Consider the following 69,852-nt stretch of genomic DNA (forward strand, 5'->3'; position numbering starts at 1 on the left):
AGCTAAAAGCAGTTACTTACTATCCCGGGCAACACCGGGAGCTACAGCTAGTTGCTTATAATTTTCACTAAAATCTAGAAACCATAGCTCAGTTTTATGCTTCTGCGACGTGGTTACAAAGCCCAGAGCCCATGTTCTGCCGGCCCAATAGACACAAGGGCGAGTGCCCGGGACCAGTGTGAGGGTCATCACATACAGAGAATATGTATAGATAGACGCTGCGCCGCCCTAATAATAAAACACCCAGAGGAGGAGACATATTCACATCATTGTGTTACTAGAACATACAGATCCCATACTGTCCCAGCTACAGAGATCCCCGTATATAATACAATATAACTGACACATCAACTCCATACAAAGACATTAACATAGAAATCTCTATTAAAGAAAATATATACAATAATATATAATAAAGCTAACGATTCCACCTCAGAGCAGGATTCCTTCCATCCCATTGCACATGTGTCTCTTATCATTAATGACAGTGTCAGGAGTCCACAGAAGGACAAATCTGTCCCATCCCAGTGATCCCAGTCCAGTCCATACTCCGTATTACACTCCTCCCACAGCACAAAACATTTCTGCCACAATTTATCCAGAAAAGCAGAGGGACCGCAATGGGCACCGCATTCAGGCCAAACTTCTAATATCTTTAAGTGGACTTTTAATACTGTGTAGGTGGTAAATGTTTTTCAGTATTTCGAGATGCTACATCAGTAATGTCACTTTCATATAGGAGACAGAACAAGAGGTCGAAGAATCAAAATGTCCACATTATTCATCTAGATACCTGAGCCATAAACCTGCCCCATATCAGAGTGTATTCCTAACAAGTATGATGTCCTCTCTCACACTCCATGCGGTTACAGTACATTGATTTACTGTGTCCGAATCGCGTTTTTCCGCCGGGTTTTCAGAATTTTACCATTTTGCACCGGCTTGCATGCAACGAAAAATGGGGACGACGGATTTGGAAAAATCGCGCTATTTAAAATAAAAGGGTCGCTTGACACGTACTTACATGCACCAGGAATAGGATGGGGAACTCCGGCAGACCTCGGCGCAGCAGCGACACCTGGTAGACATCGGGTGCACGACCTTAGTGAATCCTGGCAGACCCGAATCCTCAGTGGAGAATGCGCCGCTGGAGCGCCACAGGACCGGGTAAGTAAATGAGCCCCATGATCTTCTATACAGAGAATCTTATTTATTTCATCCTCCGTGATTCGTCTCCTCTGTAGTTTTTCGTATTGGAGGTCACATGTCCTCTGTGTAGTGTTACGCTTGTATTGGGTTTACAGACAAATCTTTTTGTGTTTTAGTTTTCTTGATTAGATACATTGGGGCACATTTACTTACCCGGTCCAGTCGCGATCCAGCAGCACATTCTCCGACGCTGATTCGGGTTCTGCCGGAATTCACTAAGGAAGTGCGCCCGATGTCCACCAGGTGTCGCTGTTGTACCTTGACCTTGGCTGCCACCGCGGACAAGTTGCACCGGTGGAACAACCTGGTGGTACCACGGCGTAGCAAGTCCAACCCACTTTGCAGCGGGCTCTGGTGAAAATCGGGTGCCACTTAGATTCCGGTCCCAGGTGTCGGCTTGTGTCATCGTCTGCGGTGGTCCAGTGGGTCCACTACCCCTGGAGCCTAACAATGATCAGCTTTAAAAATCCCACCTTGCTGTCAGACTCTGCTCTCCCACAACAACCATCCATGACCCACATCTACGTGTACACACTGACACCATGATGACTCTTCCTCTCACATGAGGCTTGTGCGCCTACAGGTTCAGAGCTCGGAGGGTTCTCACTGTCTCACTTCATATTCCTCTTTACAGTCCGTGTTTTCTGTGCTTTATATCTTATTCTGAGGCTTGGATTTTTCTGAGATGATGCAGGGACCCCTCAATGATATCTGATCTGCTGTGGGGGATACTGACCTTCTCTGATATTAGTTGGTTTATACGAAGCTCAGAGGATGGTGATAGGAATCAGAAGAGCAGGAAGCTGCAGGAGGCCAAGGGTCCGTCACATTGTTACATTTTCTATTCAGTATTTCCTCAGGTCTTCTTCGATTGAAAACCAATATGGCCGCCGGGGTCCTAAATCTCCAGGACTTCTAATCATGAAGTTGTAGGGAGATTCATGTAACAAAACTAATAAAAGACAAGGGAGGTCCTTCCTGTAAATAGACTGTCCCCTATTGCAGTCAGATCTCTTTACACTCCACCTCTGACGGGAAGGTCCATGTTGTGTAATATTAGGTGCAGCCATGGGGACTGACACATGTCCTCAGACTACATAGAGCAGGGAGGGGAAACTCTTCCTCAGTCTGCAGAGATCTGCAATCATGAAGGTAAGAACAGAGCTCTATAGGGATGGGGAGGACTTAAAGGGAACCTGTCAGCAGAAATTGACCTAATAAACCACTACCAGTAGTCAGCAGCTGAACACCTTCCAGATCTTTTTTCTTTCATGGTTCAGTGTGGTGGCATCGTCCAGAAAATCAACTTTGAAATGAGATGCAAGTTGGTTGTATAAAGTCAAGGAGGCGGAGAGTTTAACACTGAAGTCAAGCTCTCTCTTCCTCAGAAAGACCATTCATTGTAATTGATGGTCTAACCAGGTCTCCCGATGTCAATCACGGAGGAGGCATTGAGAGCCCCCCCCCCTTGACTTCAGTGTTAGACTCTCCTCCTCTTTGACTTTATACAACAAAGTTATAGCTCACGTTAAAGTTGATTTTCCGGATGATGCCGCCGCACTATGGACATTATTCTGGTAGTGGTTTATTAGGCCAATTGCTGATGTAAGGTTCCCTTTATTATAATATTACTGCAGAACAAATTCCATTGGTTACAAATATTGTAAAATTTACATATTTCTCCTCCAATCAGAAGCTGCTGCTGAATTTTGCCCTCCTCCTCCATGTGTCTACAGGATCTGCTCCTCTGAACCAGGATAACAGTGAGTACAGTATCAGTCATCCGGGTCACATGTGATCATTCATGATGTCTTGTTGGGGACAATGACCTTAGACGTCATCCTTCTGGGGGCTTTATACTGGAGGTTTTGCATGTTGTGTATAATAGATTACGGATGCTGACATTTAGTGGTGTCCTGTTTGCCCTTTGGCCAAGGCCAAGAGTAGAACCAAAGACAACAATGGATCACACTGTAAAGTTACTTTGACTTGTACGCCCAACAATGCATTCAAAAAGTATATCTAAGGAGACCTCCTGAGATCCTTCACCATCTCCTGTACCTTCTCCTCCTAGTCATTACCTGCACAGACTCCTGCCACCCCCATGACTGCTCGGATGTGTCTGCCCAGGGTCTGACCTCGAATGGTGTGTACCTGATATATCCTGGTGGTGTGACCTCTTCTCCTGTACCTGTGTATTGTGATATGACCAGTGCTGGAGGACCCTGGACGGTGAGGACCTGCTGCTGTACTGTCCCCTGATGCTTTCTATGTGAGCTACATGCACAATGTAATACAGCTGTGTGAATATTTTCATGGACCGGTGAGGTCCCAGATGTGGCCGGTGTCTGGAGAACATGACATCTTCCACACCAGTAACATTCAGAATGAAATCAATCTCTGATCTCAGATATAAATAGTGCGATGGCTGCGCAGGCAGTGATTCCAGTCCCTCAGGGTGTGATCCAGCGTCTGGAGCTGAGGTCTTCTTCTCCTTGCAGGTCTTTCAGAAGAGGTTTGATGGCAGTGTGGATTTCTATCGAGGTTGGGAAGACTATAGGACTGGGTTTGGCCGAGCCTCTGGAGAATACTGGCTGGGTAACTGCTCCATCATCACTCCGGGACTCTACATCTTGGGATTTGGGATTACACAGTCCTGATGACTTTCCATTCATCTCTTCAGGTTTGCAGAACATTTTCCTTTTGGCCCAGAAGAGGACGTATCGCCTGCGCATCGACATGGAGGACTTTGACAACGACACACGTCATGTGACTTACGACTCCTTCTCCCTCTCGCCTCTGGCCATCAGCCCGACCGAGGACGGGTACAAACTGCACATTGACGGATTTAAGGAGGGAGATGCCAAGAAACCTGCAGGTAGGTGGCAGAGGGGCAATAAACTAGGGGGAACTGATGATGGATCATGAAATGTTAGAACCAGGAGGAGAGGAGGCTGTAAGTGGAGACAGAAGACCCCGCTCTGGTAGGATCTACTACACCGGGTCTCTACTGATCCGGTTATTATTGTCATTGATAGGAAATTCTCTGCCGAATCACAACCTGATGAACTTCTCAACCTACGACCACGACAGAGATCTGTACATCGGAAACTGTGCAGAGATCTATCACGGGGGATTTTGGTACAATCATTGCCATGGCGCCAATCTGAATGGGAAATACCAGCATGGCGTCACCAAAGAGTATGCCACCGGTGTCGTATGGGCCTCATGGAAAGGGGCCTACTACTCCTTAAAAAGGACTGAGATGAAGATCGGCTCAACCAGGTCTGACGGACAGTAATGGTGGCACAAAGTCTAACAATTCTCCTACACACATACATATACTGGATCATACATACTGGTGCACTTACAGCCAGAGCTGCACTCACTATTCTGTTGTACAATACCTTGTATATAAGCCATGGGCAGAGCTGTATCTGCAGTTCTCATAGTTACACACAAGGCTCTAAGACGCAATACTGCCCCCTGCTGCCCCAGTGTCCGTGCACCGCATGTTCTGTTACCGTAACGTCCAACATTTACTTCCTTAATAACAAGATTTCTTTGGAAACACTTTGGGCTTCAAACTCATCAAAACCCCCTGTGCCATATAGAGACTATAGATGTCTACAGCGAGTGCTCTGACTGCCGAGAGGCCATCACTATCTCATAATGTAGGGCAGAGAAGGAAGATCTACCCTCTATGATATTTAATATTCGCCCCTCCTAGTCACTTATATAAACACAATGGAAGGTAGGTTCGTTCATACATTTAAAGAACAGGGTGGCCACCGATCGATGAGTTGATCAGTAAAACCAGGGCAGGTCTGGAAGGTTTTCTCATGGTCCCAGCCTGTGGTGGTCGCCTCCCGTCCCTCCATGGAACGTTACTGGAAGCCCTGGATGTAGCTGCATCTTCTGGCTGCTACGGGCTCTGTGGCCGATCTATACAAATCCAAAGATTCTAGTTTATACTCAGAATTTATACTTTCAACAATTCATTTTCCATCACAACTTCTCCAACTAAAAAAAGGGGACCGCAATGGGCACGTAACTCACCCCAGCTACGCAAATACATAAGATCTTGCAACATCACAAACAATGACACTATGTAGGACATAGAACCTGTTCCTTCAGATCCCTCAATGATCCCGGAACAGGAAGTCGTCAACATTAACCATTGAAATACCTGAAATTTTTTTGACGGTAACCCTTCCCAATACGTAGAATGAGCTCTGGATTTGTTCATGTTCCTATTGGTGTGAACAATATTTTGTGATTTTTCTTATTCCCATTACAAGAATTGGTTCAAAGTCTACAAATCTTGAAAATTACTTTATTTGGAAAGGTTATCCTAAAAATAAATTGAAGAATGTATGGAATAAACAGTTAAACACAGGACGAGTATATACTGCCCAAACAAATTAGACAATAGGGTGGCAAAGAAAACACTAGAGGGATGTATCTCCAGCTCTGCTCCTGCACCTCGTGTCTCCATCCTCTCTTCACAAGTTAAAAATAACCTGTCACCAGGTTTTACCCCACTAAACTACCAGCGCCTCTGATTGGGTATGAAATGTCCTTTCAATAATTCCCTCTTTTCTGTGAAATCTCACTCATCTATGAAAATTTTCCAGCAAAGTCAGACAAATATGACTCTTCTCACCTCATTCTCACATGAGATGAGTCAAGTTTAGTGGTTGTAAGAGTGTTGTCAATTTAGTTGCCCCTATCTTGGTTCTATAGCACCTAGAAATCTGTTTTATGTCATATTAAAGATATGAATCTCATCTTTCAGAACACATCAAGCTTATGGTTCTGTGAGCTACAGAACCTGACCTAAAAATATGTGTGATCTGGATCTTTATCTGCAACTCCCATTTCCAATTATGTCTTTAGCTACCTGTATCTCCCCTTCTGTAGATCACAAAGCCAGAAGCATAAGACTTGATCTGAAAGATGAGATTCTTATCTTTAACATGACACCAGCATGTGTCTAGGTGCTATAGAACAGGAGATAGAAGCTTCAGAGGTGACTGGACCAGTAGTTTAGTGCGGTGAAACCTGGTGACAAGTCTGGATCTGGGCCTTTTGTACTCATTTGTTCTTATGTGTTATGTATGTGAAGCTCTTATGTATTGTACAGCACATGGAAGTGATGCTTCTCTATAGAAATAATATTACTGGGTTAAGACAAATAAAAAATGTACTTACCTCGCTCCAGTTTCCTGTTTTAGTATTGAGGTGGTTGTCAGCTTCCTGGCCCTGCTGGTTGGGCTTGGAATTTCGGAGAACGTGACATCCAACGTGGCCAAATGGTGGCCCATGTGCTCCATGGTGACGTAGAACAAGTGCTGGTGGGTGTTAGTCCGCGGTGGGTTCCGGTACATTTCTTCAAGGTTTGTTCGATCCTGCTGAAGGAGAACCTTACTGGGTCCAGTCATCCCTACTGATTGGCTCTGGGCAATGGAAGACCTTCCCGATGCTAGGAGCCGGGCCTGGGATTCAGATCTTACATGTTGGTCTCCAGGACAAATCTCATTAGTGCTTGTAACTACATCACTGGCCTTTAATTCATCCTTTCCCCTCTATACTCTCGGATTTGGACACGGCACCAGTACAGTCGTGTCCGGCACCAGTACAGTCATGTCCGGCACCAGTACAGTCGTGTCTAGCACCGGTACAGTCATGTCCGGCACCAGTACAGTCATGTCCGGCACCAGTACAGTCATGTCCGGCACCAGTACAGTCATGTCCGGAACTAGTACAGTCATGTCCGGCACCAGTACAGCCGTGTCCGGCACCAGTACAGCCGTGTCCGGCACCAGTACAGCCGTGTCCGGCACCAGTACAGCCGTGTCCGGCACCAGTACAGTCGTGTCCGGCACAATCACAGTCATGTCCGGAACCAGTACAGTCATGTCCGGCACCAGTACAGCCGTGTCCGGCACCAGTACAGCCGTGTCCGGCACCAGTACAGCCGTGTCCGGCACCAGTACAGTCGTGTCCGGCACCATCACAGTCGTGTCCAGCACCAGTACAGTCGTGTCTGGCACCAGTACAGTCGTGTCCGGCACCAGTACAGCCGTGTGCGGCACCAGTACAGTCGTGTCTGGCACCAGTACAGTCATGTCCATCACCAGTACAGCCATGTGCGGCACCAGTAAAGTCGTGTCCGGCACCAGTACAGTCGTGTCTGGCACCAGTACAGTCGTGTCTGGCACCAGTACAGTCGTGTCTGGCACCTGTACGGTCGTGTCCGGCACCAGTACGGTCGTGTCCGGCACCAGTACAGTCGTGTCCGGCACCAGTACGGTCGTGTCCGGCATCAGTAAGGTCGTGTCCGGCACCAGTACGGTCGTGTCCGGCACCAGTACGGTCGTGTCCGGCACCAGTACGGTTGTGTCCGGCACCAGTACAGTCGTGTCCTGCACCAGTACGGTCGTGTCCAGCACCAGTGGACATTATACAAGGAGAACTTATGTATCTAAGAAATGATTATACTGTAGAACGAGTCATCATCTCATCCATCTGAACATCCATGGACTGGGCCAAGAGCAGAAGAAGGTCCCCGAGGTCTCCGGGCTGGTGACGCCTTCACGTTATACTAGATGAGGAGTCATTATCACAAAGTGCGTAGAAAATACATGATATATAATATCCTCACGACATATCAATATATGGTCTGGAGTCACCTCCTACATCTGGGACTAGAATCAGCTTCTTGGGGATGGAGCATAAGTCCCTTCTGCTGATTTCTGTGGTTTCAGGACCTTTGGAGGAGGAACATTTAATGGGTGAAGGTCCTTCTCAGTATGAAATTTAGTTGTTGCTTTCAGTGGCCATGGGCCCTCTAGAGGCTTGGGCCCAGGACTACTGCCCCCAACCGCCTGTATTATAACCCACTACTGAGCAAAACCTTCATTATCAGACCCCGGTGAAAATCTTCATCCATAGATCAGCCAAAAACATCAGTAGTGACACATCTCACCAGGAAAACCACGGCTGATATGTGCCCTCAGGATCCCCTCATCAAGCCCCCATCTATTAGTCTCTGCATGGGCACTCTCTGTGGCCCCTACCTGGGGGGTAATGGAATTGTTAGGAATAATCACATACAGATTCAGCCCTGCACAAGACGTCGCTGGATCTAAAAGGGAATAAGTGGTTGCATAATAGGCGTCCAAAGAGCAAACCAAGTGAAAAGAAACGGTCAACGCATATCGATGACTGGCGTCTTAATCATCATTAATTGCTCTTTGGACGCCTATTATGGAATGAAGAATTCCCTTTTAGATCCACCAATGTCTCGTGCAGCACTGAAGCTGTATGTGACTCGTGGTAAGCATTGACCACCATAAGGGTGAAGGATCCAGGGGATCCAGGGGTGAGCTGTAGCCTTGTGGCCAGACTAGTTATAATGATATTGTTGGGTTGTTCTGTAATACAACATGGGGGGAGACCCTGAAAAACAAATAATTTAGGGGGATGAGAAAAGGTGGACAATCCAATGATCTTCATGTTCATACAAATCCTAAACCATTGCCCATTATCTCTTGTAACATCTCTGGTCATGTGTTATAACAGATGTCACTGGTCTCATAGTGTGAGCCCAGCTGTATTCAGTGGCTCTTATCCCCCTTCTTGCTGGTGGTTGTCTGTCAATCTCTTTCCCGTGGTGAATCAGGGTGAGTGATCTTCTTACAGATACAGCGAGATGAAACTATGAAACCGGCTGATCCCTACATTGTCACTACCATTGTGAACACCTTTATTGTTGTTTGACTATAGATCCAGTCCCGGCCCGGGAGCACACGTTCCTCCTTTGTTTGTTGCTCTGTGACTTTCTGAGAAGTCTCTAAGTGCTTTTTGTCTTCTCCCTGGCCTGAAGCTTCCTAACTAGAGATGAGCGAGCACTAAAATGCTCGGGTGCTCGTTATTCAAGACAAACTTTTCCCGATGTTCGAGTGCTCGTCTCGAATAACGAGCCCCATTGAAGTCAATGGGAGACTCGAGCATTTTTCAAGGGGACCAAGGCTCTGCACAGGGAAGCTTGGCCAAACACCTGGGAACCTCAGAAAAGGATGGAAACACCACGGAAATGGACAGGAAACAGCAGGGGCAGCATGCATGGATGCCTCTGAGGCTGCTTAATCGCACCATTATGCCAAAATTATGGGCAACAGCATGGCCATGACAGAGTGACAGAATGAAGCTAGATAGCATCTAAAAAATGCAATAATTGACCCTGACACTATAGGGGACGGCATGCAGAGGCAGCGGCAGCAGCGGCAGGCTAGAGAGTGTCATGGCGACATACCCTAAATGGACTCAGGTTTCACCAAAGGAGGTGAGCAAGAAGCGCTGAAATGATTTCCTATGTGAACAAAAGGTTGACGGTATATTTAGTCGATAACACAGCATGGTGGCGACATAGTGACCAAGTTCCATAACGTATCTGGTGAAACACCCGAAAAATGAGCCTGACACAGCTCTTTTGATAAGGGGATGACATGTGGAGGCAGCCATGGAGACGACTTCCATGATTAAGAGCGACAGTATGGGGCATTCATATTGCGCTGCTATGATTGCAACTTCAGGTCTCCAGCATGGCGGCGACAGACGCGCCGAGTTCCACTATGTATCTGGTGAAACACCTGAAAATTCTGCCTGACACAGCTCGTTTGATAAGGGGATGATGTGCTTCATATCCTCTCGTGCTCCAGCGTCTGGGGTATAGACAGTTGAAATGAGACATTGGTGGACGCTGTGGAGGATCGTGGAGGCAAAATGGACAGGAAACAGCAGGGGCAGCATGCATGGATGACTCTGAGGCTGCCTAATCTTGGGATGGGGCCGGCGGTCCGCTGCCAGGCGAGATTTCGCCTGTCCAAGCCCCTGTCTCTCGGCTCCTCCCCACCCAAAATGGGCCTGGGGGCCAGAAGCATTTACTTTGAAAAAATTATAATTTTCAAAGCAGGCCGGGTCGTTTGAATATTTCACCTAGGAATAATGGAATAGCATAGTGGTTCTATTTTTAATTGTTTTTACGGAAATGGTTCCATGATTAAGAGCGACAGTATGGGGCATCCATATTGCGCTGCTATGATTGCAACTTCAGGTCTCCAGCATGGCGGCGACAGATGGGCCGAGTTCCACTATGTATCTGGTGAAACACCTGAAAATTCTGCCTGACACAGCTCGTTTGATAAGGGGATGATGTGCTGCATATCCTCTCGTGCTCCAGCGTCTGGGGTATAGAGAGTTGAAAGTTGCGCGAGCTTTCGCCTGTCCAAGCCCCTGTCTCTAGGCTACTCCCCAAACAGCACTTCTAAGAACCTTTTGTATAAGATCAAGTGTAGTAGCGTTCTTATAAGTTTGGGTTATGGCGGGTGAGGGGAATGTAAACAGATGCGCAAGAAGCGCTGAAATAATATCGGTAAATGATAAAAGTTTGCCAGTATATTTTGTGGATAACACAGCAGGGTGGCGACAAAGTTAACAAGTTTGATGTGGAAGCCATGAAAAAAACCAAAATTCTGCCTGACACAGCTCGTTTGCTAAGGGGACGATGTACGGAGGCAGCTATATGGACGACTTTGGGAGGCAGCTATGGAGATGATGTGTGGAGGTAGCAATGGAGACAACGTGTGGAGGCTGCTATGGAGACAATTTAATTTGGATAGTGCCTGTATGTGGCAGTCCAAAAAAGTTTTCAAACCAGAGGAGCAGGTAGGTGGTCCTCCAGAAAAATTGAATAGATTGAGTGCCTGTATGTGGCACTCCCAAAAATTGTTTAAAACAGAGGACCGGGTAGGTGGCCCTCCAGAAAAATGAAATACATAGAGTACTATAGCTAGAGCCAGTTGGCCCTGGCAAAAAATAGCCAGTTTCCTCTGCTTTAGTGTACAAAGAGGAGGAGAAGGAGGACAATGAGGAGGAGGAGTGCATACATTATTTAGGTTGAGCTTCTTTCACCTGGTGGAGAATGGAAATCCTGAGAAATCCAGGCTTTATTCATCTTGATAAGCGTCAGCCTGTCAGCGCTGTCAGTCGACAGGTGTGTACGCTTATCGGTGATGATGCCACCAGCTGCACTGAAAACCCGCTCGGACAACACGCTAGCGGCAGGGCAGGCAAGAACCTCCAAGGCGTACAGCGCCAGTTCGTGCCACATGTCCAGCTTTGAAACCCAGTAGTTGTAGGGAGCTGTGTGATCATTTAGGACGATGGTATGGTCAGCTACGTATTCCCTCACCATCTTTCTGTAAAGATCAGCCCTACTCTGCCGAGACTGGGGACAGGTGACAGTGTCTTGCTGGGGTGACATAAAACTGGCAAAGGCCTTGTAATGCATTCTCACACTCCTTTCCTCTCCAAGGATGAGAGTGGAATGATTTTGCTTGTACCGTGGGTCCAGGAGAGTGAATACCCAGTAATCGGTGCTGGAATAAATTCTTTGAACGCGAGGGTCACGGGATAGGCAGCCTAGCATGAAATCTGCCATATGAGCCAGAGACCCAACGCGCAAGAATTCACTCCCCTCAGTGGCCTGACTCTCCATTTCCTCCTCCTCCAACTCCTCTTCTTCTGCCCATACACGCTGAACAGTGAAGGACTGAACAATGGTCCCCTCTTCTGTCTCGCCAACAATCTCCTCCTCATCCTCCTCCACCTCCTCCGATATGCGCTGAGAAACAGACCTAAGGGTGCTTTGGCTATCAACAAGGGAATCTTCTTCCCCCGTCTCTTGTGACGAGCGCAAAGCTTCCGACTTCATGCTGACCAGAGAGTTTTTCAACAGGCCAAGCAGCGGGATGGTGAGGCTGATGATGGCGGCATCGCAACTGACCATCAGTGTTGACTCCTCAAAGTTACTCAGCACCTGACAGATACCACGTCCACTCCTCATTGTAGACTTGAGGAAGCTGACTGACCTGACTACCAGTTCTGGTGGAAGTTGACATCTGGCAGTCTACAATCGCTCTGCGCTGCTGGTAAACTCTGGCATAGTAGGCCTGAGAGACCTGGACCGAGGTAGGCCCCGCAATCCTCGGCGTCGGCAGTATATGACCAGCCCCAGGGTCAGACTTGGTCCCAGCCTCCACCAAGTTAACCCAATGTGCTGTCAGCGATATATAGTGGCCCTGCCCGGCAGCACTCATCCACGTGTCCGTGGTCAGGTGGACCTTGTCAGAATCGGCGTTGGTCAGGGCACGGATGATGTTGTCTGACACGTGCTGGTGCAGGGCTGGGACGGCACATCGGGAAAAGTAGTGGCGGCTGGGAACCGAATACCGAGGGGCGGCCGCCGCCATGAGGTTGCGAAAGGCCTCGGTCTCTACCAGCCTATAGGGCAGCATCTCCAGGCTAAGTAGTTTGGAGATGTGGACGTTGAGGGCTTGGGCGTGTGGGTGGGTTGCACTATACTTCCTTTTGCGCTCCAGCGTCTGGGGTATGGAGAGCTGAACGCTGTGCAAGGAGACATTGGTGGATGCTGTGGAGGATCGTGGAGGCGAAGATGTGGTTTTCGCACGGGAGGTGTTTGGGCCGGGGTCCTGGGCAGGGGGCTGACTAGCAGATGACACAGGGGAAGGAGCAGTGGTGTGCCCGGCCGGAGGTGAACGGGCTTGGTGCCATTGAGTGGGGTGTTTAGCATTCATATGCCTGCGCATACTGGTGGTAGTTAAGCTAGTAGTGGTGAAACTCCTGCTGATCCTGGTTTGGCACAGGTTGCACACCACAGTCGGTCGGTCATCCGGTGTTTCTTTAAAGAACCTCCAGATTCCCGAAAATCTAGCCCTCGCCACGGGAGCCTCACTACGTGAAACATTTGGTGCTGATGCACCAGCTCTGGCCCTGCCTCTCCGTCTGGCCCCACCACTGCCTCTTCCAACCTTTTCTGGTATAGACACTCGCCTCCGTCTCAGAAGCACTGTGTTCACCCGGCCTCTCAACCCAGCTTGGGTCTGTCACCTCATCATCCTCCGATCCTTCAGTCTGCTCCCTCCTCGGACTTCCTGCCCTGACAACAACTTCACCACTGTCTGACAACCGTGTCTCCTCATCGTCCGACACCTCTTTACACACTTCTTCCACTACGTCAATAATGTCATCATCACCCACAGACTGCGACTGGTGTAAAACCTGGGCATCGGAAAAGAGCTCAGCAGCAACCGGACAAGTGGTTTGTGACTGTGGGAAGGGTCCAGAAAACAGTTCCTCAGAGTATGCCGGTTCAAATGCCAAATTTTGCTGGGAGGGGGCAGACTGGGGGGAAGGAGGCTAAGGTGGAGGAGCTGGAGGAGTGCTGATTTCGGTGACATGGGTGGACTGCGTGGAAGACTGACTGGTGGACAAATGGCTAGAAGCATTGTCTGCAATCCACGACATCACCTCTTCGCACTGATCTGGCCTCAACAGTGCCCTACCACGAGTCCCAGTAACTTGATACATGAACCTAGGGAGTGTAGCTCTGCGGCGTTCCCCTGCTCCCTCATCAGCAGGTGGTGTCTCACCCCGCCCAGGACCACGGCCTCTGACCCCTGCAGTAGTTGGACGCCCACGTCCACGCCCTCATCCTCTACCCCTAGCCCTCGGGTTCAACATTTTCAAAATTAAAGTGTAAACTGTAAATTTTCTTTGTGTTTTTTTGTGTTTTGTTGTGTTTTTGTTTTTTTAAGAAAACGATGCTATCCTATTGCTATGGCTAGTTTCTAACCTACACTGACAGCACACAACTGGATTTTGTGCTGTGCCTGATGACTTTTAGTTTAAAAAAAAAAAAAAGAAAATAAATGAGCAGACTGTGCCTAATTCAATCAAACCCCTAATAAATTGTCCCACTTCGGTGTTTGAGGTGGATATGTGTGTCACTAAGAGCTAAACACAAGTCTCCCTGCAAATTCCTCGCAATATGGTACTAGCTGCACTACTAGTGCCAGCAAGGCCAGCCACAAGCTAACCAACAAAATATATATATAACGCTATTGTAGCCCTAAGAAAGTTGGTTGGGTTCTTGTATGCCTAGTTTCTAACCTACGCTGACAGCACACAACAACTGGATTTTAAGTCACTTTAAGTTTTGAAAAAAAAAAAAATCGTCAGGCTGTGCCTAATTCAATCAAACCCCTAATAAATTGTCCCACTTCGGTGTTTGAGGTGGATATGTGTGTCACTAAGAGCTAAACACAAGTCTCCCTGCAACTTCCTCACAATATGGTACTAGCTGCACTACTAATGCCAGCAAGCCCAGCCACAAGCAAACCAAAAAAAAGTAAAATATAACGCTATTGTAGGCCTAAGAAGGGCTGTTGGGTTCTTGTTGAATCATTCCTGCCTAACACTATTCTAATAGAACACCCTAACGCTTTCCCTGACCAGCAGCAGCTCTCTCCCTAGCGGCATCCAGACACAGAATGATCCGAGCAGCGCGGGCAGCGGCTAGTCTATTCCAGGGTCACCTGATCTGGCCAGCCAACCACTGCTATCGACGTGTAAGGGTACCACGTCATGCTGGGTGGAGTGCAGAGTCTCCTGGCTTGTGATTGGCTCTGTTTCTGGCCGCCAAAAAGCAAAACGGCGGAAGATGCCATTTTCTCGAGCGGGCGAAGTATTCGTCCGAGCAATGAGCAGTTACGAGTACTCTAATGCTCCAACCAGCATCAAGCTTGGACGAGTATGTTCGCTCATCTCTATTCCTAACGAGTGAACACTGGGTCCCAAATGTGAGGACTAACACGTGACTAACAGAGACCTGAGCATCTCCCCTTAGTCTACAGAGATCTGTCATCATGAAAGTAAGAGCAGAGATCCCTGGGGTTATATAATGAGATCCGGGTGGAACGTTCTACAGAACATTCATGATCATTGCTACACATGAGCCTCCAACCTGTGATGGTCCAAATCTAATGTGGTCACTGTTACTCATATTACGTCCCCGTAACACATAAAGGCCACTAAATCAATCTGTTTACGACAATTAGGCCACAATGGGGATCATTTACTAAGGGCCCGATTCGTGTTTTCCCGACGTGTTACCCGAATATTTCCGATTTGCGCCGATTTTCCCTGAATTGCCCCAGGATTTTGGCGCACACGATCGGATTGTGGCGCATCAGCGCTGGCATGCACGTGACGGAAATCGGGGGGCGTGGCTGAACGAATACCCGACAAAAAACCCAGAATTTAAAAAAAAAGGGGTTGCGGGGCACGCGCTTACCTTCACCAGGAATGGGCCGGTGAACTTCAGTGCATTCAGGGGAACTTCAGCGCAGCAGCGCCACCTGGTGTAGGTCAGAGGAACTGCCTTAATGAACCCGGACGGACCCGAATCCACCGCAGAGAACGCGCCGCTGGATCGCAAATGGACCGGGTAAGTAAATCTGCCCCAATGTGTCAATGCTTCCAAATTTACAAATGGTTTATGACAGTTTTTAGAAACTTTTATAACTAGTTTGACAAAAGGGGTGTGACTTCGAGGGAAAAGAGGCGCGCCCAAAAAATTCTGCAAATGCACAAGAATATTGATGCTGTATTTTGGCATAAACTTAGCCAAAATGTAGGAAGTGAAAGTATTACGGGACAGTCTCATCCGGCACCAGACACTGGGATGCATCTTCTGTAGTAGACCATCCGGATAACGTATAACTGCAGAGGCCTGAGAGGCTTCTACTGTACATTAATCTTATCTTCCATCCAGAAGCTGCTGCTGAATTTCCTCCTCCTGCTGCTGCAGAGTGGCCGTACAGCTCCAGGTGAGTCCTCGTCACTCCTCTGGTTACACAGAGAGCAATTGCCATTATTACATTATATCCACATGAATCGATATCTCCGGATTTATAAAGATTTTACAGAAACAAGTCCAATGTCTAGAGAAACAGGTAATGAAAATCACCTACATGACTGTTATTGTAGTTGTCTCTGGGGTCGGGAAGTAAGAGCTCTCCTTATTGAGACTTTGCCAATTAAGGCCACCTTGCAGGTGTGTGGAGACTTATAGCCATTGATGCTCCACTGGGGGATCCTGGGAAATATGGAAATACGTTTTTCAGGATGGGATAAGGAAAACATTGCCTCTTTGCTCCTTGAAAGGCAGCTACCTATACATCAAGCCTGACTTTCAGGAAGCCTAATGATGTGTAGTTGTAGCTTTGACAACCGCATACTAATACATGGGTGTTTTAACCTTTAGCAATGACCTGGTTTATCCTGTCAATGATCATGTTGGGATTTCAAAAGTTCTCAACAAATAGAAGCCTTGTTAGTCCAAGATAAAGGAAGTCATGGTGAAGATAGATTTTTCTATAAAATTCGCTATTTTTAGGTTCAGAATTTTATGGTTATTTATGTTTTGATGAAGTGTAATAAATTTCCCAATGGGCCCTGTCAGTGGAGACCTCTGACCTCCTATGGTGTTCTCTTCATCTTGTCAATGGCTGTAGTGAAACCTCCTACCCTAAAGACTGCGGATGTGTATGACCAGGGTCAGACCTCGGATAGTGTGTATCTGATATACCCTGGGGGCCTGGCTCTTCTCCAGCGCTTGTGTATTGTGACATGACCACTTACGGAGGACCCTGGACGGTGAGGACCATTGATAATGATAATATTGCATTACTTTAGCAGAAGATACATTCTCCTTAATTAGGAAAACTGTCCAATCCTCAGCCCTTAAAGTACAACTGTAAAGTATAAAAACTTTTGCCTAACTCTGCACTAAGCAAAAATAAGCAATTCTATTATGTACTCTAATTAGCTATCTGCTTGCCCCACAGGTTAATCTCCATTTGCCATGCTTTCTGGTTGCCATAGGAAACCGTACATAGAACAGCTATAGATGACAGGATGCTTGTTGAGAGTGTCTGTAGGACCTGTAGTGATGTCACATACATGTGACTCATCACATGCTTCAGATGGGCCAATTACAAACAAGCTGTCCTGTTCTGGCTCCATTGCCCTGAGCTGATGTCACTACCTGGAAGTGCCGCCCACATCAGGAACAGCTGAATCTGAATCTAATGTCATATATACCAGATATATCTCAGGCTAGGAGGAAGCCAGCAGCAGGATACAGGTGTCATTGGAATCGTTGTCACAGGTTCTCTCCAGCTGTGATAACACTATTTTTTGTCAGTAATTTTACAGTTTCGCTTTAAGCTTTCTTCTCCTGTCAAGTCTTTAGAAGATTGTATCCTTTCCTAACTCCTGTATTGTCATCTCCTACTCCTCAGGTTTTCCAGAGGTTTGATGACAGTGAGAACTTCAACCGTGACTGGAAAGAATACAAAGAGGGGTTTGTGGATTCCACTAGAGATCATTGGTTGGGTAAAAAACATTGATAAATAATAAAAATAAAACCAAATAAAATTATGTTACTGTCACTGTGTTATAAGATGCTATAGGTATCCAGACACAAGTATTCTCTCTGCGGTAGGAGACGCTGTGGCTATCCAGATGCAGCGGTTGTTAAGGGCATCAAAGAGTTTTTCCAGATTACTCTGAACTTTTTGGTGAAGTTCGCGCTTGAATCCATGAAACCGAACCCGACAAGTTTGCACAGACCTGAACTTTGTGGGTCGGATTTCCTCAACACTAGAAATAAACCATTGGTGGTTTAAAGGTTAAAAAGATCCGCATTTGAAGAGGTGTCAATCTTAATCTTAATTTTCCTATATGGATATTCACCACGAAATTCACACAAGATGAATTTCACCACTGTCTCGGCGCCAATCTAAATGGCCTTTACCTAAAGGAGGACACCGACCAGTATGCCAAAGGCATGGCATGGTCTGGATGGAGAAGGCAGTGTCACGGGTGCTCCTGCAACCCATGTTTCGGGTCGCAGGCGCACCCATGTGCCTCCGTGTGCCCCCTCCCACCTGCGGTCTCACTCACCTAGCGAGGGTGGAGGTATCCTGCAGCAACAAGTCCAACCGGCTTTGCGGCGGCTCTGGTGAAAACCGGGTGCCACTTAGACTCCGGTCCCAGATGCTTACGTCATCGTCCGCAGTGGTACAGAGGATCCACTACCCCTGATCCTGACAGGCAGTACTATATACCCTGAAGTTATCTGAGTTGAACGTCGCTTGACTGTCCACATTCTAAGGTTCATGATGTCTCATGAGATGTCCATGATTGAAAACAACCATTTACACGCTAAGAAGTCCACAACCACAGCCGGTCATCATGAGAGTCAACAAAGACCCCAAAGACTTAATGAAATTCAATACCTTAATAATAATGGAACAGAACATGACTAGATTACTCATTGCTTGGGTGGAGGATGTTTCTCCAGTTATTTTTCCTTTTTCTGCAGATTCAACAATGATCTTCCTAAATGTGTACATTTATATTTGTTAGGGTTGTGTACTGTACCCACAGGTCCTTGGGGATGCCTGGAGGAAATCATGTAATGTTTATGTGGAATTCTCTTTAACTTCATTTTAATAGATTATTGTGGAATATTATGTGGGTGAGCAAACTCATAAGGGTGGGAGGTCATCTGGGGTGTCAGGTAGTGGACCCTCTGTACCACAGCGGACGATGACGTAAGCTGACACCCAGGAGCGGAGTCTAAGTGGTACCCGGTTTTCACCAGAGCCCACCACAAAGCAGGTTGGACTTGCTGCGGCGTGGTACCGCCAGGTCGTTCCACAGAGTCGTAGTCGTGGACAGGCAGGAGGTCAGGACAAGCAGCGCAGGATCAGAGTCGGGGACGTAGCGGAAGGTCAGGGCTGGCAGCAGAGGAGCGAGGTCAGGGACGGAACCGGGGTCACAAGCACAAGGCATAGGGACCAAGCTTTCTCAGAGACACAAGGCACAAAGATCCTGCAGGGGACACAGTAGGGGCAGGAAATTTAACAGAATGGGCAGCCGGTCAGAGAAGCTGGCATGCGCCCGGCCCTAGGAGGTGGTGACGCGCACCGGCCCGCCGGAGCCATCGCGAGGTAAGACAGTCAGCCTCGGGGGTCCTGGGGAGCGGAGAGGGGCACGGGTGCGTCTGCGACCCAAGACATTGGCTGCAGGAGCACCCGGGACATTGGCTGCAGGAGGACCCGGGACATTGGCTGCAGGAGCACCCGGGACATTGGCTGCAGGAGGACCCGGGACATTGGCTGCAGGAGCACCCGGGACATTGGCTGCAGGAGGACCCGGGACATTGGCTGCAGGAGGACCCGGGACATTGGCTGCAGGAGCACCCGGGACATTGGCTGCAGGAGGACCCGGGACATTGGCTGCAGGAGCACCCGGGACATTGGCTGCAGGAGGACCCAGGACATTGGCTGCAGGAGCACCCGGGACATGGGGTAATTACCCGGGACATGGGGTAATGGTCAAGACTTTCTTTAGATTCTTATAATCAGATAAAATAAAAAAAACTAACTATGAAATTCTGAACATTTCCAAAAAGAAATGTTAACAATGTGATTTTCTGAGTTCTCGTAATGATTGTGAGCCCCATGGGGACAGGGACCAATTTGGCATACTTTGTACAGCGCTGCAGAATCTATGTGCGCTATATACGGTAAATAAAGGAATTCTTATTATTACACAACCCTTGTGGTTTACACAAATATTGCTCAAGGCTTGGAATTTGTTGCTCAGTTTTATTGTTAGTTCTGAGATGAAATAAGCAAAAGATGAGCCAATATTTACCTGAAAATGTCACACAAAACAGAACAGAGCGACGCTTACTGACACAGACAAAGATTTCCCGAATCTCTTACAAAAGACGGACAGTGATGAGATCCACGTGTGTCCAAGGTCTCCACGAATACGAAATGGTCAGAGATTACAAGCTAGAAAATATATGAGCCCAAATCTCCCAGACAATAATAATATATATACATCAATCTACAAGCAATGGGCACATCACTTCCACAGGGGGACGTGGCCATGGAGACACGGGACACAGAGCCACAAGCAGTGACGTCACCGCGGCTTCCATTCACATTCAGTGACAGCAACTACAAGGGCGCAAATCCAACTGCTCCCCCCTCTGAGGGCTCAGTGTGCAGCCTGTATGTTGTCCCGATTCCACACGTTGTACCCGGTGAAGGGAATGGGAGTCCCTGCATCATAAAGAAATAACAGAGAGATGGAGGCGGGCACCGCACCCCTGGAGTGCTCATGCATCAAAATATATAACTCAACAAAAGAAGCAGAAAGATGCAACAAGTGACCAAAAGTAAATCCAGAAAATCTTTATGTAATCATCATACAACACACACACAATACATATTACATCAAAGCCGGGCACCTGAAAGTACAGAGCAGAGCCCCAGACAGAGCCCCTGTACCCGGCTATACAAATATGTAGACAAGTCCAAATCCAAATATAATGGGGCTCATTTACTTACCCGGTCCTGTCGCGATCCTGCGACGCATGAAAGCTGGTGCAATCCAATTGCGTGCACCAAAATCCCGGCGGAATACGGTGCAAAACGGAAAAATTCGAGAAACCTGACGAAAGTGCGGCCCCCCAGAAAATAATTCTTCTGCGCTTTCCCTGAAGATTCAGTCATTTTAGGGTTACTATATACGTGTCATCAATCTTTAGTTTTTTGTGAAAGCCAGTGTTAATGGCCAGTGTTAATACTTTATACACTGAGTTGATGGGTTGTGCGCACGCGCTTGTTCGCTCTTCTCTGTATTACCACAAGCGCCACTTCCTGTGACGTAACAATGTGTCTGAACCGGCGACGCCGCTCTACAGGTGGGTGTTATTACTAATTTTGGAGAGGAAGGGGAGGCTTTCCTTACACATCGGGGGGGGGGAGGGGAGGCTTTCCTTACACATCGGGGGGGGGGGGGGGAGGCTTTCCTTACACATCGGGGGGGGGGGCTTTCCTTACACATGGGGGGGGGGCAGCTTTACTATTTACTATCAACACACAATCAGTTGTTACATTGGTGGCGAAACACGTGGGGTCCGCCCCCCCCCTACCCTGCTTTCCACCACCACTCGTGAGCAGCAGCCGCTTGTCTCCCCCCTTTTTTTGGCTACATTCGCACTGGTGTAGCATGTGGATTATTTTCTGGGCGATTTCTGATCTTACACACTATAGTGAGAGGTTTTCAACCCACCAAAAAATCTGCTGACCGGCTCAGGTCTCCACCGCAAAGCCGCTCCTATACGCCACCAGCGCCTGCATGATAACGGCAAGGCCCTTAGGCCATATACACAAGAGAGTTTGATCATCAGGCTCCCAGCATCCAACCTGCAGCGTTCAGTTCCGGTTTTCAGCGCATGCACCAAACTCACTCGTGTGTCTCAGCCCCAGAGGACGACCTTGCCCTTAAATGTTGAGGCTTTCACAGACCTATTTGAGGACCTTAGAATTTGGAAGAGTTCGCACTCCATTGAGTTGCTAGAACTTTTATTTTCTGTTACTTTTACTGCACAAAGTTCCTGACGCAAGTGATTGTTCAGCTGCAGGTTTAGAGCTCAGGGGCTCAGGGGCGGTCCGCTGTCTCTCCTTCCTCCTCTCGTTGCTATTGACTGGGCAGCTGAGCCCCTGCACATGAAAGTTGTTTAAGGGGGCGTGCGTGCCGTACACTTCCCCATTTACTTCTAGGCGCTCATGCTTATGGCCTGTGCGTGAGCCACCTACCTGAGCCTTAGATAGAGTAGGTCCTACTCCTGCCCGGGTTTGCACCCTGGTCTTTTCCTATAGTCACCGCCACATGAGCAGAGCTCACCCACTGATGACACACGTGATGCAGACATTGGTTGTGTCCTGCGGAGCTGCAATCGTCTGGTGCAGGTAGCCTTAGATAATGGGGCACATTTACTAAGGGTCCGCAGCCGCGAATCCGTCGGGTTTTTCCCAAATATTTCCTACTTGCGCTGTAGTTCACGGGATTGTGGCGCACGCGATCGATTTTTGGCGCAATCGCGCCGACTTTCGCGTGACAGTAATCGGGGGGCGTGGCCACCGGACAACCCGAAGGATTCGGAAAAAACGCAGAATTTAAAAAGCCATTTGTGTCGCAAGATCAAGCACTCACATACACCAGAAAAAAGCAGGTGAACTCCAGCGGACCTCGGCGCAGCAGCGACACCTGGTGAATATCGGCGCACGGACCTTAGTGAATCCCGGCAGAACCCGAATCAGCGTCGGAGAACCCGCCGCTGGATCGCGACTGGACCGGATAAGTAAATGTGCCCCAATAAGTCCACGGTCCAGCCACGCTCCAAAAACTATGGGGCACATTTACTTATCCGGTCCAGTCGCGATCCAGCGGCGGGTTCTCCGACGCTGATTCGGGTCTGCCGGGATTCACTAAGGTCCGTGCGCCGATATTCACCAGGTGTCGCTGCTGCGCCGAGGTCCGCCGAAGTTCACCTGCTTTTTTCTGGTGTATGTGAGTGCTTGATCTTGCGACACAAATGGCTTTTTAAATTCTGCGTTTTTTCCGAATCCTTCGGGTTGTCCGGTGGCCACGCCCCCCGATTACTGTCGCGCGAAAGTCGGCGCGATTGCGCCAAAAATCGATCACGGGCGCCACAATCCCGTGAACTACAGCGCAAAGAGGAAATATTTGGGAAAAACCCGACGGATTCGCGGCTGCGGACCCTTAGTAAATGTGCCCCTATGTGTTTGGAGCCTGGCTGGACCGTGGACTTGATATCTCAGTATGTTCTGCCCTTGCAGAGGAAGGTCCGTGCCTCACTCCACACAACTGAATAATAGGTGAGCTGGTATTTATCTATATTTACCTTACTCCGATGCTGCAATGCATGCTGGGATCTACAGAAGTCTAACAAGTCATGGAAAACCCTTTCGTTAATCTACTATGTCCACAACTTTCTCTGCCAGTTTAAGAATGAAGTTGGCAAGAAGCAGAGAAGGTCAGAAGGACATCAAGTCATTAAACATTCTGTTCATTGTTCTTTTAGTTCCACTGGTTTCTGGTTGAACTAACGTGACCGGGTGGTCCCCATGGCTCCTGAAGGTTGCTCTGACATTGGTTGGGGCGTCGGATCGTTTTAGAATATTGAACCTCTCTCCCTGTAAATACACAGATCACTAGTCCCTCCTGTGCTGTTCGACGATCATTTACCAGAAAGTCTATTTACACTCGGCCCTGACGTTCCGGGAGGTTGTTGAGCAATGTTGGGTTCACCAGGTATGAGGAAACGTATGACCTTGTCCTTTATAAAGCAGAGACCTGAGCTCCTTCTCCAGCCTGAAGACCTCCACAATCATGAAGGTAAGAGCATCACGGAGGAGGGGGACAGCTCAGGTCATCTCAGAACGTTCCACAGACCATTCATGATCCATACTTGGTCATAAGCGCCGGTCCACATACATTCCGCTTCTTTCTACTTATGTGATGTGCCAGTACTTGGAGTTTGATGATGATCATAGCGATGTAACTCCCCATTTAATCCAAGGAGGTTGTATCCTCAATATTAAAATATACATATTTCTCCTCCTCCAATCAGAAGCTGTTGATGAATTTTGTCCTTGTCCTTCTGATGCAGAGTGCCCATCCCGCGCCCCTGAATCAACATTATCGTGAGTAGATTTTGAGCCTTATTGAGGATAAACCCTCTGACTACATTGGTGATAACACGTTGAGTACATGACATTATCTCTATCTCCATGTTGGTCCCAAAAATCCTACATTTTTCGATTGATTGTTTTAAGCTTTGAGCAAAAGGGGTGGAGCTATGAAAACCTCTTCAATCTGCATAGACAGAGGTCACAGCCATCACGTGATGCAAAACTGGACCATAAATGATCATGGTGACTCTCCTGAAGCCCTCATCTTATGAAAAGGCCACATGAGGAACACCAAAGTATAGGGGAGTTTCTTTTTGAGGCAACATTAAGGAGAATCAATGGTTAAATTCTGCCCTCACCTCCAGATGAAAGTGAAATAAAGAAACCTCTGACCTCTTCTTGTCTCCTGTCCTTTTAGTAAATAGCTGCAAAAGTTCCTGTCAACCCCATGACTGCTCGGATTTGTCTGCCCAGGGTCTGACCACGGATGGTGTGTACCTGATATATCCTGGTGGTGGGAACTCCCCTGCAGTACCTGTGTACTGTGACATGACCAGTTCTGGAGGACCCTGGACGGTGAGGACCAAGAGACACTGGTGATCATGAGTGGAAAGGTTTTCATCCTCTCCTAACCCCTGTATTGTCATCTCCTTCTCAGGTGTTTCAGAAGAGGTTTGATGGCAGCGTGAGCTTCTACCGTGGCTGGAAGGAATACAAGAATGGGTTTGGGAATGCGAATGGAGAATATTGGTTGGGTAAGGATGTTTCTCATCATATTCATCCCACATGTGATATGAAACTGATGGCAGCTTAAAGTCTCCTACACTTCATCTCCAGGTCTAAAGAACATTCACCTCCTTTCTCAGATGAGGTCCTATCGCCTTCGGATTGACCTAGTGGATTTTGAGAATGAAGCTCGGCATGGAATATATGACACCTTCTCTCTGTCACCATTTTCCATTGATCCAGAGGAGGATGGGTACAAGCTGCATATTGACGGATTTCAAGAGGGAAATTCCCAAAAACCTATTGGTAAGTGACCTACATTGTTATGACGAAGGCACTTTGGATTATTTTGTTCTGCTTTGGCTACTCACAAAATAAAGGTTTCAGAACCTTCTCTCCTCTAGGTGTAGAGAAAGCCCCCTGTCTATGGTGATGGTAGAACCACCTCTCCTCTAGGTGTAGACGATCCCCCCTGTCTATGGTGATGGTAGAACCTCCTCTCCTCTAGGTGTAGAGGATGCTCCCTGTCTATGGTGATGGTAGAACCTCCTCTAGGTGTAGACGATCCCCCCTGTCTATGGTGATGGTAGAACCTCCTCTCCTCTAGGTGTAGAGGATGCCCCCTGTCTATGGTGATGGTAGAACCTCCTCTCCTCTAGGTGTACACGATCCCCCCTGTCTATGGTGATGGTAGAACCTCTTCTCCTCTAGGTGTAGAGGATGCCCCCTGTCTATGGTGATGGTAGAACCTCCTCTCCTCTAGGTGTAGAGGACGCCCCCTGTCTATGGTGATGGTAGAACCTCCTCTCCTCTAGGTGTAGAGGATGTCCCCTGTCTATAGTGATGGTAGAACCTCCTCTCCTCTAGGTGTAGAGGATGCCCCCTGTCTATGGTGATGGTAGAACCTCCTCTCCTCTAGGTGTAGACGATCCCCCCTGTCTATGGTGATGGTAGAACCTCCTCTCCTCTAGGTGTAGAGGATGCCCCCTGTCTATGGTGATGGTAGAACCTCCTCTCCTCTAGGTGCAGAGGACGCCCCCTGTCTATGGTGATGATAGAACCTCCTCTCCTCTAGGTGTAGAGGATGTCCCCTGTCTATAGTGATGGTAGAACCTCCTCTCCTCTAGGTGTAGAGGATGTCCCCTGTCTATGGTGATGGTAGAACCTCCTCTCCTCTAGGTGTAGACGATCCCCCCTGTCTATGGTGATGGTAGAACCTCCTCTCCTCTAGGTGTAGAGGATGTCCCCTGTCTATGGTGATGGTAGAATCTCCTCTCCTCTAGGTGTAGAGGATGTCCCCTGTCTATGGTGATGGTAGAACCTCCTCTCCTCTAGGTGTAGAGGATGCCTCCTGTCTATGGTGATGGTAGAACCTCCTCTCCTCTAGGTGTAGAGGATGCCCCTGTCTATGGTGATGGTAGAACCTCCTCTCCTCTAGGTGTAGAGGATGCCTCCTGTCTATGGTGATGGTAGAACCTCCTCTCCTCTAGGTGTAGAGGATGCCCCTGTCTATGGTGATGGTAGAACCTCCTCTCCTCTAGGTGTAGAGGATGCCCCTGTCTATGGTGATGGTAGAACCTCCTCTCCTCTAGGTGTAGAGGATGCCCCTGTCTATGGTGATGGCAGAACCTCCTCTCCTCTAGGTGTAGAGGATGCCCCCTGTCTATGGTGATGGTAGAATCCCCTCTCCTCTAGGTGTAGAGGATGCACCTGTCTATGGTGATGGTAGAACCTCCTCTCCTCTAGGTGTAGAGGATGCCCCCTGTCTATGGTGATGGTAGATCCTCCTCTCCTCTGGGTGTAGAGGATTCCCCTGTCTATGGTGATGGTAGACCCTCTTCTCCTCTAGGTGTAGAGGATGCACCTGTCTATGGTGATGGTAGAACCTCCTCTCCTCTAGGTGTAGAGTATGCCTCCTGTCTATGGTGATGGTAGAACCTCCTCTCCTCTAGGTGTAGAGGATGCCCCCTGTCTATGGAGATGGTAGAACCTCCTCTACTCTAGGTGTAGAGGATGCCCCTGTCTATGGTGATGGTAGAACCTCCTCTCCTCTAGGTGTAGAGGATGTTCCCTGTATATGGTGATAATAGAACCTCCTCTCCTCTAGGTGTAGAGGATGCCTCCGGTCTATGGTGATGGTAGAACCTCCTCTCCTCTAGGTGTAGAGGATGCCCCCTGTCTATGGTGATGGTAGAACCTCCTCTCCGATAGGTGTAGAGCATGCCCCCTGTCTATGGTGATGGTAGAACCTCCTCTCCTCTAGGTGTAGAGGATGTCCCCTGTCTATGGTGATGGTGGAACTGCCTCTCCTCCAGGTGTAGAGGATGTCCCCTGTCTATGGTGATGGTAGAACCTCCTCTCCTCTAGGTGTAGAGGATGCCCCCTGTCTATGGTGATGGTAGCACTACCTCTCCTCTAGGTGTAGAGGATCCCCCCTGTCTATGGTGATGGTAGAACCTCCTCTCCTCTAGGTGTAGAGGATGCCCCCTGTCTATGGTGATGGTAGCACTACCTCTCCTCTAGGTGTAGAGGTTCCCCCCTGTCTATGGTGATGGTAGAACCCCCACTTCTCTAGGTGTAGAGGATGTCCCCTGCCTATGGTGATGGTAGAACCTCCTCTCCTCTAGGTGTAGAGGATGTCCCCTGTCTATGGTGTTGGTAGAACCACCACTCCTCTAGGTGTAGAGGATGCCCCCTGTCTATGGTGATGGTAGAACCTCCTCTCCTCTAGGTGTAGAAGATGCACCCTGTCTATGGTGATGATAGAATCTCCTCTCTAGGTGTGGAGGATGCCCCCTGTCTATGGTGATGGTAGAACCTCCTCTCCTCTATGTGTAGAGGATACCCCCTGTCTATGGTGATGGTAGAACCCCCTCTCCTCTAGGTGTAGAGGATGCCCCCTGTCTATGGTGATGGTAGAACCTCCTCTCCACTAGGTGTAGAGGATGTCCCCTGTCGATGGTGATGGTGGAACCTCCTCTCCTCTAGGTGTAGAGATGCCTCCCGTCTATGGTGATGGTAGAACCTCCTCTCCTCTAGGTGTAGAGTATGCCTCCTGTCTATGGTGATGGTAGAACCTCCTCTCCTCTAGGTGTAGAGGATGCCCCCTGTCTATGGAGATGGTAGAACCTCCTCTACTCTAGGTGTAGAGGATGCCCCTGTCTATGGTGATGGTAGAACCTCCTCTCCTCTAGGTGTAGAGGATGTTCCCTGTATATGGTGATAATAGAACCTCCTCTCCTCTAGGTGTAGAGGATGCCTCCGGTCTATGGTGATGGTAGAACCTCCTCTCCTCTAGGTGTAGAGGATGCCCCCTGTCTATGGTGATGGTAGAACCTCCTCTCCTCTAGGTGTAGAGCATGCCCCCTGTCTATGGTGATGGTAGAACCTCCTCTCCTCTAGGTGTAGAGGATGTCCCCTGTCTATGGTGATGGTGGAACTGCCTCTCCTCCAGGTGTAGAGGATGTCCCCTGTCTATGGTGATGGTAGAACCTCCTCTCCTCTAGGTGTAGAGGATGCCCCCTGTCTATGGTGATGGTAGCACTACCTCTCCTCTAGGTGTAGAGGATCCCCCCTGTCTATGGTGATGGTAGAACCTCCTCTCCTCTAGGTGTAGAGGATGCCCCCTGTCTATGGTGATGGTGGAACCTCCTTTCCTCTAGGTGTAGAGGATGCCACCTGTCTATGGTGATGGTAGCACTACCTCTCCTCTAGGTGTAGAGGTTCCCCCCCTGTCTATGGTGATGGTAGAACCCCCACTTCTCTAGGTGTAGAGGATGTCCCCTGCCTATGGTGATGGTAGAACCTCCTCTCCTCTAGGTGTAGAGGATGTCCCCTGTCTATGGTGTTGGTAGAACCACCACTCCTCTAGGTGTAGAGGATGCCCCCTGTCTATGGTGATGGTAGAACCTCCTCTCCTCTAGGTGTAGAAGATGCCCCCTGTCTATGGTGATGATAGAATCTCCTCTCTAGGTGTGGAGGAGGCCCCCTGTCTATGGTGATGGTAGAACCTCCTCTCCTCTATGTGTAGAGGATACCCCCTGTCTATGGTGATGGTAGAACCCCCTCTCCTCTAGGTGTAGAGGATGCCCCCTGTCTATGGTGATGGTAGAACCTCCTCTCCACTAGGTGTAGAGGATGTCCCCTGTCGATGGTGATGGTGGAACCTCCTCTCCTCTAGGTGTAGAGATGCCTCCCGTCTATGGTGATGGTAGAACCTCCTCTCCTCTAGGTGTAGAGGATGCCCCCTGTCTATGGTGATGGTAGAACCTCCTATCCTCTAGTTATAGAGGATGCCTCCTGTCTATGGTGGTGGTAGAACTCCTCTCCTCTAGATGTAGAGGATGTCCCCTGTCTATGGTGATGGTAGAACCTCCTCTCCTCTAGGTGTAGAGGATGCCCCCTGTCTATGGTGATGGTAGATCCTCCTCTCCTCTAGGTGTAGAGGATGTCCCCTGTCTATAGTGATGGTAGAACCTCCTCTCCTCTAGGTGTAGAGGATGCCCCCTGTCTATGGTGATGGTAGATCCTCCTCTCCTCTAGGTGTAGAGGATGTCCCCTGTCTATGGTGATGGTAGAACCTCCTCTCCTCTAGGTGTAGAGGATGCCCCCTGTCTATGGTGATGGTAGATCCTCCTCTCCTCTAGGTGTAGAGGATGTCCCCTGTCTATGGTGATGGTAGAACCTCCTCTCCTCTAGGTGTAGAGGATGCCCCCTGTCTATGGTGATGGTAGATCCTCCTCTCCTCTAGGTGTAGAGGATGTCCCCTGTCTATAGTGATGGTAGAACCTCCTCTCCTCTAGGTGTAGAGGATGCCCCCTGTCTATGGTGATGGTAGAACTGCCTCTCCTCTAGGTGTAGAGGATGCCCCTGTCTGTGGTGATGGTAGAACCTCCTCTCCTCTAGGTGTAGAGGATGCCTCCTGTCTATGGTGATGGTAGAACCTCCTCTCCTCTAGGTGTAGAGGATGTCCCCTGTCTATGGTGATGGTAGAACCTCCTCTCCTCTAGGTGTAGAGGACGCCCCCTGTCTATGGTGATGGTAGAACCTTCTCTTCTCTAGGTGTAGAGGATGTCCACTGTCTATGGTGATGGTAGATCCACCTCTCCTCTAGGTCTAGAGGATCCCACCTGTCTATGGTGATGGTAGAACCTTCTCTTCTCTAGGTGTAGAGGACGCCCCCTGTCTATGGTGATGGTAGAACCTTCTCTTCTCTAGGTGTAGAGGATGTCCACTGTCTATGGTGATGGTAGATCCACCTCTCCTCTAGGTCTAGAGGATCCCACCTGTCTATGGTGATGGTAGAACCTTCTCTTCTCTAGGTGTAGAGGACGCCCCCTGTCTATGGTGATGGTAGAACCTTCTCTTCTCTAGGTGTAGAGGATGTCCACTGTCTATGGTGATGGTAGATCCACCTCTCCTCTAGGTCTAGAGGATCCCCCCTGTCTATGGTGATGGTAGAACCTTCTCTTCTCTAGGTGTAGAGGATGTCCCCTGTCTATGGTGATGGTAGATCCACCTCTCCTCTAGGTCTAGAGGATGCCCTCTGTCTATGGTGATGGTAGAACCTCCTCTCCTCTAGGTGTAGAAGATGCCCCCTATCTATGGTGATGGTAGAACCTCCTCTCCTCTAGGTGTAGAGGATGCCCCCTGTCTATGGTGTTGGTAGAACCTCCTCTCCTCTGGGTCTAGAGGATGCCCCCTGTCTATGGTGATGGTAGAACCTCCTCTTCTCTAGGTGTAGAGGATGCCTGCTGTCTATGGTGATGGTAGAACCGCCTCTCCTCTAGGTGTAGAGGATGCCCCCTGGCTATGGTGATGGTAGAACCTCCTCTCCTCTAGGTGTAGAGGATGCCCCCTGTCTATGGTGATGGTAGAATCCCCTCTCCTCTAGGTGTAGAGGATGCCCCCTGTCCATGGTGATGGTAGAACCGCCTCTCCTCTAGGTGTAGAGGTTGCCCCTGTCTATGGTGATGGTAGATCCTCCTCTCCTCTAGGTGTAGAGGAAGCCCCCTGTCTATGGTGATGGTAGAACCTCCTCTCCTCTAGGTGTAGAGGATGCCCCCTGTCTATGGTGATGGTAGAACCTCCTCTCCTCTAGGTGTAGAGGATGTCCCCTGTCTATGGTGATGGTAGAACCGCCTCTCCTCTAGGTGTAGAGGATGTCCCCTGTCTAGGGTGATGGTAGAACCTCCTCTCCTCTAGGTGTAGAGGATGCCCCCTGTCTATGGTGATGGTAGAATCTCCTCTCCTCTAGGTGTAGAGGATGCATCCTGTCTATGGTGATGGTAGAACCTCCTCTCCTCTAGGTGTAGAGGATGCCCCCTGTCTATGGTGATGGTAGAACCTCCTCTCCTCTAGTTGTAGAGGATGCCCCCTGTCTATGGTGATGGTAGAATCTCCTCTCCTCTAGGTGTAGAGGATGCCCCCTGTCTGTGGTGATGGTAGAACCTCCTCTTCTCTAGGTGTAGAGGATGTCCTCTGTCTATGGTGATCGTAGAACATCCTCTCCTCTAGGTGTAGAGGATGCCCCCTGTCTATGGTGATGGTAGAACCTTCTCTTCTCTAGGTGTAGAGGATGTCCACTGTCTATGGTGATGGTAGATCCACCTCTCCTCTAGGTCTAGAGGATCCCACCTGTCTATGGTGATGGTAGAACCTTCTCTTCTCTAGGTGTAGAGGACGCCCCCTGTCTATGGTGATGGTAGAACCTTCTCTTCTCTAGGTGTAGAGGATGTCCACTGTCTATGGTGATGGTAGATCCACCTCTCCTCTAGGTCTAGAGGATCCCCCCTGTCTATGGTGATGGTAGAACCTTCTCTTCTCTAGGTGTAGAGGATGTCCCCTGTCTATGGTGATGGTAGATCCACCTCTCCTCTAGGTCTAGAGGATGCCCTCTGTCTATGGTGATGGTAGAACCTCCTCTCCTCTAGGTGTAGAAGATGCCCCCTATCTATGGTGATGGTAGAACCTCCTCTCCTCTAGGTGTAGAGGATGCCCCCTGTCTATGGTGTTGGTAGAACCTCCTCTCCTCTGGGTCTAGAGGATGCCCCCTGTCTATGGTGATGGTAGAACCTCCTCTTCTCTAGGTGTAGAGGATGCCTCCTGTCTATGGTGATGGTAGAACCGCCTCTCCTCTAGGTGTAGAGGATGCCCCCATTCCATGGTGATGGTAGAACCGCCTCTCCTCTAGGTGTAGAGGTTGCCCCTGTCTATGGTGATGGTAGATCCTCCTCTCCTCTAGGTGTAGAGGATGCCCCCTGTCTATGGTGATGGTAGAACCTCCTCTCCTCTAGGTGTAGAGGATGCCCCCTGTCTATGGTGATGGTAGAACCTCCTCTCCTCTAGGTGTAGAGGATGTCCCCTGTCTATGGTGATGGTAGAACCGCCTCTCCTCTAGGTGTAGAGGATGTCCCCTGTCTAGGGTGATGGTAGAACCTCCTCTCCTCTAGGTGTAGAGGATGCCCCCTGTCTATGGTGATGGTAGAATCTCCTCTCCTCTAGGTGTAGAGGATGCATCCTGTCTATGGTGATGGTAGAACCTCCTCTCCTCTAGGTGTAGAGGATGCCCCCTGTCTATGGTGATGGTAGAACCTCCTCTCCTCTAGTTGTAGAGGATGCCCCCTGTCTATGGTGATGGTAGAATCTCCTCTCCTCTAGGTGTAGAGGATGCCCCCTGTCTGTGGTGATGGTAGAACCTCCTCTTCTCTAGGTGTAGAGGATGTCCTCTGTCTATGGTGATCGTAGAACATCCTCTCCTCTAGGTGTAGAGGATGCCCCCTGTCTATGGTGATGGTAGAACCTTCTCTTCTCTAGGTGTAGAGGATGTCCCCTGTCTATGGTGATGGTAGATCCACCTCTCCTCTAGGTATGGAGGATGCCCCCTGTCTATGGTGATGGTAGAACCTCCTCTCCTCTAGGTGTAGAGGATGCCCCCTGTCTATGGTGATGGTAGAACCTCCTCTCCTTTAGGTGTAGAGGATGCCCCCTGTCTATGGTGATGGTAGAACCTCCTCTCCTCTAGGTGTAGAGGATGCCCCCTGGCTATGGTGATGGTAGAACCTCCTCTCCCCTAGGTGTAGAGGATGTCCCTTGTCTATGGTTTTGGTAGAAACTCCTCTCCTCTAGGTGTAGAGGATGCCCCCTGTCTATGGTGATGGTAGAACCTCCTCTCCTCTAGGTGTAGAGGATGTCCCCTGTCTATGGTGATGGTAGAACCGCCTCTCCTCTAGGTGTAGAGGATGTCCCCTGTCTAGGGTGATGGTAGAACCTCCTCTCCTCTAGGTGTAGAGGATGCCACCTGTCTATGGTGATGGTAGAATCTCCTCTCCTCTAGGTGTAGAGGATGCATCCTGTCTATGGTGATGGTAGAACCTCCTCTCCTCTAGGTGTAGAGGATGCCCCCTGTCTATGGTGATGGTAGAACCTCCTCTCCTCTAGTTGTAGAGGATGCCCCCTGTCTATGGTGATGGTAGAATCTCCTCTCCTCTAGGTGTAGAGGATGCCCCCTGTCTGTGGTGATGGTAGAACCTCCTCTTCTCTAGGTGTAGAGGATGTCCTCTGTCTATGGTGATCGTAGAACATCCTCTCCTCTAGGTGTAGAGGATGCCCCCTGTCTATGGTGATGGTAGAACCTTCTCTTCTCTAGGTGTAGAGGATGTCCCCTGTCTATGGTGATGGTAGATCCACCTCTCCTCTAGGTATGGAGGATGCCCCCTGTCTATGGTGATGGTAGAACCTCCTCTCCTCTAGGTGTAGAGGATGCCCCCTGTCTATGGTGATGGTAGAACCTCCTCTCCTTTAGGTGTAGAGGATGCCCCCTGTCTATGGTGATGGTAGAACCTCCTCTCCTCTAGGTGTAGAGGATGCCCCCTGGCTATGGTGATGGTAGAACCTCCTCTCCCCTAGGTGTAGAGGATGTCCCTTGTCTATGGTTTTGGTAGAAACTCCTCTCCTCTAGGTGTAGAGGATGCCCCCTGTCTATGGTGATGGTAGAACCTCCTCTCCTCTAGGTGTAGAGGATGTCCCCTGTCTATGGTGATGGTAGAACCTCCTCTCCTCTAGGTGTAGATGATGTCCCCTGTCTATGGTGATGGTAGAACCTCCTCTCCTCTAGGTGTAGAGGATGCCTCTTGTCTATGGTTTGGGTAGAAACTCCTCTCCTCTAGGTTTAGAGGAGGCCCCCTGTCTATGGTGATGGTAGAACCTCCTCTCCTCTAGGTGTAGAGGATGCCCCCTGTCTATGGTGATGGTAGAACCTCCTCTCCTTTAGGTGTAGAGGATGCCCCCTGTCTATGGTGATGGTAGAACCTCCTCTCCTCTAGGTGTAGAGGATGCCCCCTGGCTATGGTGATGGTAGAACCTCCTCTCCCCTAGGTGTAGAGGATGTCCCTTGTCTATGGTTTTGGTAGAAACTCCTCTCCTCTAGGTGTAGAGGATGCCCCCTGTCTATGGTGATGGTAGAACCTCCTGCCCTCTAGGTGTAGAAGATGTCCCCTGTCTATGGTGATGGTGGAACCTCCTCTCCTTTAGGTGTAGAGATGCCTCCTGTCTATGGTGATGGTAGAACCTCCTCTCCTCTAGGTGTAGAGGATGCCCCCTGTCTATGGTGATGGTAGAACCTCCACCTCCTCTAGGTGTAGAGGATGCTCCCAGTCTATGGTGATGGTTGAACCTCCTCTCCTCTAGGTGTAGAGGATGCTCCCAGTCTATGGTGATAGTAGAACCTTCTCTCCTCTAGGTGTAGAGGTTCCCCCCTGTCTATGGTGATGGTAGAACCTCCTCTCCTCTAGATGTAGAGGATGCCCCTTGTCTATAGAATGGTAGGACCTCCTCTCCTCTATATGTAGAGGATGCCCCCTGCCTATAGAATGGTAGGACCTCCTCTCCTCTAGATGTAGAGGATGCCCCCTGTCTATAGAATGGTAGGACCTCCTCTCCTCTAGATGTAGAGGATGCCCCCTGTCTATGGTGATGGTAGAACCTCCTCTCCTCTAGGTGTAGAGGACGCCCCCTGTCTATGGTGATGGTAGAACCTTCTCTTCTCTAGGTGTAGAAGATGTCCACTGTCTATGGTGATGGTAGATCCACCTCTCCTCTAGGTCTAGAGGATCCCACCTGTCTATGGAGATGGTAGAACCTTCTCTTCTCTAGGTGTAGAGGATGTCCCCTGTCTATGGTGATGGTAGAACCTCCTCTCCTCTAGGTGTAGAGGACGCCCCCTGTCTATGGTGATGGTAGAACCTTCTCTTCTCTAGGTGTAGAGGACGCCCCCTGTCTATGGTGATGGTAGAACCTTCTCTTCTCTAGGTGTAGAGGATGTCGACTGTCTATGGTGATGGTAGATCCACCTCTCCTCTAGGTCTAGAGGATCCCCCCTGTCTATGGTGATGGTAGAACCTTCTCTTCTCTAGGTGTAGAGGATGTCCCCTGTCTATGGTGATGGTAGATCCACCTCTCCTCTAGGTCTAGAGGATGCCCCCTGTCTATGGTGATGGTAGAACCTCCTCTCCTCTAGGTGTAGAAGATGCCCCCTATCTATGGTGATGGTAGAACCTCCTCTCCTCTAGGTGTAGAGGATGCCCCCTGTCTATGGTGTTGGTAGAACCTCCTCTCCTCTGGGTCTAGAGGATCCCCCCTGTCTATGGTGATGGTAGAACCTCCTCTTCTCTAGGTGTAGAGGATGCCTCCTGTCTATGGTGATGGTAGAACCGCCTCTCCTCTAGGTGTAGAGGATGCCCCCTGTCCATGGTGATGGTAGAACCGCCTCTCCTCTAGGTGTAGAGGTTGCCCCTGTCTATGGTGATGGTAGATCCTCCTCTCCTCTAGGTGTAGAGGATGCCCCCTGTCTATGGTGATGGTAGAACCTCCTCTCCTCTAGGTGTAGAGGATGCCCCCTGTCTATGGTGATGGTAGAACCTCCTCTCCTCTAGGTGTAGAGGATGTCCCCTGTCTATGGTGATGGTAGAACCGCCTCTCCTCTAGGTGTAGAGGATGTCCCCTGTCTATGGTGATGGTAGAACCTCCTCTCCTCTAGGTGTAGAGGATGCCCCCTGTCTATGGTGATGGTAGAATCTCCTCTCCTCTAGGTGTAGAGGATGCATCCTGTCTATGGTGATGGTAGAACCTCCTCTCCTCTAGGTGTAGAGGATGCCCCCTGTCTATGGTGATGGTAGAACCTCCTCTCCTCTAGTTGTAGAGGATGTCCCCTGTCTATGGTGATGGTAGAATCTCCTCTCCTCTAGGTGTAGAGGATGCCCCCTGTCTGTGGTGATGGTAGAACCTCCTCTTCTCTAGGTGTAGAGGATGTCCTCTGTCTATGGTGATCGTAGAACATCCTCTACTCTAGGTGTAGAGGATGCCCCCTGTCTATGGTGATGGTAGAACCTTCTCTTCTCTAGGTGTAGAGGATGTCCCCTGTCTATGGTGATGGTAGATCCACCTCTCCTCTAGGTATAGAGGATGCCCCCTGTCTATGGTGATGGTAGAACCTCCTCTCCTCTAGGTGTAGAGGATGCCCCCTGTCTATGGTGATGGTAGAACCTCCTCTCCTTTAGGTGTAGAGGATGCCCCCTGTCTATGGTGATGGTAGAACCTCCTCTCCTCTAGGTGTAGAGCATGCCCCCTGGCTATGGTGATGGTAGAACCTCCTCTCCCCTAGGTGTAGAGGATGTCCCTTGTCTATGGTTTTGGTAGAAACTCCTCTCCTCTAGGTGTAGAGGATGCCCCCTGTCTATGGTGATGGTAGAACCTCCTCTCCTCTAGGTGTAGATGATGTCCCCTGTCTATGGTGATGGTAGAACCTCCTCTCCTCTAGGTGTAGAGGATGCCTCTTGTCTATGGTTTTGGTAGAAACTCCTCTCCTCTAGGTGTAGAGGATGTCACCTATCTATGGTGATGGTAGAACCTCCTCTCCTCTATGTTAGAGAATGCCCCCTGTCTATGGTGATGGTAGAAACTCCTCTCCTCTAGGTGTAGAGGATTTTCCCTGTCTATGGTGATGGTAGAAACTCCTCTCCTCTAGGTTTAGAGCAGGCCCCCTGTCTATGGTGATGGTAGAACCTCCTGTCCTCTAGGTGTAGAGGATGTCCCCTGTCTATGGTGATGGTGGAACCTCCTCTCCTTTAGGTGTAGAGATGCCTCCTGTCTATGGTGATGGTAGAACCTCCTCTCCTCTAGGTGTAGAGGATGCCCCCTGTCTATGGTGATGGTAGAACCTCCTCCTCCTCTAGGTGTAGAGGATGCCCCCTGTCTATGGTGATGGTAGAACCTCCTCTCCTCTAGGTGTAGAGGATGCTCCCAGTCTATGGTGATGGTTGAACCTCCTCTCCTCTAGGTGTAGAGGATGCTCCCAGTCTATGGTGATAGTTGAACCTCCTCTCCTCTAGGTGTAGAGGTTCCCCCCTGTCTATGGTGATGGCAGAACCTCCTCTCCTCTAGGTGTAGAGGATGCCCCCTGTCTATGATGATGGTAGAACCTCCTCTCCTCTAGATGTAGAGGATGCCCCCTGTCTATAGAATGGTAGGACCTCCTCTCCTCTAGATGTAGAGGATGCCCCCTGTCTATAGAATGGTAGGACCTCCTCTCCTCTAGATGTAGAGGATGCCCCCTGCCTATAGAATGGTAGGACCTCCTCTCCTCTAGATGTAGAGGATGCCCCCTGTCTATAGAATGGTAGGACCTCCTCTCCTCTAGATGTAGAGGATGCCCCCTGTCTATGGTGATGGTAGAACCTTCTCTAGTTGAAGCAGATACCCTTTGTCTATAGAATGGTAGAACTTCTTCTCCTCTATGTGTAGAGGATGTCCCCTATCTGGTGTCAGGAAACCTTAAAATTAGCAAAGGGATAAAGTCTACTCCAAAACTGTGAAATATAATGTGTACAGATACAAACCGAAGGTGAACACAAGGTTAAGGCTTCAGGAGTTAAAAGTTGACTATAGACCCTCTGCAAAGTAAACTCTTCTTCCTTTACTTGTCTATTACAGGAGATTCACTGAGTACTCAGAAGCAGATGCCCTTTTCCACTCACGACAAAGACAGAGACACAATTGCAGGTAACTGTGCGGAAATATTTCAAGGCGCTTCTTGGTACCATAACTGTCACAGCGCCAACCTAAATGGACTATACCTCAAGGGCACCACTAAAGAATATGCGAAAGGCCTGACATGGGCAGGATGGAAAGGACAATACTACTCCATGAAGGCATCTGAGATGAAGATCGCCGTAAAATCCAATAGTCAGTATTCATGAGGTTTTGGTGGAGAAAGACCACACTACAACCATGCGTGGTCATCAGGAGAGTCAACAACGACCTGTCAATGCAATTGAATATCTTTCTATGGCACCAGAACACTCTACATCATATACCAAGATTATACACGGCTTCCATGAAGGAACTTTGTCTCTACAATCCTCTTGTATCTGGGGCATCTTCATGAAATCTACTAGACTAGGCTTGTGGTGGACACATGTCATGTAGGAGTGTAAAACCGTGTAAAATAATGTAACATTTCAGTGGAATTTCCATTATCTTTGTGTAGGATCAGCAAATTCTTGGGGTGGGGGGTGGGGGGATCCTAAGTGGTAAAGGCCGGGACTTTCTTTGTAAAATAAAGACTTTTATTCTTGGAACCGTGAAAATATCAAAAGAGGAACCTTAAAAAACACAATAAGTGAAGCTCAATGCCTCCCATGATAAACCTAACCATTGTGCACTACTTATAAGGTGACAAGTTCTTGCAAATGTCTTCCTGGGTTCTTGTAAATAACATTTTATAGATGTCAATAATAAAGAGAAATAAGTCCTTGATATGTTTATCTCTTCAAATTTCCATCATTTTCTCACCATTGTAGGAGTGAGAGATATTTTCAGGTAGTCTCGGCAGACATTGGATAGAGGGGGCTACTCCACAGCTTCATCCCAAAGGTCTAACCCATGACTATCCTGAGAATAACCCTGAAGGACAGTAGCATTATGGAGATTTTTGCAGCACAATGAGCAGAGTCTTTCTGTAAGACCACAAGGGAACTGGTTTTCCCCAAACATACCATCCCTCATTGATGTTCCGGTAATTGTCGTCAAAGTCTATATATATTGTCACTGTCTGATAATGTTTCATCCAACTGGTTCCACGAGTCCTGAAGACAGACTTTCTATCATGAAGGTAAGAGATGTCTCTTGCTTAGATGCCATCACCATACTCAGTCCATGCCATGGTCACCTCTTGCCTCTAGTTGTCTCATGTTCTTTTAGTAGGTCCTAGATTTGTTATGGATCTTGAGAACATCCCAATCACATATCCCTTCCCTTCCTTAGTTGAACTTGATGGACCAGTGTCTTTTTTCAACCATATAAACTATGATACTTAACATATGATGTCCAGAAAGACAAAGTTTGAGTCAGCATCCACATTTGCCCAATCTGGGCCTGCCTACATTGTGGTGGGTGCCCGGAGCAGAAAGATCCCAGTTGCATGTGCCCAGGAAGATAAGCACTCCGTAGTAATCCAGCGAATCAAGTGTTCTCTTTATGCATCAGAAATAAATGACACGTTTCGACACTCAGTCTTTGTTGTTGCATGTATTTCTGATGAATGAGGAGAACACTTGATTTTCTGGATTACAACAAAGTGCTGCTGCTGCTTTCTCAATTGTATCCAACTAGATATGAAGCAATCGTTCCAGAGCTGCTGCTTCTTCCATTTTCTGGCTTTATGAAGAATGGTACATCGTCTTGGAGAAGAACTGACCTTGAGGTCACAGTGATTGTCCTAAATTATTTGCGTAATGATCCAATTTCTGTCAACTTCTCTATTTATCTTGTAGCTTCTTCCACCTCCTTCCACCGTAATTGTCTTCTCCAGTAAGATGACCTCTCATGATGCTGTATGTCCAAAATAAAGCTATGTTAGATATGCATCAACCAAACCTGCTGATCTCAATTGGTTCGGTCAATCATCTAAGTCCTCCTGACTTGTACCTGACAGTGGAAGTTAGAGGGAGACCTCCCTTGTCGAGGTGTTGGACAGTGCCATTTTTCGTCCCTCCTTCCATGCACCATTGAATCATTGAATGTGAATGTCTATGAATGACTGGGCCAAGATCTAGAATATATAAATATATGAAATGTGTGCTTAATATTGTAATTGCTTAGTGTATCTAGAAGGTCCCACCAGAAACAGCCAAGAGTTCTCGTTTTTTCCCTCCCCTCATACAGTTGTATGGAGATACTAGGAACCATCTCCACTGAGGGAGACACCTTCATCGTAATATCAGGGGGTGTTCCCGATGATGACTAATATTTCTTACCTATTCGATACATGTTACATTTTAACAGGTAGCCCCTCCCTTTAATTTCAGGTTATAGGGTCTGAAGGTTAGTCTTCTGAAAATAGTGTTCACCAACATTAAAAGTGCCCCTATCTACTGTATATGGGCACAAACTCCAACAGTTTGGACCTAGGACCAGGGTTTTTTGCTACAGTCTCGACTATGGAGACCATAGTAAATCTGGTGGGTTGGGCGTTCGCTTTGAGGCTCTCCCCCAAGTGATGTGCCAGTCGAAGGAGCCAACAACTGTCGGTAGGGGGCATTCATGTGCCCTCCCACCAGAAAACTGATGGAAAATGTGTAATGAATGTCCCCAATGAATTTTTTTTGGTGTTCTTCTCTTTTACTGTGCCATCAATGAGTTACCACAAATACCACAACACGAATAACTCTGACTTGTTGTGACTTGTTGACCCCAGATGATCAGATGATGATGATGATGGTTATAGTCTTCTTCCTCATCCAGCTTTCCTGTCTCTTAGATACTCATCTTTTTCGTGTTGTGTTGTATTCAGCAAGTAACTGGAAGCTGGAAGCAAAGCCCTCCGGGTAAGAGGCGTAAGATGTGGGGGGTCCCTAGTGCACCTCACAAGAACATGCTCACTGTATACATGGACACATATGTGCACACAGTATAGTCCCACCACTTATATTCATGGATTGATGTGGACAGGAACGATGTGAATCTACAGTAATCAGCTGTAAATAAATTTGTGCCCCCTCACTCATCCTCATATAAGCACATGTGGTGCCCTCTACCGCTCCCTCAGCTTTCCCTCCTTCCTTGTTCATCCGCAGCTCCACAGCACAAGTCGGAGGTGGACTGGTTCCCAGTAGACTGCCAGGATATATGGGACATAAGACGACCCCCGAGTGGTGTGTATATCATATATCCACAAGGAGCACAGCGCCCCCTACCAGTGTACTGTGACATGACGAGTGGCGGGATGGTCTGGACGGTGAGTTCGGTGGTGGGATAATGGGCGGTTGATCTCCATGATGTACTAACTGTAACCTGTGACAGGTGTTTCAGAGGCGTCTGGATGGCTCTGTGCGTTTCGACCAGCCCTGGCAGGATTACGTGAATGGCTTCGGGAACGCGGATGGAGAGTACTGGCTCGGTAAATAAAGATTTTTACCAACTTCCAGATATGGACGGGTGTGAAAGGGTCGTGTCAGTGGGGATGAGGAGGAGATCAACAATGACTTCTTCACTGCAAATTTTTATTTTTTACATTTTTTGGGTCCAAAATATAGCTTTACCAAGCAAGAACCATACAAACACAACTTGGAGTCGTTTCAGACTATCCTCCAGGATGGTTTCACATTTCTGCCCCCACATTATGAATGGTCTAAGCTGACCACAGATCGTAAATCAGTGTAGACTCCGGCATAGATGTTACGTTAGGTCTCCTCACCTGATGGGGCACATTTGTCACAACATTGGGGCAGATTTACTTACCCGGTCCATTTGCGTTCTCTGCGGTGGATTCGGGTCCGGGCCGGGATTCACTAAGGTAGTTCCTCCGCCGTCCACCAGGTGTCGCTGCTGCTCTGAAGTTCCTCGGATCGCACTGGAGTTCACCAAGCCGGGCCGGGTGAAGGTAAGCGCGTGTCCAGCGACACTTTTTTTTAAAAAATGCGGCGGTTTCTCCGAATCCGTCGGGTTTTTGTTTGGCCACGCCTCCCGATTTCCCTCGCATGCACGCAGACGCTGATGCACCACAATCCGATCACGTGCACCAAAAAAACGGGGCAATTCATGAAAAATCCGCGCAAAACGGAAAAATTTGGGTAACCCGCCGTAAAAATCCGATTAGGGCCCTTAGTAAATTATCCCCATTGTGAAGCCATAGAATGAATATTGGGGACAGAATTGTTGTCAGGATTTAATTGAGTATTTTTCCTCTGGACACCAGGTCTGCAGAACATTTACCGCCTGACGGTGTGCGGGGAGTACGAGCTCAGGGTGGAACTAGAAGATTTGGAGGGAACCAGGGTTTCAGCCCAATACATGAACTTCAGCCTCTCCCGCCACGCCCTGAATCCTGACAGCGACGGCTACTGGCTGCACGTCGGGGCATTTATTGGTGGTGGGGCAGGTAAAGTTGTACTACATTAATCAAGAATCATTTTTGGATGGTGTTGAAGTGTTTCAAGATGGTTCCTCTAAATACTTGATGCATCTCTTAAGCTCTGGTTCTCCCCACTGGTCTTTGATGATTTACTTGCAGCAGTGACAGGTCTGCAGCATAACCGCTGAGTAGGCAGTCACATGTGTATCGGGCCTATCACCGCTGCAGGAAAGACAAGCAGAGACCACCCAACTGTTGTATTTCTCATAATAAGCTCTTAAAGGAAACCTATCACCAGGGATCTACCTATTAAGGTACATCTGGTGGTAGGTGCATCTGATGTATGTAAGGATAGCCCTTTTTAGGGTTAATCCTTTAGTCCCCTGTATAATTTTTCATCTTTAATTGTGTTAATATGTAAATTTACCAAAGAGCCTACTGGAGCGTGAAGTAGCCAGAGGTGAGGCCCCTGTAGCCTCCTTGATCCTCCTCGTAGCTGCGCGCACTCGTCCGCAAAGCCAGAGTTCTGCGCATGCACAGAACGCAGGCCAGCGGCTGCTCGGTCATGGCTCCCAAGCCAGAGCTACTGTACATGCGCAGAACTCTGGCTTCGTGGATGAGTGTGTGCGCAGGTCCTCGTAGCTGCTCACTGAAGATGCCTGCGTAGGAGGATCAAACAGGCCACTGGGGCCTCAGCCCTGGCTACTCCACGCCCCAGTAGCCTCTTTGATAAATTTACATATTAACACAATTAATGATTAAAAAAATATACAGGGGACTAAAGATTAGCCCTAAAAAGAGTTATCTCCTTACATACATTAAATGCATCTACCATCGGTGGTGGTAAGTTTCCTATAAGTATGTTATTCAGGACATCTTTCGATCTCTTCTGCCCATGCAGGTGACGCCCTGAGCCCCCACTCAGGAAACATGTTCTCCACCTATGACAAGGATCAGGATGGACACCCCCAGAACTGTGCCGAGTACTGGGGAGGAGGGTTCTGGTACCACCCCTGGGGCTGTGGTGAGGCCGGCCTTAATGCTCGCTATAACACAACCAACCCCCTGCAGCCTGCATTTTCCTGGACCACTTGGGTGGATTTCCCTCAGACGCTCAGTAGGAGTGAGATGAAGATGAGGAAGATCCTGCCATGAATGGACTATATGGTCTTGTCATACGCTGGATATATATTATATATATATATATATATATATATATATATATATATACAGTCCTCCTGCTACAGGAATAGATGCTCAATAAATCACATTTGCTTGGAAACTGATGTCAAATTTATAAAATCGGTCCCATATACAGTAGAAACCCTCTATAGAAACTTTGACCCCACCCTGTAAAACTTTCCCCATGAAAAAAACTTCATCGATATCAGTCGTTTCTTACCGAATCCGGTTACGTTTATTGAGATCAGGCGGGTAATGACACGGAATAACATCCTTTCATCTTTGACTAAGTAGTAACTGGAGAACAGGGGGAACAGCCTGGCACCAACGTCTTATCATTACAACCTAAGACATGGGACAATAGTGGTCTACCGTAGTGGCTCCTGGCTCTGCCTCTTCATGGTACATGGTGAAGGACCTTGAGGGGTCCTCCATTCTTCCCGGAGTCGTTGAGGCAGGGGCAGAAGTAGGGGTATATGGTTTCAGAGAAAGAAGTGACGAAGGTGTAGATGTGGGACATGTCGTCGGCATTGTAGAAGGAGAGTTGACCACCCTCATAGTCGAGGTAAATTCCCACCCTTTGCGGTTTGCTCCTTAAGGTGAGGGTCCGATACGGGACGTCCAGGGCCTTGAATTCATGGCCATTCCTCAGCCATAGTATCCAAAAGCCATTCTCCGGGGACAGGGTTATTCCACCTCTCCGGTTCACGGATTCTTTGGCCACGCCTAGATTCCACTTGGTCTTGTTTCCAACATCTACCGCCCAGTAATGGCGACCGGTGGTGAAGCCCTCAGTGCCCAGGACGCAGCAGCAGTAGTCAAAGCGTCGTGGGTTTTCGGGCAAGGACTGTTTGGTATCGCTGTATCGGACGCCGGTCAAGTCTTCAGACAGCACCAGGTTAAGGTGGGCCGTACTGGGGTCCATAATTATGTTGGGCAATGCTGGAAAATATGCAAGAGATAAATGCTGGGAGGAAAGATGGAGGCTACGAGGGGAGATAGTTACTCATCACAGACAAAATAATCAGCCCTAACGAGTCTAGGGTGCGGCTTCAGGACATGAGGGAGACAGAATTCACAGAGGAAGATGGAGACTGGGATGTGAGGGGGGACTCCTATGTCTGGGGGAGCTCGTTATGGGGAAGCAGTTTATATATACACATGACACTGCGCTGGTGGGGTGAGGGGTGTACACCTATATATCTGGGGGGCGGGGGGATGGTCCTGTATATAGCATTGGGCATACATCCAGTATCTACACATGACACTGCGCTGGAGGGGTGTACGCCTATACATTGTTTTGGTTTTTTTTTTTGGGGGGGGGGGGGTCCTGTATATAGTATTGGGGATACACCCTGTATATACACACTACACTGCTCTGGAGGGGTATACGCCTATACATTTTTTTTTTTTGGGGGGGGGGGGAGGTCCTGTATATAGTATTGGGATTACATCCTGTATATATACATCACACTGCGCTGGTGGGGTGAGGGGTGTATGCCTATACGTTTGAGGGGGGGGGGGTCCTGTATATAGTATTGGAGATACATCCTGTATATACACAATACACTGCGCTGGAGGGGTGAGATGTGTACACCTATAATTTTGGGGGGGTCCTGTATATACACATCATACTCTGGAGGGGTGAGGGGTGTACACCTATATGTTTGGTGGAAGGGGGAGGGCCTGTATATACACTGCGCTGGTCGAGTGAGGGGTGTACGCCTATACATTTTTTTTTGGGGGGGGGGGCGGGGGGGTCCTGTATATAGTATTGGGATTACATCCTGTATATACACATCACACTGCTCTGGAGGGGTGAGGGCTGTACGCCTATACATTTTTTTGGGGGGGGGGCGGGGGGGTCCTGTATATAGTATTGGGATTACATCCTGTATATACACATCACACTGCGCTGGTCGGGTGAGGGCTGTACGCCTATACATTTTTTTTTTTGGGGGGGGGGCGGGGGGGTCCTGTATATAGTATTGGGATTACATCCTGTATTGGGACACATCACACTGCGCTGGTCGGGTGAGGGCTGTACGCCTATACATTTTTCTGGGGGGGTGGCGGGGGGGTCCTGTATATACACAATACACTGCGCTGGAGGGGTGAGATGTGTACACCTATAATTTTGGGGGGGTCCTGTATATACACATCATACTGCTCTGGAGGGGTGAGGGGTGTACACCTATATGTTTGGTGGAAGGGGGAGGGCCTGTATATACACTGCGCTGGTCGGGTGAGGGGTGTACGCCTATACATTTTTTTTTGGGGGGGGGGGCGGGGGGGGGTCCTGTATATAGTATTGGGATTACATCCTGTATATACACATCACACTGCTCTGGAGGGGTGAGGGCTGTACGCCTATACATTTTTTTGGGGGGGAGGGCGGGGGGGTCCTGTATATAGTATTGGGATTACATCCTGTATTGGGACACATCACACTGCGCTGGTCGGGTGAGGGCTGTACGCCTATACATTTTTTGGGGGGGTGGCGGGGGGGTCCTGTATATACACATCATACTGCTCTGGAGGGGTGAGGGGTGCACGCCTATACATTTTTTGGGGGGTTGGTGGCGGGGGGGTCCTGTATATAGTATTGGGATTACATCCTGTATATACACAATACACTGCGCTGGAGGGGTGAGGGGTGTACACCTATAATTTTGGGGGGAGGGGGTTCCTGTATATACACTGCGCTGGAGGTGTGAGATGTGTACACCTATAATTTTGGGGGGTCCTGTATATACACATCATACTGCTCTGGAGGGGTGAGGGCTGTATGCCTATACATTTTTTTTTTGGGGGGGGCGGGGGGGTCCTGTATATAGTATTGGGATTATATCCTGTATATACACATCACACTGCGCTGGTCGGGTGAGGGCTGTACGCCTATACATTTTTTTGGGGGGTTGGCGGGGGGGTCCTGTATATACACTGCGCTGGAGTGGTTGCTGCATATACCCCTCTGGTAGAGTATTGGGGGCACTATGCACATGATGCCCGTGCAGTATTTGGTGGTGCCGCGGTTCTGGGCATCTACTCACCAGGGCTGATATAAGACTTCATGTCCTTCCAGGCCGTGTACTGGATCAGATCCTTCACTCCTCCGTAGCCAAAGTCTCTGGGGGTCACCACATTCTGCGCAGGGAAGCCGTCTCTGTAACCTCCATAACAGCTGATAACAGAGAGAGAAGTCAGAGGCGGCAGAGTGCGGGCAAAGCAGCCAGCGACAGCAGAAGATACTCACATGTCCATGCACGACTTTATATCCTGCAAGAGAAGAGAAGACGTGAGCGCCCGGCCCTGGACACATCCATAACTACATGCCCCAGCGGGTAAAAGGGGGGCATGCATTGTACCCCCCATCTACACAACACAGCGACAACCACAGATACAAGTCGCCTGCACTGATACATTGAAGCAAACACTCAGGGCAGTAAAGAGATTTCGGATACTACTCATCATGACATCACAAGGGTATATGAAGCCCCGGACCATCTGCCGGCCAACAATGGCGGACACTATGCCCACGTATTCAGACGTCATGTGTAGATAAGACAAGGGCCCCGGCTCAGGTGGAGGGGTACTCACTGTGAGGAAGGTGACGGCGTCCTGCTCATACAGCCGCGGCTGGGTGCTGCTGATGGTCTGGAGGATGCCCTGGCAGTTCTGCTTGATCTTGTTGAGGCTTTCCTCCATCTCGGCCAGGATGACGTCTCCTTCCTGCTGCAGCTCCCGCAGCAGCCTCTCCTCCCGCTCCCGCAGGTACTGGTGCAGCTTCTCAAACTCCAGACTCACATGGTGCTTGGTGCTCAGGAGGTTCCCCTGCAGGAGGAGAAGACATGGCCCCACGGAGATTAGCATCTGTGTCTGGGGAAGTTGAGTATGATCCAATATGGCGGCTTAGATCAACCTGTGCATCTGACAACCAACATGTGAAGATGATGGCACCTTCAAACATGGAACAAAGAAAAATACAGTCACTAAATTCTATGTGTTTCTGGATTATCAGTGCCAGAACATAGACAGCAGGAGCCTCCATTGGGAAGGTGACCACCGTGCGGGTGTGACCCATGGTAAGCTCCTCCGGTCAACGTGCCCCATGCTCCTCCTCTCCATGAATATATAAGGTACAGAGCGGGCACCATGGTCATACCCTGTGCTGTGAGATCATCTGCTCCTGGGCGCACTGCATCTGCTGCAGCTCCTTCAGCCGAGCCTCCAGCGGTGCCATGGCCGACATCAGCTCATCCTGGTGGAAAAGAGAAAGATAATTAACAGCCTGTGTGTACCATCCCGTGCGACTGGCACCACACTGATTGATGTTCCGTACCATACTTACTGTGTGCCTAGGGCTATACTATCATGATGGCACCTGGCACCTTACTACGTGTGTACCATCCTAACTGTGGCTGTGTACCATTCTAACTGTGTGCCCGGCATCATGCGGATTGTGCCTGGTGCCATCCTGACTGTGGCTCTGTGTCTGGTGCCATCCTGACTGTGACCCTGTGTCTGGTGCCATCCTGACCGTGACCCTGTGTCTGGTGCCATCCTGACCGTGGCCCTGTGTCTGGTGCCATCCTGACTGTGGCTCTGTGTCTGGTGCCATCCTGACTGTGGCTCTGTGTCTGGTGCCATCCTGACTGTGGCTCTGTGTCTGGTGCCATCCTGACTGTGGCTCTGTGCCTGGTGCCATCCTGACTGTGGCTCTGTGTCTGGTGCCATCCTGACTGTGACTGTGTCTGGTGCCATCCTGACTGTTATTTTGTGCCTGGGGTCATCCTGACTGTGACTCTGTGCCTGGTGCCATCCTGACTGTGCAAGGCCCAAGCTGTTGTATATACCACCACCCAATATGCCAGTCTACAGTGCCCACTGGCTATGGTAAAGGCCCAAGAGAATATTCTCACCTTGTATCCACCAACAGCCTCCTGTATGGGTATGAGAGCGTGAGGTGGTTGCGGCTCAGTCGCCCCCCGGCAGCGCTGGCACAGTAGTCTTCCATCTTGTGTAGAATACAGATGCACTTTCTCGCCATGTTCTGGACACAAACCCCGCTGTACCCCGTCTGGGGTTTGCACAGGGGTAGGGCGACATTTGGGACAGGTTGGATAGGCCTCTTGGCCCCTCCATGCCCGCTCCAGGCATCCCCTGCAGAGGCAGTGCCCGCAGGACATTGTGACGGGTTCCCTGGGTACATCGCGGCACACGGCGCAGCTCAGTGATGGTAGAAGGGGCAATGGGGTAGGAGTGGTGGCCATGGCTGCAGTACAGTCTCTATATACTCCCCCAGGTGTGGCTCTTTACTCTGCACCCCCTTTAAGCCTGACCCCCACTAGCTCTCAAATACTCCCCCTGGCCCTGACCGTATCTCTCTCCCTCTGACCCCTATTCTCTTCCTGGGTGTCCCTCTCGCCCCTATTTCCTCCCTACCTCATGCGTCTGAACTGCAGGAGGGAGGAGGATGAGAGGGGGAGGGGGCAAAGAGGAGGTAGCAAGAGGGGGCCTATAGAAAAACAGGGGGAATGAGGGAGGGGGAGACAAGGGAGGGTGTGATGGAAGGAGGGGGAGATGGAAACAAAGCAAAGGTGGGCACTGGGCTCGCCGCAGCACAACCAGTGCCATTAGAGTGCAAGCTCAACAGGCTCCACCAGCTTCTCATCCTGGTCACACTGATTTTCATTTGCTTTACTGTGGATGTAATGCGGTTCCATTGTGTCACTCGGCTTCCAGGAGTACGAGGGTTAATGCTGTGTTTAAGGAGGAAGGCGGAGGAGGAGTGGGGAGGGGAGCTGCAGCGTAAAGCAGGGGGGAGGGTAATGGGGGATTTCATGAAAGGATGATTGGAGCAGAGGAAGGATCATAGAGCTGGGGAGAATGGGAGGAGGGGAGATCATGGGCAGGAGGAGGGGAGATCATGGGCAGGAGGAGGAGGAGGAGGAGGGAGGGCTGCAATGTGCACTGGGTCTAATGGGGAAATCTGGGGGCTGAATACTAACATCTGAGGATGAAGGCAACAGGAGGGAGGCAGACGAGGGGCAGACGAGCAAGGCTGGTGCCAGTCATAGAGCTGGCGCCGCCACCATAGAAGAGCCACAGCGCAACATGGACACGATAATCTAACGATGGCTTATGCCCTAAATCTAATCTGCAGGGAGGTGAACAACCCAAATATAACCGGGGTCTCCCCGAGACCTGCTCATAGCTGCAGTAACACCTGCTTTAAGGTGCGGGTATCTGTGTGATCAACGTCTCCCACATCCCAAATCAAATCTGAATATTATTGTGTATGTTGTAGTCATTACTACGACTGCGACCACACACTGAGGGCGCGTTCACACGTTCAGGTTTCTTAGATGCAGTTCTGGATCATAATAGGTGAGGGCATGATACATGTGATACACCTACCTTTTGTTTTTTTTTCACTCCTGTATTGTACATCAAAAACTGCATCTGAAAACCTGAACATGTGGACGCAGCCTAATGCTGGCTGCATGCGTGGCGTTTTGAACCCGTTTTTAAGCAGTCCATCAAAAACCGCATGCATTTTTGACCAGTTTTAATTAATAAGAGAATTGGTTAAACCTGTCAAAAACGGATGTGTTTTCAGAAAACACATGCATTTTTTACGGACTGCTTAAAAACGGGCCAAAACCGCATTAAAAATGCCACGTGTGCCTTCACCCTGAGAGCGCGTTCACACGTTGCGCTTTGACCTGCGTTTTCATTGCGTTTGAAACGCATATACAACAGCTGAGGAGAGGTGATTTGCCTAATTACATCACTGTTAACGTTTCCGTTTACAAAGCGCATCGTAAACGCGATGTTAACGCATGCGTTAAAGCATTAACGCATGCGTTTTGTTAACGCATGCGTTAACATTGCGTTTACAAACGTAAACGGTAATGTAATTAGGCAAATTACCTCACTTCAGCTGTTGTATATGCGTTTCAAACGCAATGAAAACACAACCAAAACGCAACGTGTGAACGCGCCCTAAGGCCGGCGCCACACGTAGCGCTTTGTCTGTGCTTGCAAACGCAGACAAAGCCGCGCCCACCGGGGCAGGCCTCGGCCCGATCGCATCGGCGTTTCTATGGAAGCGCAGACAAAGCGCTACGCGTGGCGCCGGCCTTAGGGCGCGTTCACACGTTGCGTTTTGGTTGTGCTTGTCACTAACTGAGAGAATACGTTCTTCCTCGTTAGTATAGTAGTAAGTATCCAGCTAGTTATAAACTGAGAGAATACGTTCTTCCTCATTAGTATAGTAGTAAGTATCCGGCTAGTTATAAACTGAGAGAATACGTTCTTCCTCGTTAGTATAGTAGTAAGTATCCAGCTAGTTATAAACTGAGAGAATACGTTCTTCCTCGTTAGTATAGTAGTAAGTATCCAGCTTGTCACTAACTGAGAGAATACGTTCTTCCTCGTTAGTATAGTAGTAAGTATCCAGCTTGTCACTAACTGAGAGAATACGTTCCTCCTCGTTAGTATAGTAGTAAGTATCCAGCTAGTTATAAACTGAGAGAATACGTTCTTCCTCGTTAGTATAGTAGTAAGTATCCAGCTAGTTATAAACTGAGAGAATACGTTCTTCCTCGTTAGTATAGTAGTAAGTATCCAGCTTGTCACTAACTGAGAGAATACGTTCTTCCTCGTTAGTATAGTAGTAAGTATCCAGCTAGTTATAAACTGAGAGAATACATTCCTCCTCGTTAGTATAGTAGTAAGTATCCAGCTAGTTATAAACTGAGAGAATACGTTCTTCCTCGTTAGTATAGTAGTAAGTATCCAGCTAGTTATAAACTGAGAGAATACGTTCTTCCTCGTTAGTATAGTAGTAAGTATCCAGCTTGTCACTAACTGAGAGAATACGTTCTTCCTCGTTAGTATAGTAGTAAGTATCCAGCTTGTCACTAACTGAGAGAATACGTTCTTCCTCGTTAGTATAGTAGTAAGTATCCAGCTTGTCACTAACTGAGAGAATACGTTCTTCCTCGTTAGTATAGTAGTAAGTATCATGCTTGTCACTAACTGAGAGAATACGTTCTTCCTCGTTAGTATAGTAGTAAGTATCCTGCTTGTCACTAACTGAGAGAATACGTTCTTCCTCGTTAGTATAGTAGTAAGTATCCTGCTTGTCACAAACTGAGAGAATAAACCCTTTTTCCGCCAGCACTTTTATGTGCCCTCCTATGCCTGGCACTCAATGTACTACCCCATTCATCACTACTATGTGCCCTCTTATGTCTGGCACCCGGTCTCCTGCCCATTTCATTACTTATATGTACCTTCCTATGCCTGACATCCTGTCCTGCTCCTTCCATCACTTCTATGTGCCCGATATTCCTGGCACCCTGTGTCATACCCTTCTGTGTGCTGTGTCCTGCCCCCTCTGTTACTTCTATGTGATCTCTACGCATGGCACAATGTCCTGCCCCTTCTATGTCCCCTCTATGATTGTCACCCAGTGTCCAGCCCCTTCCATCTTATCTATGTCCCCTCTATGCCTGGCACCCTGTGTCCTGCCCCTTCTACGTGCCCTCTATGCCTGGCACCCTGTGTCCTGCCCCTTCTATGTGCCCTCTATGCCTGGCACCCTGTGTCCTGCCCCTTCTAGGTGTCCTCTATGCCTGGCACCCGGTGTCCTGCCCCTTCTATGTGCCCTCTATGATTGTCACCCAGTGTCCAGCCCCTTCCATCATATCTATGTCCCCTCTATGCCTGGCACCCGGTGTCCTGCCCCTTCTATGTGCCCTCTATGATTGGCACCCAGTGTCCAGCCCCTTCCATCATATCTATGTCCCCTCTATGCCTGGCACCCGGTGTCCTGCCCCTTCTATGTGCCCTCTATGATTGGCACCCGGTGTCCTGCCCCTTCTATGTGCCCTCTATGCCTGGCACCCGGTGTCCTGCCCCTTCTATGTGCCCTCTATGCCTGGCACCCTGTGTTCTGGCGCTTCTATGTGCCCTCTATTCCTGGCACCCTGTGTCCTGCCCCTTCTATGTGCCCTCTATGCCTGGCACCCTGTGTCCTGCCCCTTCTATGTGCCTTCTATGCCTGGCACCCTGTGTCCTGCCCCTTCTATGTGCCCTCTATGCCTGGCACCCGGTGTCCTGCCCCTTCTATGTGCCCTCTATGCCTGGCACCCTGTGTTCTGGCGCTTCTATGTGCCCTCTATTCCTGGCACCCTGTGTCCTGCCCCTTCTATGTGCCCTCTATGCCTGGCACCCTGTGTCCTGCCCCTTCTATGTGCCCTCTATGCCTGGCACCCGGTGTCCTGCCCCTTCTACGTGCCCTCTATGGCTGGCACCCGGTGTCCTGCCCCTTCTACGTGCCCTCTATGCCTGGCACCCTGTGTCCTGCCCCTTCTATGTGCCCTCTATGCCTGGCACCCTGTGTCCTGCCCCTTCTATGTGCCCTCTATGCCTGGCACCCTGTGTCCTGCCCCTTCTAGGTGCCCTCTATGCCTGGCACCCGGTGTCCTGCCCCTTCTATGTGCCCTCTATGATTGTCACCCAGTGTCCAGCCCCTTCCATCATATCTATGTCCCCTCTATGCCTGGCACCCGGTGTCCTGTCCCTTCTATGTGCCCTCTATGATTGGCACCCGGTGTCCTGCCCCTTCTATGTGCCCTCTATGCCTGGCACCCGGTGTCCTGCCCCTTCTATGTGCCCTCTATGCCTGGCACCCTGTGTTCTGGCGCTTCTATGTGCCCTCTATTCCTGGCACCCTGTGTCCTGCCCCTTCTATGTGCCCTCTATGCCTGGCACCCTGTGTCCTGCCCCTTCTATGTGCCCTCTATGCCCAGCAACCGGTGTCCTGCCCCTTCTACGTGCCCTCTATGCCCGGCACCCTGTGTCCTGCCCCTTCTACGTGCCCTCTATGCCTGGCACCCTGTGTCCTGCCCCTTCTATGTGCCCTCTATGCCTGGCACCCTGTGTCCTGCCCCTTCAATGTGCCCTCTATGCCTGGCACCCTGTGTCCTGCCCCTTCTACGTGCCCTCTATGCCTGGCACCCTGTGTCCTGCCCCTTCTATGTGCCCTCTATGCCTGGCACCCGGTGTCCTGCCCCTTTTATGTGCCCTCTATGGCTGGCACCCTGTGTCCTGCCCCTTCTATGTGACCTCTATGCCTGGCACCCGGTGTCCTGCCCCTTCTATGTGACCTCTATGCCTGGCACCCTGTGTCCTGCCCCTTCTATGTGACCTCTATGCCTGGCACCCGGTGTCCTGCCCCTTCTATGTGCCCTCTATGCCAGGCACCCGGTGTCCTGCCCCTTCTATGTGCCCTCTATGCCTGGCACCCGGTGTCCTGCCCCTTCTATGTGCCCTCTATGCCAGGCACCCGGTGTCCTGCCCCTTCTATGTGCCCTCTATGCCTGGCACCCTGTGTCCTGCCCCGTCTATATGCCCTCTATGCCTGGCACCCGGTGTCCTGCCCCTTCTATGTGCCCTCTATGCCAGGCACCCGGTGTCCTGCCCCTTCTATGTGCCCTCTATGCCTGGCACCCGGTGTCCTGCCATCACTTCCGCCCTCGCCCTGTGCCCGTGTAGCCCCGCCTCCTGTGTTGGTCAGTCTATGGTCAGGCAGTTGCTAGGTATCAGGACGCGCCCCTAGTACCGCCCATCCTGTGACACACCTCTGAGCCGTGGATTGGTTGGGCGCATCTGTTCCCGTGACTTGTCTGGCCACGCCCAAGTGTCCCGTCTGAGCATCCGGGTACCTGTGCGCGGCTCTGCAGCCGGGGAACTGCTTCTTAAAGGAGCCGCAGCGGCCGGGACCCCCTGTGTGCAGGGTGTGAGGCGCCTGTGCCCGGCCACCAGGGGGCGCTGCCTGATCTCCTGCCCTGTGCCCGGCCACATGGGGGTGCTGCCTGTTCTCCTGCCCTGTGCCCTGCCACCTGGGGGCGCTGCCTGACCTCCTGGCCTGTGCCCTACCACCTGGGGGCGCTGTCTGACCTCCTGCCCTGTGCCCTTCCACCTGGGGGCGCTGCCTGACCTCCTGCCCTGTGCCCTTCCACCTGGGGGCGCTGCCTGTTCTCCTGCCCTGTGCCCTTCCACCTGGGGGCGCTGCCTGACCTCCTGCCCTGTGCCCTTCCACCTGGGGGCGCTGCCTGACCTCCTGCCCTGTGCCCTGCCACCTGGGGGCGCTGCCTGATCTCCTGCCCTGTGCCCGGCCACCTGGGGGCGCTGCCTGACCTCCTGCCCTGTGCCCGGCCACCTGGGGGCGCTGCCTGACCTCCTGCCCTGTGCCCTGCCACCTGGGGGCGCTGCCTGACCTCCTGCCCTGTGCCCTGCCACCTGGGGGCGCTGCCTGACCTCCTGCCCTGTGCCCTGCCACCTGGGGGCGCTGCCTGACCTCCTGCCCTGTGCCCTACCACCAGGGGGCGCTGCCTGACCTCCTGCCCTGTGCCCTGCCACCTGGGGGCGCTGCCTGACCTCCTGCCCTGCCATCAGGGGTGCTGCCTGACCTCCTGCCCTGTGCCCGGCCACCTGGGGGCGCTGCCTGACCTCCTGCCCTGTGCCCTGCCACCTGGGGGCGCTGCATGTGTTATTGGGACCTCCTGCCCTGTGTCACACAATCTCCTACAGAAAACGATGGAGGACAAGAAATCGGGGAGCGCAGTACGAGATGGTGAGACGTCCCGACCACCCGCCGCCCAGTGCGCCAACTCCACCGCCGCCAAGAACCTCGCCATCCTCAAGGAGAGATCCTTCGACATCAACTTTGACGTTGGCGACGAGTATGAGATCATCGAGACCATCGGGACGGGCGCCTACGGCGTGGTGTCCTCCGCCCGGAAAAGAGACACCGGTAAGAGGGCGACCTATCACTTACTGCTCTACATTGTAACGCACCCTCAGCTGTGAGAAGTAGGAGGGTCTAGATGATTCCATTCCCTGATAGCAAGCAGAGATCTGACCTCTCGCCCGTCTTCCCTCCACAGGTCAGAAAGTCGCCATCAAGAAAATCCCGAACGCCTTCGACGTGGTGACCAACGCCAAGCGCACCCTGCGCGAGCTCAAGATCCTCAAGCACTTCAAACACGACAACGTCATCGCCATCAAGGACATCCTGAGACCCAACGTCCCCTACTCCGACTTCAAGTCCGTGTAAGTGGATAACGTAACAGCAGCGCAGAGTGTTTCAGGAGGGGAGTGTGCTGGGAGGTACATTAGGTGCAGGGCCCCAGCAGCGCAGAGTATTTCAGGAGAGGAGTGTGCTGGGAGGTACATTAGGTGCAGGGCCCCAGCAGCGCAGAGTATTACAGGAGGGGAGTGTGCTGGGAGGTACATTAGGTGTAGGGCCCCAGCAGCGCAGAGTATTTCAGGAGAGGAGTGTGCTGGGAGGTACATTAGGTGCAGGGCCCCAGCAGCGCAGAGTATTTCAGGAGAGGAGTGTGCTGGGAGGTACATTAGGTGTAGGGCCCCAGCAGCGCAGAGTATTACAGGAGGGGAGTGTGCTGGGAGGTACATTAGGTGCAGGGCCCCAGCAGCGCAGAGTATTTCAGGAGAGGAGTGTGCTGGGAGGTACATTAGGTGTAGGGCCCCAGCAGCGCAGAGTATTTCAGGAGAGGAGTGTGCTGGGAGGTACATTAGGTGCAGGGCCCCAGCAGCGCAGAGTATTTCAGGAGAGCCGTGTGCTGGGAGGTACATTAGGTGCAGGGCCCCAGCAGCGCAGAGTATTTCAGGAGAGGAGTGTGCTGGGAGGTACATTAGGTGCAGGGCCCCAGCAGCGCAGAGTATTACAGGAGGGGAGTGTGCTGGGAGGTACATTAGGTGCAGGGCCCCAGCAGCGCAGAGTATTTCAGGAGAGGAGTGCACTGGGAGGTACATTAGGTGCAGGGCCCCAGCAGCGCAGAGTATTTCAGGAGAGGAGTGCACTGGGAGGTACATTAGGTGCAGGGCCCCAGCAGCGCAGAGTATTTCAGGAGAGGAGTGCACTGGGAGGTACATTAGGTGCAGGGCCCCAGCAGCGCAGAGTATTTCAGGAGAGCCGTGTGCTGGGAGGTACATTAGGTGCAGGGCCCCAGCAGCGCAGAGTATTTCAGGAGAGGAGTGTGCTGGGAGGTACATTAGGTGCAGGGCCCCAGCAGCGCAGAGTATTTCAGGAGAGGAGTGCGCTGGGAGGTACATTAGGTGCAGGGCCCCAGCAGCGCAGAGTATTTCAGGAGAGGAGTGCACTGGGAGGTACATTAGGTGCAGGGCCCCAGCAGCGCAGAGTATTTCAGGAGAGGAGAGTGCTGGGAGGTACATTAGGTGCAGGGCCCCAGCAGCGCAGAGTATTTCAGGAGAGGAGTGCACTGGGAGGTACATTAGGTGTAGGGCCCCAGCAGCGCAGAGTATTTCAGGAGAGGAGTGTGCTGGGAGGTACATTAGGTGCAGGGCCCCAGCAGCGCAGAGTATTTCAGGAGAGGAGTGCACTGGGAGGTACATTAGGTGCAGGGCCCCAGCAGCGCAGAGTATTTCAGGAGAGGAGAGTGCTGGGAGGTACATTAGGTGTAGGGCCCCAGCAGCGCAGAGTATTTCAGGAGAGGAGTGTGCTGGGAGGTACATTAGGTGCAGGGCCCCAGCAGCGCAGAGTATTTCAGGAGAGGAGTGCACTGGGAGGTACATTAGGTGCAGGGCCCCAGCAGCGCAGAGTATTTCAGGAGTGGAGTGCACTGGGAGGTACATTAGGTGCAGGGCCCCAGCAGCGCAGAGTATTTCAGGAGAGGAGTGCACTGGGAGGTACATTAGGTGCAGGGCCCCAGCAGCGCAGAGTATTTCAGGAGAGGAGTGTGCTGGGAGGTACATTAGGTGCAGGGCCCCAGCAGCGCAGAGTATTTCAGGAGAGGAGTGTGCTGGGAGGTACATTAGGTGCAGGGCCCCAGCAGCGCAGAGTATTTCAGGAGAGGAGTGTGCTGGGAGGTACATTAGGTGCAGGGCCCCAGCAGCGCAGAGTATTTCAGGAGAGGAGTGTGCTGGGAGGTACATTAGGTGCAGGGCCCCAGCAGCGCAGAGTATTTCAGGAGAGGAGTGTGCTGGGAGGTACATTAGGTGCAGGGCCCCAGCAGCGCAGAGTATTTCAGGAGAGCCGTGTGCTGGGAGGTACATTAGGTGCAGGGCCCCAGCAGCGCAGAGTATTTCAGGAGGGGAGTGTGCTGGGAGGTACATTAGGTGCAGGGCCCCAGCAGCGCAGAGTATTACAGGAGAGCCGTGTGCTGGGAGGTACATTAGGTGCAGGGCCCCAGCAGCGCAGAGTATTTCAGGAGAGGAGTGCACTGGGAGGTACATTAGGTGCAGGGCCCCAGCAGCGCAGAGTATTTCAGGAGAGGAGTGTGCTGGGAGGTACATTAGGTGCAGGGCCCCAGCAGCGCAGAGTATTTCAGGAGAGGAGTGTGCTGGGAGGTACATTAGGTGCAGGGCCCCAGCAGCGCAGAGTATTTCAGGAGAGGAGTGTGCTGGGAGGTACATTAGGTGCAGGGCCCCAGCAGCGCAGAGTATTTCAGGAGGGGAGTGTGCTGGGAGGTACATTAGGTGCAGGGCCCCAGCAGCGCAGAGTATTACAGGAGAGCCGTGTGCTGGGAGGTACATTAGGTGCAGGGCCCCAGCAGCGCAGAGTATTTCAGGAGAGCCGTGTGCTGGGAGGTACATTAGGTGCAGGGCCCCAGCAGCGCAGAGTATTTCAGTAGAGGAGTGCACTGGGAGGTACATTAGGTGCAGGGCCCCAGCAGCGCAGAGTATTTCAGGAGAGGAGTGTGCTGGGAGGTACATTAGGTGCAGGGCCCCAGCAGCGCAGAGTATTTCAGGAGAGCCGTGTGCTGGGAGGTACATTAGGTGCAGGGCCCCAGCAGCGCAGAGTATTTCAGGAGAGGAGTGCACTGGGAGGTACATTAGGTGCAGGGCCCCAGCAGCGCAGAGTATTTCAGGAGAGGAGTGTGCTGGGAGGTACATTAGGTGCAGGGCCCCAGCAGCGCAGAGTATTTCAGGAGAGGAGTGTGCTGGGAGGTACATTAGGTGCAGGGCCCCAGCAGCGCAGAGTATTTCAGGAGAGGAGTGTGCTGGGAGGTACATTAGGTGCAGGGCCCCAGCAGCGCAGAGTATTTCAGGAGAGGAGTGCACTGGGAGGTACATTAGGTGCAGGGCCCCAGCAGCGCAGAGTATTTCAGGAGAGGAGTGTGCTGGGAGGTACATTAGGTGCAGGGCCCCAGCAGCGCAGAGTATTTCAGGAGAGGAGTGCACTGGGAGGTACATTAGGTGCAGGGCCCCAGCAGCGCAGAGTATTTCAGGAGAGGAGTGTGCTGGGAGGTACATTAGGTGCAGGGCCCCAGCAGCGCAGAGTATTTCAGGAGGGGAGTGTGCTGGGAGGTACATTAGGTGCAGGGCCCCAGCAGCGCAGAGTATTTCAGGAGAGGAGTGTGCTGGGAGGTACATTAGGTGCAGGGCCCCAGCAGCGCAGAGTATTTCAGGAGAGGAGTGCACTGGGAGGTACATTAGGTGCAGGGCCCCAGCAGCGCAGAGTATTTCAGGAGAGGAGAGTGCTGGGAGGTACATTAGGTGCAGGGCCCCAGCAGCGCAGAGTATTTCAGGAGAGGAGTGCACTGGGAGGTACATTAGGTGCAGGGCCCCAGCAGCGCAGAGTATTTCAGGAGAGCCGTGTGCTGGGAGGTACATTAGGTGCAGGGCCCCAGCAGCGCAGAGTATTTCAGGAGAGGAGTGTGCTGGGAGGTACATTAGGTGCAGGGCCCCAGCAGCGCAGAGTATTACAGGAGAGCCGTGTGCTGGGAGGTACATTAGGTGCAGGGCCCCAGCAGCGCAGAGTATTTCAGGAGAGGAGTGTGCTGGGAGGTACATTAGGTGCAGGGCCCCAGCAGCGCAGAGTATTTCAGGAGAGGAGTGTGCTGGGAGGTACATTAGGTGCAGGGCCCCAGCAGCGCAGAGTATTTCAGGAGAGGAGTGCACTGGGAGGTACATTAGGTGCAGGGCCCCAGCAGCGCAGAGTATTTCAGTAGAGGAGTGTGCTGGGAGGTACATTAGGTGTAGGGCCCCAGCAGCGCAGAGTATTTCAGGAGAGGAGTGCACTGGGAGGTACATTAGGTGCAGGGCCCCAGCAGCGCAGAGTATTTCAGGAGAGGAGTGTGCTGGGAGGTACATTAGGTGCAGGGCCCCAGCAGCGCAGAGTATTTCAGGAGAGGAGTGTGCTGGGAGGTACATTAGGTGCAGGGCCCCAGCAGCGCAGAGTATTACAGGAGAGCCGTGTGCTGGGAGGTACATTAGGTGCAGGGCCCCAGCAGCGCAGAGTATTTCAGGAGAGGAGTGCACTGGGAGGTACATTAGGTGCAGGGCCCCAGCAGTGCAGAGTATTTCAGGAGAGCCGTGTGCTGGGAGGTACATTAGGTGCAGGGCCCCAGCAGCGCAGAGTATTTCAGGAGAGGAGTGTGCTGGGAGGTACATTAGGTGCAGGGCCCCAGCAGCGCAGAGTATTTCAGGAGAGGAGTGTGCTGGGAGGTACATTAGGTGTAGGGCCCCAGCAGCGCAGAGTATTTCAGGAGGGGAGTGTGCTGGGAGGTACATTAGGTGCAGGGCCCCAGCAGCGCAGAGTATTTCAGGAGAGGAGTGTGCTGGGAGGTACATTAGGTGCAGGGCCCCAGCAGCGCAGAGTATTTCAGGAGAGGAGTGCACTGGGAGGTACATTAGGTGTAGGGCCCCAGCAGCGCAGAGTATTTCAGGAGAGGAGTGCACTGGGAGGTACATTAGGTGCAGGGCCCCAGCAGCGCAGAGTATTTCAGGAGAGCCGTGTGCTGGGAGGTACATTAGGTGCAGGGCCCCAGCAGCGCAGAGTATTTCAGGAGAGGAGTGTGCTGGGAGGTACATTAGGTGCAGGGCCCCAGCAGCGCAGAGTATTTCAGGAGAGGAGTGTGCTGGGAGGTACATTAGGTGCAGGGCCCCAGCAGCGCAGAGTATTTCAGGAGAGGAGTGCACTGGGAGGTACATTAGGTGCAGGGCCCCAGCAGCGCAGAGTATTTCAGGAGAGGAGAGTGCTGGGAGGTACATTAGGTGCAGGGCCCCAGCAGCGCAGAGTATTTCAGGAGAGGAGTGCACTGGGAGGTACATTAGGTGCAGGGCCCCAGCAGCGCAGAGTATTTCAGGAGAGCCGTGTGCTGGGAGGTACATTAGGTGCAGGGCCCCAGCAGCGCAGAGTATTTCAGGAGAGGAGTGTGCTGGGAGGTACATTAGGTGCAGGGCCCCAGCAGCGCAGAGTATTTCAGGAGAGGAGTGCACTGGGAGGTACATTAGGTGCAGGGCCCCAGCAGCGCAGAGTATTTCAGGAGAGGAGTGTGCTGGGAGGTACATTAGGTGCAGGGCCCCAGCAGCGCAGAGTATTTCAGGAGAGGAGTGTGCTGGGAGGTACATTAGGTGCAGGGCCCCAGCAGCGCAGAGTATTTCAGGAGAGGAGTGTGCTGGGAGGTACATTAGGTGCAGGGCCCCAGCAGCGCAGAGTATTTCAGGAGAGGAGTGTGCTGGGAGGTACATTAGGTGTAGGGCCCCAGCAGCGCAGAGTATTTCAGGAGGGGAGTGTGCTGGGAGGTACATTAGGTGCAGGGCCCCAGCAGCGCAGAGTATTTCAGGAGGGGAGTGTGCTGGGAGGTACATTAGGTGCAGGGCCCCAGCAGCGCAGAGTATTTCAGGAGAGGAGTGTGCTGGGAGGTACATTAGGTGCAGGGCCCCAGCAGCGCAGAGTATTTCAGGAGAGGAGTGCACTGGGAGGTACATTAGGTGTAGGGCCCCAGCAGCGCAGAGTATTTCAGGAGAGGAGTGCACTGGGAGGTACATTAGGTGCAGGGCCCCAGCAGCGCAGAGTATTTCAGGAGAGGAGTGTGCTGGGAGGTACATTAGGTGCAGGGCCCCAGCAGCGCAGAGTATTTCAGGAGAGCCGTGTGCTGGGAGGTACATTAGGTGCAGGGCCCCAGCAGCGCAGAGTATTTCAGGAGAGGAGTGCACTGGGAGGTACATTAGGTGCAGGGCCCCAGCAGCGCAGAGTATTTCAGGAGAGGAGTGTGCTGGGAGGTACATTAGGTGCAGGGCCCCAGCAGCGCAGAGTATTTCAGGAGAGGAGTGCACTGGGAGGTACATTAGGTGCAGGGCCCCAGCAGCGCAGAGTATTTCAGGAGAGGAGAGTGCTGGGAGGTACATTAGGTGCAGGGCCCCAGCAGCGCAGAGTATTTCAGGAGAGGAGAGTGCTGGGAGGTACATTAGGTGCAGGGCCCCAGCAGCGCAGAGTATTTCAGGAGAGCCGTGTGCTGGGAGGTACATTAGGTGCAGGGCCCCAGCAGCGCAGAGTATTTCAGGAGAGGAGTGTGCTGGGAGGTACATTAGGTGTAGGGCCCCAGCAGCGCAGAGTATTACAGGAGGGGAGTGTGCTGGGAGGTACATTAGGTGCAGGGCCCCAGCAGCGCAGAGTATTTCAGGAGAGGAGTGCACTGGGAGGTACATTAGGTGCAGGGCCCCAGCAGCGCAGAGTATTTGAGGATCTTCCCTATTTTCTATGATCTGTTTCTCTCTCTTCCTCAGGTACGTGGTTCTTGACCTCATGGAGAGCGACCTCCACCAGATCATCCACTCGTCGCAGCCTCTGACCCTGGAGCATGCCCGCTACTTCCTGTACCAGCTGCTGCGGGGCCTGAAGTACATCCACTCCGCCAACGTCCTGCACCGGGACCTGAAGCCCAGTAACCTCCTCATCAATGAGAACTGTGAGCTGAAGATCGGAGACTTCGGGATGGCGCGGGGTCTGTGCACCAAACCCGACGAGTACAAGTACTTTATGACAGAGTATGTGGCCACCCGCTGGTACCGCGCCCCCGAGCTGATGCTGTCGCTGCACGAGTACACCCAGGCCATCGACATGTGGTCTGTTGGCTGTATCTTTGCCGAAATGTTGGGTCGCAAGCAGCTGTTTCCAGGGAAGAACTACATCCACCAGCTGCAGCTCATCATGACTGTGCTCGGGACACCCTCCAGCCAGGTCATCCGGGCTATCGGCGCTGAGAGAGTCCGAGCCTACATCCAGAGCCTGCCCTCCCGCCAGCCCGTGCCATGGACAGACTTGTACCCTCAAGGTGACCGCAAAGCCCTCGACCTCTTGTCCAAAATCCTACGGTTTGACCCGCGGGAACGGATCTCTGTGCGGGAGGCCCTGCGGCACCCTTTTCTGTCTAAGTACCACGACCCAGATGACGAGCCGGAATGTGTGCCCGCTTTTGACTTCGGCTTCGACAAGAAGATCCTGACCAAAGAGCAGATCAAAGAGGCCATTGTGGCAGAGATCGATGGTTTCCACCGCAGACGAGAGGGCATCCGCCGGCAGATCAGCTTCAAGCCTGCCCTTAAACCTGCGCTAGAGGGGCCGACTCCAGAGACTATGGTGAGAGCGGAGGACTTCCACTCACCTCCACTTCCCCCAACCTTACAGGGACTGGACGTGGACATGCCAAGTGCCAACTCGGCCAGAGAGCGGCCAGATTTCCCAATGGAGTCACCGAGGGTCCCCGAGAAGCCCGAGACCATAGACCTGACGTCTCCTGTGGAGAGTGAGGACCCAGTGCCACACACTGTGAAAGAGGAGGCCAAAGAGGAGACCCCATTTATTAAAGCCGATCCCGAGTCTGTACCTAAGAGAGAGGGCGCCATATCTGATGACACCAAGGCGGCACTAAAGGCTGCGCTACTGAAATCTGCACTGCGGAATAAATCCAAAGGTTACAACTCAACTCGCTCTCTATATCCACATCCCTAACCCCTACAGCTCTATAGAGGGCAGTATTATAGTAGTTATATTCGTGTACATAGGGGGCAGTATTATAGTAGTTATATTCTTGTACAGAGGGCAGTATTATAGTAGTTATATTCTTGTACATAGGGGGCAGTATTATAGTAGTTATATTCCTGTACATAGGGGGCAGTATTATAGTAGTTATATTCCTGTACATAGGGGGCAGTATTATAGTAGTTATATTCCTGTACATAGGGGGCAGTATTATAGTAGTTATATTCTTGTACATAGGGGGCAGTATTATAGTAGTTATATTCCTGTACATAGGGGGCAGTATTATAGTAGTTATATTCCTGTACATAGGGGGCAGTATTATAGTAGTTATATTCCTGTACATAGGGGGCAGTATTATAGTAGTTATATTCCTGTACATAGGGGTCAGTATTATAGTAGTTATATTCTTGTACATAGGGGGCAGTATTATAGTAGTTATATTCTTGTACATAGGGGGCAGTATTATAGTAGTTATATTCTTGTACATAGGGGGCAGTATTATAGTAGTTATATTCCTGTACATAGAGGGCAGTATTATAGTAGTTATATCCCTGTACATAGGGGGCAGTATTATAGTAGTTATATTCTTGTACATAGGGGGCAGTATTATAGTAGTTATATTCCTGTACATAGGGGGCAGTATTATAGTAGTTATATTCCTGTACATAGGGGGCAGTATTATAGTAGTTATATTCCTGTACATAGGTGGCAGTATTATAGTAGTTATATTCTTGTACATAGGGGGCAGTATTATAGTAGTTATATTCTTGTACATAGGGGGCAGTATTATAGTAGTTATATTCTTGTACATAGGGGGCAGTATTATAGTAGTTATATTCCTGTACATAGGGGGCAGTATTATAGTAGTTATATTCCTGTACATAGGGAGCAGTATTATAGTAGTTATATTCCTGTACATAGGGGGCAGTATTATAGTAGTTATATTCCTGTACATAGGGAGCAGTATTATAGTAGTTATATTCCTGTACATAGGGGGCAGTATTATAGTAGTTATATTCCTGTACATAGGGGGCAGTATTATAGTAATTATATTCTTGTACATAGGGGGCAGTATTATAGTAGTTATATTCCTGTACATAGGGGGCAGTATTATAGTAGTTATATTCCTGTACATAGGGGGCAGTATTATAGTAGTTATATTCCTGTACATAGGGGGCAGTATTATAGTAGTTATATTCCTGTACATAGGGGGCAGTATTATAGTAGTTATATTCCTGTACATAGGGGGGCAGTATTATAGTAGTTATATTCCTGTACATAGGGGGCAGTATTATAGTAGTTATATTCCTGTACATAGGGGGCAGTATTATAGTAGTTATATTCCTGTACATAGGGGGCAGTATTATAGTAGTTATATTCCTGTACATAGGGGGCAGTATTATAGTAGTTATATTCTTGTACATAGGGGGCAGTATTATAGTAGTTATATTCTTGTACATAGGGGGCAGTATGATAGTAGTTATATTCCTGTACATAGGGGGCAGTATTATAGTAGTTATATTCCTGTACATAGGGGGCAGTATTATAGTAGTTATATTCCTGTTCATAGGGGGCAGTATTATAGTAGTTATATTCCTGTTCATAGGGGGCAGTATTATAGTAGTTATATTCCTGTACATAGGGGGCAGTATTATAGTAGTTATATTCCTGTACATAGGGGGCAGTATTATAGTAGTTATATTCTTGTACATAGGGGCAGTATTATAGTAGTTATATTCCTGTACATAGGGGGCACTATTATAGTAGTTATATTCCTGTACATAGGGGGCAGTATTATAGTAGTTATATTCTTGTACATAGGGGCAGTATTATAGTAGTTATATTCCTGTACATAGGGGGCACTATTATAGTAGTTATATTCTTGTACATAGGGGGCAGTATTATAGTAGTTATATTCTTGTACATAGGGGGCAGTATTATAGTAGTTATATTCTTGTACATAGGGGGCAGTATTATAGTAGTTATATTCTTGTACATAGGGGGCAGTATTATAGTAGTTATATTCTTGTACATAGGGGGCAGTATTATAGTAGTTATATTCTTGTACATAGGGGGCAGTATTATAGAAGTTATATTCTTGTACATAGGGGGCAGTATTATAGTAGTTATATTCCTGTACATAGGGGGCAGTATTATAGTAGTTATATTCTTGTACATAGGGGGCAGTATTTTAGTAGTTATATTCCTGTACATAGGGGGCAGTATTATATTACACATAGGGGGCAGTATTATAGTAGTTATATTCTTGTACATAGGGGGCAGTATTATAGTAGTTATATTCCTGTACATAGGGGGCAGTATTATAGTAGTTATATTCTTGTACATAGGGGGCAGTATTATAGTAGTTATATTCTTGTACATAGGGGGCAGTATTATAGTAGTTATATTCTTGTACATAGGGGGCAGTATTATAGTAGTTATATTTTTGTACATAGGGGGCAGTATTATAGTAGTTATATTCTTGTACATAGGGGACAGTATTATAGTAGTTATATTCCTGTACATAGGGGGCAGTATTATAGTAGTTATATTCTTGTACATAGGGGCAGTATTATAGTAGTTATATTCTTGTACATAGGGGGCAGTATTATAGTAGTTATAGTCCTGTACATAGGGGGCAGTATTATAGTAGTTATAGTCCTGTACATAGGGGGCACTATTATAGTAGTTATATTCTTGTACATAGGGGCAGTATTATAGTAGTTATATTCCTGTACATAGGGGGCAGTATTATAGTAGTTATATTCCTGTACATAGGGGGCAGTATTATAGTAGTTATATTCTTGTACATAGGGAGCAGTATTATAGTAGTTATATTCTTGTACATAGGGGCAGTAATATAGTAGTTATATTCTTGTACATAGGGGGCAGTATTATAGTAGTTATATTCTTGTACATAGGGGCAGTAATATAGTAGTTATATTCTTGTACATAGGGGGCAGTATTATAGTAGTTATATTCCTGTACATAGGGGGCAGTATTATAGTAGTTATATTCCTGTACATAGGGGGCAGTATTATAGTAGTTATATTCTTGTACATAGGGAGCAGTATTATAGTAGTTATATTCTTGTACATAGGGGGCAGTATTATAGTAGTTATATTCTTGTACATAGGAGGCAGTATTATAGTAGTTATATTCCTGTACATAGGGGGCAGTATTATAGTAGTTATATTCCTGTACATAGGGGGCAGTATTATAGTAGTTATATTCTTGTACATAGGGGGCAGTATTATAGTAGTTATATACTTGTACATAGGGGGCAGTATTATAGTAGTTATATTCTTGTACATAGGAGGCAGTATTATAGTAGTTATATTCCTGTACATAGGGGGCAGTATTATAGTAGTTATATTCCTGTACATAGGGGGCAGTATTATAGTAGTTATATTCCTGTACATAGGGGGCAGTATTATAGTAGTTATATTCCTGTACATAGGGGGCAGTATTATAGTAGTTATATTCCTGTACATAGGGAGCAGTATTATAGTAGTTATAGTCTTGTACATAGGGGGCAGTATTATAGTAGTTATATTCTTGTACATAGGGAGCAGTATTATAGTAGTTATATTCCTGTACATAGGGGGCAGTATTATAGTAGTTATAGTCCTGTACATAGGGGGCAGTATTATAGTAGTTATATTCTTGTACATAGGGGCAGTATTATAGTAGTTATATTCTTGTACATAGGGGGCAGTATTATAGTAGTTATATTCCTGTACATAGGGGGCAGTATTATAGTAGTTATATTCCTGTACATAGGGGGCAGTATTATAGTAGTTATATTCTTGTACATAGGGGGCAGTATTATAGTAGTTATATTCCTGTACATAGGGGGCAGTATTATAGTAGTTATATTCCTGTACATAGGGGGCACTATTATAGTAGTTATAGTCCTGTACATAGGGGGCACTATTATAGTAGTTATATTCTTGTACATAGGGGCAGTATTATAGTAGTTATATTCCTGTACATAGGGGGCAGTATTATAGTAGTTATATTCCTGTACATAGGGGGCAGTATTATAGTAGTTATATTCTTGTACATAGGGAGCAGTATTATAGTAGTTATATTCTTGTACATAGGGGCAGTAATATAGTAGTTATATTCTTGTACATAGGGGGCAGTATTATAGTAGTTATATTCTTGTACATAGGGGCAGTAATATAGTAGTTATATTCTTGTACATAGGGGGCAGTATTATAGTAGTTATATTCCTGTACATAGGGGGCAGTATTATAGTAGTTATATTCCTGTACATAGGGGGCAGTATTATAGTAGTTATATTCTTGTACATAGGGAGCAGTATTATAGTAGTTATATTCTTGTACATAGAGGGCAGTATTATAGCAGTTATATTCTTGTACATAGGGGGCAGTATTATAGTAGTTATATTCTTGTACATAGGGGGCAGTATTATAGTAGTTATATTCCTGTACATAGGGGCAGTATTATAGTAGTTATATTCCTGTACATAGGGGGCAGTATTATAGTAGTTATATTCCTGTACATAGGGGGCAGTATTATAGTAGTTATATTCTTGTACATAGGGGGCAGTATTATAGTAGTTATATTCCTGTACATAGGGGGCAGTATTATAGTAGTTATATTCCGGTACATAGGGGGCAGTATTATAGTAGTTATATTCCTGTACATAGGTGGCAGTATTATAGTAGTTATATTCCGGTACATAGGTGGCAGTATTATAGTAGTTATATTCTTGTACATAGGTGGCAGTATTATAGTAGTTATATTCCGGTACATAGGGGGCAGTATTATAGTAGTTATATTCTTGTACATAGGTGGCAGTATTATAGTAGTTATATTCCTGTACATAGTGGGCAGTATTATAGTAGTTATATTCCTGTACATAGGAGGCAGTATTATAGTAGTTATATTCCTGTACATAGGGGGCAGTATTATAGTAGTTATATTCCTGTACATAGGGGGCAGTATTATAGTAGTTATATTCCTGTACATAGGAGGCAGTATTATAGTAGTTATATTCTTGTACATAGGGGGCAGTATTATAGTAGTTATATTCTTGTACATAGGAGGCAGTATTATAGTAGTTATATTCCTGTACATAGGGGGCAGTATTATAGTAGTTATATTCTTGTACATAGGGGCAGTATTATAGTAGTTATATTCTTGTACATAGGGGGCAGTATTATAGTAGTTATATTCCTGTACATAGGGGGCAGTATTATAGTAGTTATATTCCTGTACATAGGGGGCAGTATTATAGTAGTTATATTCTTGTACATAGGGGGCAGTATTATAGTAGTTATATTCCTGTACATAGGGGGCAGTATTATAGTAGTTATATTCCTGTACATAGGGGGCACTATTATAGTAGTTATAGTCCTGTACATAGGGGGCACTATTATAGTAGTTATATTCTTGTACATAGGGGCAGTATTATAGTAGTTATATTCCTGTACATAGGGGGCAGTATTATAGTAGTTATATTCCTGTACATAGGGGGCAGTATTATAGTAGTTATATTCTTGTACATAGGGAGCAGTATTATAGTAGTTATATTCTTGTACATAGGGGCAGTAATATAGTAGTTATATTCTTGTACATAGGGGGCAGTATTATAGTAGTTATATTCTTGTACATAGGGGCAGTAATATAGTAGTTATATTCTTGTACATAGGGGGCAGTATTATAGTAGTTATATTCCTGTACATAGGGGGCAGTATTATAGTAGTTATATTCCTGTACATAGGGGGCAGTATTATAGTAGTTATATTCTTGTACATAGGGAGCAGTATTATAGTAGTTATATTCTTGTACATAGAGGGCAGTATTATAGCAGTTATATTCTTGTACATAGGGGGCAGTATTATAGTAGTTATATTCTTGTACATAGGGGGCAGTATTATAGTAGTTATATTCCTGTACATAGGGGCAGTATTATAGTAGTTATATTCCTGTACATAGGGGGCAGTATTATAGTAGTTATATTCCTGTACATAGGGGGCAGTATTATAGTAGTTATATTCTTGTACATAGGGGGCAGTATTATAGTAGTTATATTCCTGTACATAGGGGGCAGTATTATAGTAGTTATATTCCGGTACATAGGGGGCAGTATTATAGTAGTTATATTCCTGTACATAGGTGGCAGTATTATAGTAGTTATATTCCGGTACATAGGTGGCAGTATTATAGTAGTTATATTCTTGTACATAGGTGGCAGTATTATAGTAGTTATATTCCGGTACATAGGGGGCAGTATTATAGTAGTTATATTCTTGTACATAGGTGGCAGTATTATAGTAGTTATATTCCTGTACATAGTGGGCAGTATTATAGTAGTTATATTCCTGTACATAGGAGGCAGTATTATAGTAGTTATATTCCTGTACATAGGGGGCAGTATTATAGTAGTTATATTCCTGTACATAGGGGGCAGTATTATAGTAGTTATATTCCTGTACATAGGAGGCAGTATTATAGTAGTTATATTCTTGTACATAGGGGGCAGTATTATAGTAGTTATATTCTTGTACATAGGAGGCAGTATTATAGTAGTTATATTCCTGTACATAGGGGGCAGTATTATAGTAGTTATATTCTTGTACATCTAATATGATCATCTCTCTTTGTTTTAGATGCTCCATGTTTGGTCCCTGAAACGACTGAAGCAAAAAAACCAATAACAGCTCAGGAACGTCAACGAGAGAGAGAAGAGAAAAGGAGAAGGCGTCAGGAGCGAGCGCGGGAGAAAGAGAAGAAGCAGAAGGAGAAGGAACGTCGTGACATAAAGAAGGCAGAAGGATTTGGGGGTCTGGTTTTGAGTGAGAACGATAAGAACCTTTTGGAGCGTTGGACTCGAATGATTGACCAAACTCATCAGGTTTCCCTTCCTCTCAGCCAAAATGTGCCAGTGCCTAAACCCGCGGGGATGTGCCCTGTAACTCCGCCTCTTCCTCCGCCGACAGTTTTTTCTGTTTCTA

The 69,852-nt window shown here is 49.3% G+C and overlaps 5 protein-coding genes across 6 annotated transcripts in view; 4 read left to right on the top strand and 1 right to left on the bottom strand.

The window, feature by feature from the left end:
• Positions 1–5,225, top strand: part of LOC140076286 (microfibril-associated glycoprotein 4-like) — a 10,777-nt gene extending 5,552 nt beyond the window's left edge. Inside the window, exons 1-6 of one of the 2 annotated variants that reach the window (XM_072122846.1) lie at positions 2,250–2,361; positions 2,903–2,972; positions 3,284–3,441; positions 3,711–3,807; positions 3,893–4,087; positions 4,248–5,225. In XM_072122846.1, coding sequence (XP_071978947.1) covers positions 2,356–2,361; positions 2,903–2,972; positions 3,284–3,441; positions 3,711–3,807; positions 3,893–4,087; positions 4,248–4,510 — 789 coding nt within the window. In that variant the 5' untranslated portion in view covers positions 2,250–2,355 and the 3' untranslated portion in view covers positions 4,511–5,225. Of the gene's footprint in view, positions 1–2,249; positions 2,362–2,902; positions 2,973–3,283; positions 3,442–3,710; positions 3,808–3,892; positions 4,088–4,247 lie in introns of those variants that run through there. The other variant, XM_072122847.1, reaches the window with a different exon arrangement.
• A 17,891-nt stretch (positions 5,226–23,116) lies between these two features.
• LOC140076288 (microfibril-associated glycoprotein 4-like) lies at positions 23,117–38,261 on the top strand. The gene is made up of 6 exons (XM_072122849.1): positions 23,117–23,427; positions 23,663–23,735; positions 24,142–24,299; positions 24,382–24,478; positions 24,561–24,755; positions 37,437–38,261. The coding sequence occupies exons 1-6, from the start codon at positions 23,422–23,424 to the stop codon at positions 37,700–37,702; spliced, it is 795 nt and encodes a 264-aa protein (XP_071978950.1). The 5' UTR covers positions 23,117–23,421; the 3' UTR covers positions 37,703–38,261.
• Positions 38,262–38,409: 148 nt separating this feature from the next.
• LOC140076287 (microfibril-associated glycoprotein 4-like) lies at positions 38,410–43,034 on the top strand. The gene is made up of 6 exons (XM_072122848.1): positions 38,410–38,616; positions 40,264–40,330; positions 40,580–40,740; positions 40,806–40,902; positions 41,701–41,883; positions 42,758–43,034. Exons 1-6 carry the CDS (start codon positions 38,563–38,565, stop codon positions 43,009–43,011), a joined length of 816 nt encoding a protein of 271 aa, XP_071978949.1. The 5' UTR covers positions 38,410–38,562; the 3' UTR covers positions 43,012–43,034.
• Positions 43,035–43,247: 213 nt separating this feature from the next.
• On the bottom strand, positions 43,248–49,412 carry LOC140076305 (zinc-binding protein A33-like). The gene is made up of 6 exons (XM_072122882.1): positions 47,961–49,412; positions 47,204–47,299; positions 46,639–46,872; positions 46,295–46,317; positions 46,092–46,222; positions 43,248–43,980 (listed from the first exon to the last, which is right to left on the bottom strand). The coding sequence occupies exons 1-6, from the start codon at positions 48,309–48,311 to the stop codon at positions 43,436–43,438; spliced, it is 1,380 nt and encodes a 459-aa protein (XP_071978983.1). The 5' UTR covers positions 48,312–49,412; the 3' UTR covers positions 43,248–43,435.
• Positions 49,413–53,424: 4,012 nt separating this feature from the next.
• The window catches only part of MAPK7 (mitogen-activated protein kinase 7), a 19,555-nt gene continuing 3,127 nt past the window's right edge, over positions 53,425–69,852 (top strand). Inside the window, exons 1-5 of the mRNA XM_072122863.1 lie at positions 53,425–54,546; positions 54,587–54,868; positions 55,002–55,167; positions 61,609–62,795; positions 69,508–69,852. The exon at positions 69,508–69,852 is cut by the window's right edge and continues 590 nt beyond it. Coding sequence (XP_071978964.1) covers positions 54,652–54,868; positions 55,002–55,167; positions 61,609–62,795; positions 69,508–69,852 — 1,915 coding nt within the window. The 5' untranslated portion in view covers positions 53,425–54,546; positions 54,587–54,651. The remainder of the gene's footprint in view (positions 54,547–54,586; positions 54,869–55,001; positions 55,168–61,608; positions 62,796–69,507) is intronic.

This window comes from Engystomops pustulosus, chromosome 8 (genome assembly GCF_040894005.1).
Source record: "Engystomops pustulosus chromosome 8, aEngPut4.maternal, whole genome shotgun sequence".
NCBI lineage: Eukaryota > Metazoa > Chordata > Amphibia > Anura > Leptodactylidae > Engystomops > Engystomops pustulosus.

Bases quoted from the DNA above. Each gene is read 5' to 3' on its own strand.
- LOC140076288 (XM_072122849.1), top strand. The intron at 23,736-24,141 runs GTGAGTAGATTT...CTGTCCTTTTAG, and splicing joins GCCCCTGAATCAACATTATC to TAAATAGCTGCAAAAGTTCC. The intron at 24,479-24,560 runs GTAAGGATGTTT...CTTCATCTCCAG, and splicing joins GAATGGAGAATATTGGTTGG to GTCTAAAGAACATTCACCTC.
- LOC140076287 (XM_072122848.1), top strand. From the start codon at position 38,563: ATGTTTCATCCAACTGGTTCCACGAGTCCTGAAGACAGACTTTCTATC. The intron at 40,331-40,579 runs GTAAGAGGCGTA...GTTCATCCGCAG, and splicing joins CTGGAAGCAAAGCCCTCCGG to CTCCACAGCACAAGTCGGAG. The intron at 40,903-41,700 runs GTAAATAAAGAT...TCTGGACACCAG, and splicing joins GGATGGAGAGTACTGGCTCG to GTCTGCAGAACATTTACCGC.
- LOC140076305 (XM_072122882.1), bottom strand. From the start codon at position 48,311: ATGGCCACCACTCCTACCCCATTGCCCCTTCTACCATCACTGAGCTGC. The intron at 46,318-46,638 runs GTGAGTACCCCT...CTTCTCTTGCAG, and splicing joins ACGCCGTCACCTTCCTCACA to GATATAAAGTCGTGCATGGA. The intron at 46,223-46,294 runs GTGAGTATCTTC...CTCTGTTATCAG, and splicing joins ATAAAGTCGTGCATGGACAT to CTGTTATGGAGGTTACAGAG.